The 70,947-nt window shown below is 44.4% G+C and overlaps 4 protein-coding genes and 1 pseudogene across 8 annotated transcripts; 2 read left to right on the forward strand and 3 right to left on the reverse strand.

Annotated features, from left to right (window-relative positions):
• Positions 1 to 2,070: 2,070 nt before the first annotated feature.
• LOC133926267 (mediator of RNA polymerase II transcription subunit 13) lies at positions 2,071 to 19,691 on the reverse strand. 2 transcript variants are annotated; one of them, XM_062372109.1, is made up of 23 exons: positions 19,417 to 19,691; positions 18,900 to 19,011; positions 18,091 to 18,164; positions 17,738 to 17,877; positions 17,544 to 17,630; positions 17,368 to 17,455; positions 17,190 to 17,273; positions 16,621 to 16,698; positions 16,445 to 16,524; positions 15,686 to 15,764; positions 15,075 to 15,383; positions 14,920 to 15,006; positions 13,778 to 14,012; positions 12,515 to 12,721; positions 10,490 to 11,800; positions 10,137 to 10,389; positions 9,943 to 10,027; positions 9,764 to 9,851; positions 9,236 to 9,314; positions 6,113 to 6,408; positions 3,855 to 4,905; positions 3,395 to 3,772; positions 2,071 to 3,013 (listed from the first exon to the last, which is right to left on the reverse strand). In XM_062372109.1, exons 2-23 carry the CDS (start codon positions 18,921 to 18,923, stop codon positions 2,376 to 2,378), a joined length of 5,751 nt encoding a protein of 1,916 aa, XP_062228093.1. In that variant the 5' UTR covers positions 18,924 to 19,011; positions 19,417 to 19,691; the 3' UTR covers positions 2,071 to 2,375. The 2 variants fall into 2 exon arrangements, with proteins under 2 accessions (XP_062228093.1, XP_062228094.1); XM_062372110.1 differs by having other exon boundaries at positions 19,396 to 19,691.
• A 17,948-nt stretch (positions 19,692 to 37,639) lies between these two features.
• LOC133926269 (protein IQ-DOMAIN 9-like) lies at positions 37,640 to 46,161 on the forward strand. Of its 4 annotated transcripts, none has more exons than XM_062372112.1 (6): positions 37,640 to 37,868; positions 38,485 to 38,610; positions 44,599 to 44,739; positions 44,846 to 45,073; positions 45,210 to 45,323; positions 45,551 to 46,161. In XM_062372112.1, exons 2-6 carry the CDS (start codon positions 38,536 to 38,538, stop codon positions 45,953 to 45,955), a joined length of 963 nt encoding a protein of 320 aa, XP_062228096.1. In that variant the 5' UTR covers positions 37,640 to 37,868; positions 38,485 to 38,535; the 3' UTR covers positions 45,956 to 46,161. The 4 variants fall into 4 exon arrangements, with proteins under 4 accessions (XP_062228096.1, XP_062228098.1, XP_062228097.1 ...); XM_062372114.1 differs by having other exon boundaries at positions 38,489 to 38,610; XM_062372113.1 differs by lacking the exon at positions 37,640 to 37,868 and adding an exon at positions 37,875 to 38,034.
• Positions 46,162 to 46,300: 139 nt separating this feature from the next.
• Positions 46,301 to 48,071, reverse strand: LOC133926268 (3'-N-debenzoyl-2'-deoxytaxol N-benzoyltransferase). The gene is made up of 2 exons (XM_062372111.1): positions 47,062 to 48,071; positions 46,301 to 46,966 (listed from the first exon to the last, which is right to left on the reverse strand). The coding sequence occupies exons 1-2, from the start codon at positions 47,886 to 47,888 to the stop codon at positions 46,414 to 46,416; spliced, it is 1,380 nt and encodes a 459-aa protein (XP_062228095.1). The 5' UTR covers positions 47,889 to 48,071; the 3' UTR covers positions 46,301 to 46,413.
• An 852-nt stretch (positions 48,072 to 48,923) lies between these two features.
• On the forward strand, positions 48,924 to 54,741 carry LOC133927516 (protein SEEDLING PLASTID DEVELOPMENT 1-like; annotated as a pseudogene).
• Positions 54,742 to 66,555: 11,814 nt separating this feature from the next.
• On the reverse strand, positions 66,556 to 67,867 carry LOC133927855 (GDSL esterase/lipase At5g45920-like). Its single transcript, XM_062374243.1, has 4 exons — positions 67,498 to 67,867; positions 67,331 to 67,398; positions 67,032 to 67,196; positions 66,556 to 66,906 (listed from the first exon to the last, which is right to left on the reverse strand). Exons 1-4 carry the CDS (start codon positions 67,810 to 67,812, stop codon positions 66,735 to 66,737), a joined length of 720 nt encoding a protein of 239 aa, XP_062230227.1. The 5' UTR covers positions 67,813 to 67,867; the 3' UTR covers positions 66,556 to 66,734.
• Between the last annotated feature and the right edge of the window lie 3,080 nt (positions 67,868 to 70,947).

The raw sequence follows: 70,947 nt of genomic DNA on the forward strand, positions 1-70,947 counted from the left end.
GCGGGTGCCGTGCCATCAACAAAGACTACGAGAACAAGTAATTTATGCCACCACAAACCTACACAAACTATAAACATGGCGCCACAAGCCTCAACCCATTTCAGGTCATATATTACAAACCACATCAAAGCTTCAAAAAGAGCTTAAGAACCATCGGTTCTAGGGTTAATAGTTCTATCTATTAGGATTCATATTTAAATAATAATAGGATTAAATCCTAAGCAGGAATAATTATATGTATAAGTGGTTGTATTACTTGGTCTAACCGTGTGACTGTCCTACTTGAGTTTAGGCATCTAATCTGATTAGATATGTGGTAAGACTACCACATGCATCCAAGTGGGTGTTTGTGCTTAGTACTACATATACTTAAAGAGAAGATCTAGCAGAAGCAGCTAACACAGGGAGGCAAAGAGAAAAACAACCATTGCTTCTTCATGATCTTCTTTTTATTTCTTATTGTCGAAACAAACACAATCAATTAGTTCCCAGACTCTTATAGTGGAACAGTGGGGAATGCATATTGGTGTGTGGAACGAGGAAACGGTTGGTGAGTTGGTTAAGTAGCGATGTACTGTAATAGCAGTAGCACAAAACTAGTAAAGTAATATAGTGTGTTGGATCTTAGATAAACTTTGAAGTTTTATTTTTTTAAGAGTTTGTTTCTTTTTGCCTTTTTTATGCATCACTTTTGAGCATATGCACTAAAATTTACTTAGAAAAAGGCATTATTATAATAATAATAATAATCGGTTTGTAAGATTTATTCAAAGAAGAGATGAGCCTAATCAGAATTTGCCACACCATTTTTTGTAGTGCGTTTGTAAGATACGTATACCATTTCCCATTGGTCTAAGATAAATCTCTAGCTTCGGTGGCTTTGTTTATTAGACACATCTAAAAACTACACGTACATGCTTTAGGTTTATAGTGTGCACATCTATTTTTTATAAAAAAGTGTCCGAATATGAGTACTTTATTTTATTTTAAAACTTTTTTACCTCTAGACTTACAATACTTATTTATGATCCACTTTAAATGCAGTTATATAAGTAACTTTGTAAAGAACTAAAAACAAATCAATTTAAAAAACAGGTTAATGCAATTCAGATCAGGTGTTCAACAAATTTTGTGAATAAATTAGAACCATTCAAAGGCAATATCAGATCTAGCTATTGTATATTTTAAATAAAAATTAAAAATAATTTGTGAATAATTTTGCAATCAAGGAAATTTTAGAAAAGTAAATTGGTTCAAACTTGCAAGTAATTTTATATATTTTTAGGAGAAAAATAAGTGTGTATGCTATAAAATTAAAGTATGCACGTACAATTTTTAGATTTTAGAGTAAATTTTAAAAACCTATAACTATTTTGACATATATTGTAAAAAATTACAACTTCTGATACTAATTTCAAAAACTATAACTATTTTGACACATGTTGTAAAAACTATAGCTTTCTCGTGTTGACCCACATGTAATCCTCTTTCTTGTATTGGTCCACATGTAATACTCTGACAATAGTTGGAACTAGGGTTACATGCTATATAAGATGACATGATCACAATAAGAAAGTTGTAATTTTTTAACATATATTAAAATAGTTATAAATTTTCAAAATAAGCATAATAAATTATAGTTTTTTATCACATATGTCAAAATAATCGTTGAAATTTACTCTAGATTTTACCATTGCCATTAGGGTCACTGAATACCACCCAGCGCAATCAAGTTTTCACTTAACCCCACTCTAGCTGCACCGGACGGGAGGCCCAAAACGACACGTCGACGTGCATGCGTGGCTAGAGCTCCTCCATGAGTAAGAGTAACCATTTTCCCATTTTTCCACAGTCAATTTAAGGGTTTTCCCCTGGAAATTAAACAAGTAAAAACTGACCGCGCTTTACGCTAACCCGGCTTGCAAAATACCCATCCCAGCGTGTGCCCACTCCCATGGGACTAATTGCCACCCCTAAATTGAAAGAATGCAAACAAGCCTGCAAAAAGTTTTCGCACAGTTTCTAACATGCAAACAGCATTTCTGAAAAAGCAACAGAGACCCATCGACATGAGGTGAAGGTTCCAAAACAAATAGCTCAACCCACCAATGACACAAGCTATAAAATTAAAAAATATGTTACTACAATATTACGATTAATCAAGGGAGAGGTAACGGCGTATTGATGCGCACTTAATTACATCCTCAACCCAACAAATTAGAGTTTTCACTCACTATCAAGGCAAAATCGGGCTAGAGAGCTCGTTAATGTGACCTCACCCACCTACTTACCTAGATAGGTACACAAACTGAATTTTGAGCACCATATAGCCCTGATTTTCCTGTGTAAGAACTACATGTCAATCAGCTGGCCCTCTAAGCCACATCTCCCTTCTCTGCTGGTTGAGAGAGATGTCGATCAGCATAGTGGAGGAGCCGCCTCAACCTCAAGACCATATCACAGTGGAAGGGCAGGGCAGTGCGTCTTTCCATGTAGACCGGGCTTACTGTCATCCACGAAAGGGAGTGAAGCTCAGCGGCCACAACTTCCAACACATTATGCATCTCCATCTCGTAGTCTCGAGTCGCTGTTTCCTGAGTGAAGTTCCTTGCCTGCTTGCTCGTGTTACTGCCGCCAGCCCCTCGGCTCATATTTTCTTGAACAGTGGCAATGCTGCCTCCATAGTGATCAATGATGCTAACGGAGAGGACGGATGGCCTGTCCTCTTTGGTGATTTGTGCAGAGTCCCTTCTTACAGGTGGGACAGCTTTGGAGACAACATAGCCCATTGCCAAGGGAATAGCAGTCCCTTTGCTGTGCAATAGATGGGCAAGGGGTGGAGATTCTGATGTAAGGCATGTTGGGAGCTGTAATGTCGCAGGAGAAAGGTATCTCATACTTGGTGAAGGAACTAGAAGATATGAGTTTGATGCTGGCATTGACCCAATGGACTTCACAGGAGTGAACCCTTCCAAGTAACTTGAAGGGCCACTGCTACCTTGATTCCCTTCACCTGTAAAAGAGGCCACAATTTGTCAAGCGTAAATAAATGTGATTCTGTCTTTTACTATTGATTTCCTTACAAACAAGACATCCTTTTTTTAAGGTATACAAACAGAGATTTATTTGCACGTTTGAACAGCAACCCAAAAATCAAAGCAATAAGCATATGCCACTTGTTGTATGTTAAAATGATTTCATGCAATACATTGTTGTAGGTTAAAATGACTTCATGCAAATAATCATATGTCGTGTTCATGTATAATAAGGTCATGAAGTAATTACTCAGTGTTAGAAGAAAAATGCTTCATTGAATAAATATCCACATTAAATGGGCACAAACTGATTTCTGAAAGATATCTAGTAAATTATATATTATACAGGAAATACTTACCAGAAGTAGATCTGGTCAACAGATCAGCCTGGCATGTAAGATTCAATGAATGATCTTGGGAAACTGCAACCAAACTGATGCTGCGAACCAAGTGCAATGAACCCCTTGAACTGTCCATTCCAGTTTGTTCCACTAAGATCTGCTTTTTGTTGCCTGACTGCCCAAGTGCACCTTTCATGAAGCTAGATTTTGAATGAGGGCTATACAATGGGCTTGGCGAGGAAGGCATGTTTCTATCTTGAATTAAGGTCATATCTTGCTGCTGGTGTGTTGGCCCATTAGAATTAGATGGAATACCCTCAGGTATAGACCGGCGTAACTGCAAAGGCCACTTCTTGACTTCATTACCACCAAAAGAGTATATAGCCTTTTGCCATTCTGCATACAAAAATATATAAGATAATCACATTATAGTCTAAAAACGAAAGGAAATTGAGTTCATGATAAAAACAATCGGTACCTTGGATTTCAAGTTCAAGGAAACCTCCAGTACGGGTTATGATTACATCTCTTGGTTTCATATTGCTCGCCTCAGGTGAAGACGACATTATTTGACAGCCCTGCTGCAGAATTTGGATGAAAAGGCTTTGAAGAACTTTGGTGTCTTGCCGGCTACTAATACCACCAAAAGGAAATATTAAGCTATCCAATAACTCTCCTCTAGAATCTGTCCAGATGCATACTAACCATCGCCAGTCCTCAGTCCAACCATAACAGCAATGAAGACTTGCTGCATTGTCACTATCAGATCCTTCGAGTAGAGGGTTCACTCCACTATCAGAGCCGCCTCCTGAAATTGAGCTATAAACCACGCTGCCACTTGCATCCGCTCCGGATTTTGAGGATTCCATTAAAGCATTATGATCAACAGACCCAGGCTCCGCTAGTATGAAAAGTGGCTCAAAAGCATACTTCCTATCATCTTGAGCACATAAATCAGGGATCTTACTTGGGTCCAGCAATCCTCCAGCACGAGCAGGTTGCCATGAGTTATCCCATGTTACCGACCTCATGGATGCATCAAAATCTGTTTCTCTTGAAAGAGCTGGTCCAGACATCCGAGGAACTAAGCATTCTTTCCAAAGGGTAGGACCAGTAGATGTAACATGCATCATTGTGGACTGAGATCTGCCCATATAAGTAGGTGACTGAAACATGTCACTTGTGGAAATGGTCCGTGGGATTCGTCGAGCCTTGTTGTACACTGTGAATGCTATGTCCTTCAAAACAGCAAGCTCATTGTTTGGCTTATGGAGCCTCAGCAAAGTTTCGACAGTGACAATCTGCAAGACAAGCTTAGGTATACTGAACCCAGATAGCATTACAACATTTGATGCCGATGCTTCATCTGTAGAAGCACTGCAGTTTAGGGCTTTGGCAACCTGAGAATATAGGAATAATTTCCTTTCCCTCTCTGGGGATAAAATAACATACCCAAGAGCAACAGAACATTCTACCAGTGTCTGTAGGACTGCAGAGGGTTCTGGAAATGGGCAGACTACATAAATTACCTGTATGGATAATGGACTACTGGTGTTAAATAAGTTAAAATAGATTATGATATTGTGACTATGTGCAAGCAACGCCAGATTAAGGCCTTGTTTGGATGGTCTGGGACGGACTGAGATCCCGTTCAACCACGTGGAATTTGAACTAACTTCCACATGGATGGTCTGGGCTCCTGGGTCATCTCGGCCCTTCCAAACAAGGCCTAATTCATCTTTTCTTACTACAGCACTTTACAGGCAAAACATGTTTATATCTAAATAAAGAATTGAATCATTTTCATATCCAAAAAACATAATAATTAGGTTTAAATATAGATGATCTCTTAACATAATATTAGGGAATATGCTGTGGGAGTGTGGGTGCGCTTTGCTACGAATGTTGTAAGTTGAACTAGCCGGAATGGGCACCTCCAACATCTGGTGCCATGGTCGGCAATTAGAAAAGGGTAGTGGGGATAGATGAGACAAACTGAAGGGGCTGGAGAATAGCAGTTGTTAAGGAGTAGGTTGATTTCTTCCTAGCTTGATCTAATCTATAACATAGACAACTCCAATGCAATTTTTTATGAATGACCCCTCCTAGGACTAGAACCTGGACCTTAACATGGAATAAACTTAACTGGTCAACTACCTTTCCTAACTGACTTGGACTTCCTCTCACTAACTATTGCCAAAGAGTCTACAATAGATCTCTCTACAAAATGAGTTTTTTATCTGTATTAAGTGTACCGTAATGATTGGAATTATTAAAAACTAATGCATAATACTTATGGCATCATCCTGTATAAATGTCCTAAGAAGTAATACAGAAGCAACAGGTCTACAAAAGTCACCACTTACAACAAATCATACTGAAACAATATTACTAAAAATTATTATATCTGATTAAAGAAATACCCAAGACTTAAAACAGCCACTTAACTTTTCTTCCTTTTTTGGATAATTCTCTTGCATAACACTAAAAGATTTATTTCGGGGGTTTTGGTGAGATTCTCTCTACTGTTCTCGTCGAAAAAAGGAAAGGAAAAGAGACACTAGAGTTGCCAAAACTTAAACAATTAGGGAGGATATATGGAATAAAAATAAAACACAAACATAAAGCTATGCAGAGCATCAGTACCAAACATCACAAGAGGATAGAGAAGCAGCTATTGTATCGTAAAGTTCTTGAATCAAACCAACGGAAAAGGGACAGAAAAAAAGGCCTTACAGTGCAAGGTCCACTACTGCTCTCTTTCTGATTTGTAGAAATGTTTGGAGAAAGCTTTATATCCTTAACTATCCTTGCCACAGATGTTACAAAGCTTTTCACGCTCCAATTTTTTGAAAGAGCTTGAAGATAGCCACTTATTGAACTGATGGAACTTAAGTGGCTGCTTCCAACCTTGACTTGATCAGGACACTCAACAAGAACAAGTCCTGAAGGCAAATATTTTCCAGGGGATAGTTCCATTTGTCCTCCACTGTTTTGTGGCAAATGAGTTCCCAGTTTGCAAACCTCATAAACTATAAAGACAGATAATTAGTAAAGTACAGTAAATGTTGTAAAAAATGTTAGGAATAGCAACTTATATTCAATAGTAGTCCCTGAGGGCAATATTTTTTTTCTCAGACATGCAGGAGAGCTGCGTATCATTGCATTAAGAAGAAGAAAAAGGTTCGGTTACAACACACACACTCGCAGAATAGTACAAATAGCACCGCAATCTAAATAAAGAACAGCCACATAGGCGAAATTAAGCACTATGTTCGACCCACAACTAGATGCAACAGCCTTTTTGCTCCCGCATTGCACCAAAGTCTAGCTTCTTTGCAGGCCAGCCGCAGAATTTTTTGGATAGTGGGCATCATACCATTGAAAACACAATTGTTGCGGTGTTTCCAAATGAGCCAAGCGCCTAGAATTACCAGCGAATTGAATTCATCCTTCACTTGCTTGGTAAACATATTGCTTGTCCTTACCCACCAATCACTGAATACCAAATCTTCGGGTTGTGGCGTCACATCTGGGATCCCAAACCGCCTAAACAGGAAGAACCAGACATGCCTTGCGAATACACACAAGGTTAGGATGTGTTGGATGGATTCATCCGCTTGATCACAGAGTGGGCATCTCTTAGGATGTGGCAAACCCCTTTGAGCAAGACGATCAGCCATCCAACATCTATTGTGTACTGCCAGCCAAAGGAAAAACTGACAACGTTTCGGAGCCCAGGACTTCCAAATATGTGTCCATGGCTCAAAACGAATGGCGCCGTGGAAGAGGGCTTTATACGCCGACTGAGCTGAATATTGTCCAGACTCCAAAAACTTCCCATCTATGCTCATCCTCGACCTCCGGTTGAAGTACAAACTCAAACACCAAGTCCCATAGGACAAGGTACTTTGAAAGAGTTGTAACAGAGAGAGCACCTTGAATATCTTGGATCCATCTTCTCCCTAGGAGCACTTCTTGAACCGTGCGCTTGTTGGCCAATCGTTTGAGGATGAGAGCATGAAGATGAGGTGCACGCTCAGCAATCGCCTGCCTGTGTAACCACCTATTAGTCTAGAAAAAAGTGCTGCCACCATTGCCCACCATGGTGATTACCGAGACTGAGTGCCTTAACATTAGCATGGACGGGTATGGCAAATGCTGCCCATGGCTTGTCAGTTGTGTTTTTTGTAACCACAACCATCGCATTCTCAATGCCCACCCGAGTGTCGTGAGGTCGTGTATGCCCAATCCCCCGAGTTCTTGCGGCAGGCACATCTTCAGCCAAGCCATGAGACAGTGACCGCCCTTGGCCTTATCACTCCCCCTCCAAAGGAAGGCACGACGAATCTTGTCGATTGCCTTGAGCACCCAGCTCGGCAGGTCCAAAGCAATGGTGTGGTACACTGATATGGATGTCAGGACTACTTGCACCAGGATTAGTCGACCAGCCCGGGTAATTAGCCCAACCTTCCAACCAAGTAGTTGGTCCACAATCTTGTCAATGATTGGTTGTACTTGAGCCTTGGTCAGGTTCTCCCGGATTGATAATGGTAGTCCAAGATATTTGAATGGGAGTTCCTTGATCTCACAAGGAAGGCATTCCTGAATCGAATTGAGTTCATTCTCTCTGCATTGGATTGGTGAGACACTACTTTTTTTAATATTAATTGAGACCAGATGCATCACCGAATAGCTGCAAGATCCCTGGGGGCAATATATAGAGTATAGGATAAGGACTCCAATAATCTATACATAATAGATAACGAGCGGAAAGGATCTGCCCACCGCCTTGCGCGCGAGGCCACACGCAGGGAGGAAGGCGACGGAGCTGCGGCACGTCCCGATGATGCAGACACGTGTGCGCAGCTGGCCCACCGCAGCCACCACCTCTATCCCGTTGGTCAACGTGGTCACGAAGGCCATCGCGGCGGAGGCGGTCGTGTTGCTGGTGGCAAGCGTGCTAGGCTTGCGAAGCAGCATGAAGAGCTTCAAGCTCTGGCTCATCAAGGACGACGGTGGAGGTGGCAGACCACGTGAGGGCGGTAGTCGAACGCCGGTGGGAGAAGAGGCGGATTTGACGAGGGAGAGCCGGAATCGATCGGTATCGAGCCCGCGACGGTGGAGGGAGAAAGCAGTTGACGGGGTGAGCGGGAGGGAAGCCAACGGGGAGAGAGCCAGCGGCGGGTTTTAGATCGAGATGAGTTGTGACGTCCAAAGAAAACCTTAGCTCTAATACCATGTTAGGAATAGCAACTTGTACTCAATAGTAACCCTGAGGGCAATATATAGAGTACATGAGGGAGTACAGGATACGGACTCTAGTAACATATATGTAATGGATACGAACTCTATATTCCTAAAAAAACACTACATCGTAATGAAATAGAATGAAGGTTTGGAGATTATGAGATTGCTAAACTATGAAAATCTGCTGCAGTAGCAAAAAATGTTTATTGCCTACATTCCTTGTGTCATCAAAGAGGAAAGGAATCAGGTCTTCCATCTGATTTTGATCTTAACAAAATAACCTTAGATGCACAGAAAAGGATCCGCTGTAAAGATTGTCCTCTTTGAATTTTAAGTACCAACTAATTCCATGTAAAAAGCATATATACTTTGATATACATTAGTTTTTTTAAAAGGGAAACAGTAGGGGAAGCCCCTACTGTGGTATAATTTTATTATAGATTTGATGTACATTAGTGTTCGGAGTTTTAGATTTAGACAGCATGTATTCTGAAGTGACAACTGTTTAGGATAGACTCAACAGAGGCAGTAGCTTCTGTCAGCAATTACACATTCATGAGCCATAAGAAAAGAAAATCTGAAGCAAGATGAAAAATTGCAGACACTTACTTGTTCCAAGCTGCAGGAAAAAATCAGTGGCTGCTGAAGTAAGCATATCAATATCGGGGCACAGTGCATAGTAAGTAACCTAAAAGAGTGAACAAACGAGAAACTTATGAGTCACCAAATTATTGTGCTTTCATCCAAAGCAACCAAAACAATGGATGAAATATACTAGTCTAGAGTCACTTATACGACTTGGGGGCAATAGCAATATAATGTTGCACTGTTACAAAAACATCTACTAATTCTAGTAAGATACTGCTATTATGGCTGGAAAATGTACTAAAAAATTCAAGTAGTTGGCCCTATTTGGAGAAGCTTCCACTTCTCCAAAATGCAGCTTTTCTGAGAAACAGCTTCTTGCTGACTTTTGATTTCCAGTTGCTTAGTGGCCTCTGCATCAATGAAAAGCATGTCCAAAAGGCACCTGCTTTTGTGTGTGCGTGTTGGTTGGTGAGTGTTCCGTGTGTGTATGTGTTGTGGGGCGGGGGTTACTGTGGATTGTAAGGTGGTACACTGCCAAACTAATCTTACAGGCTTGGGCGAAGCATAAGGTTCAAAAGGAGCCTTCTCCCACGTTTTAAAACAATTCGCCGAGGCCTTTAACCAATCGTCCTGGTATCTGCAGTTTCAGTACTCGTATCAGTAACTCATGAAGACATATATACTTACCTAGGCTAAAAATAATTCATGGAGAAGAAAAGGTATGCTACCCGACAAGCAGAGAAGGTGAAGGGAGGACAGCAATGGTTGGTCTGACACGGTGATATCCCTTTTGATGCTCCATCTCTGAGGTGCCTGCATTGACATTCAATCTCACTGATGTGAATCATTTCTTGCTCCACTTGGCAATACTGTTTTTGCAACAGAATTATCAAGTTCAGCAGACAAGTCAAAGCCGGCATACCTCGGTTGCTACTGCTAGGCTGGGGTGGGCTCATTGAATCTCCACCGATGGATATAGTGCTTAGTGGGTCTCGAATATCACCGGTGGAGTACTGAAAAGAGTATGCATCTCCCATAGCTGCAGACTCAGCTGCATTGCCTCGACCCCTGCACCAATCAATCACTGATAATGGGCCATCCATGTTTGGAAAGGCACTTTTAAGAGCTGCTCTTATATCTGACTGCAATAAGCTAATCATGGATGACTCTGAAACCTGTACCCAAAAGAAGTTGAATGTGAATATTGGAATATGAAGAAATAATGTAATGCACAAGTATCAGTGATAAACTAAGGAAGCGAGTACCAGATTTTACCTCAGCAGAAAGTGGATCAACTAAATCAACACCAGCGCAATCCTTCGAATGGCATGTTCCTAACAGACCACCACAGCCAGCATGAACCATTGAAGGATCACAAGAGAATCCACGTCTCTTCTGCTCATCCAAGGAAAGCCAGAAAAAAGAACCATCCCCGTCATCCATATCAAGTGAAATATCAACAAATGAAGTAGACTGTTGAACTAACAGAGCCATGGCACTGAGAAGATCCACAACAGGTTGTCTTTGTGTAGACAGACTTGGGCTTGCACCGGTAAATGTTTTAGCAGACAAAGGCTCAAGAGGTTTTGCCCCTTTAGGAGCCCCAACTGGCCTCCAAACTCCCACATTTTCCATTAACGATCTATCGTACATTTCATGATCAACATCACTAGATAACCTAACTGGCATAATTTCTTTCTTTCTTATGTCATACTTGGGGGTGAGATCTGACTTGTTGCTGATCTCTGTCTGCATAAAACTGGACAAGGCACTTTTGAGTTCAGCGGATGCTTTGCTTCTCAAAGACAATAGTGTATGCCTTATTCTGCACATGGCGGCCTGGAACGTGATGCATTCAATTTCAGTTGCAAGAGCAGTCTTCATAGATAGCAGAAAATACCCAGCATTAAACATGTTGTCACTCTTCTTTTGTGAAACCAGAGAAGAACTAAATGAAGTCACACCAGAGATAGGTGGTGATGTTTCTGCCTTACATGACTGTGCATCGGCACTATTTAAGGTCTTGTCACTCTCTTTCTTCCCACCTTGGACAAGTGTGTATAAGTTTGACGAACCAACATCATGCGAAAGGTTACCAGAAGTTAGTTTAACAGGCTTCTCAGGCTTGTCTCCTGCAGACTCAATTTGAGAACTTTGTGTAACATCATACGAATAAACTCTTGAGCTAAAACTAGAACTCCCTGGTTTCTTTGATACGGGCAAGTAAGGATTTGTAAACAATGATGTTGCCGCCTCACCAACAGGAATTTTAACAGCAGCATATTCTGGTGCAAATGTGAGCATTGCTTCAGCTTTGGTAAGATAATCAAATCTACCAGACGATAACACCAAGGATTGAGACCGTGCAGGTGTTGTGATATCTTTCTGAGGTTCCTGAACTTTAGAAACAACATCCTGAGCAGGTGCCATAATTTGGTGGTCAAATGCGTCCAAAGATGTGAAACCAACTGGAGAAAGTCTTTGTTCAGGGATATCCATAGCTGTGGATGGACTTTCTGTGAATGTGACATCTCCACAGTTGGAAACAGGGATTACTAGAGCATGTGATTCGGCAGTACCTGGAGGCTATATGAAATGGAACATTAATAATATGAACTAATTGCCAGGTAAATCAGATAGATGCAATTCTAAACAGCCATAAATGTCGTTTTTATAGGGGTTTGTATTTTCCCATCATCAAAGGTAACAAGTCATCTCTGTAAAATAATCTTGTATGTTATGCTTCAGATTGTTCAGCTCCAACAAGCAGATAATCAATAGTTATTCCATGACTACTAGCCAAAGCAGAAGGCAAACAGGGATGAGATTACATGCCATAAGAATTTCTTTTCACAAGCTTTTGGTAATATCACAATTAACATGTTTCAACTTCAACACATATAAGTTACTAAGTTAGGTCTACAGACAGTCATTGTTTTATAACCTACACACTTAAAAGAGCAGTTGTGAAATCGTTGGTTACAATCTAGACATGGTAGTAACAGTGACTTTTCCCTTAAAAAATATGCAGTATGGCAGCAGCATAAAATGCATTTACAGGAGCTAATACAATATATTTAATCAGCAGATTGTGACTAATGATACATTTATCAGAATAGAATGTACAAAATACAAATATTGGAAAAGTAGCATTAGTTCGTAATATTATCACTAGCCCTTTAAGTTGAGCTCAGCACTGTCACGAAGCTTCTCATACATTACTTAAGTCGCTTAGATATTGTAATTATTGGTCCACTGGTAAATAAATAAATACTACAAAAAAGATTATAGAATGCCTACCTCACCAAAATCTAACTCATCCTCTCGAAAGAAGTCACTGAAATCTCCAAACTCTGAGAGAAGTATATTGATGTCCATCACAACACCCTCTTCATCCCAGCCCCAAGGGCGTCCACCCTGACCATTTGCACCTTGTATATTTTCACAAACTTCTTTGCCGGCATGGGAAGAAACTTCTATCATTTCAGAACGAGACCGCTTGGACACCTGTTTGCACAAATACAAAGTATCATGAATATACTGATGCCATTACATTCATGTACACAGTACCGCAACAATATTATTGTATAATATTGCTTCCAAGATTGGTATTACAAAAAAAACAAATAAACAGTGTCAATAGCACAACATACAGAATGGTTTATTCACCAGAACAGAGCGTGTTCACAGCAGGCTACATTTAGGCAAGAAATATTAGGCATTCCGATAGTTTTAGCATCAACAGAACAAATACATGGGCAGTGTCTCTGTTTTATGTGAACATCGATGCAGATGAATTGGTATTTGCACCCAAATTAAACATAGTTACACGAAACATGGCTATGTAAGAACCAGACCTTGCATAGTTGGTAGTAGGGGTGGGTGTACACCCTCACCACCCATGTTCAAGTCCTCTTCAGCTCAAATTTAGGTGCCTATTTTCTTCGTGATACGAACTCACCAAGTTCCTACTAGGTGGTCTCTTTTTTTCAAAACATTCCTATGTGAGAAGGTACATATATAAGCTTCTGAACTGTGTTCTGTCATGTACTGAATTATCTGCAGCCACTCGATTTATCTATTTCTATCCAGATTTGTGTTTCATTTTTAACTGCCATCAATAGTTCGATCATCTGTTGCTTAAAGCATTATGCATTTTTTTTTAAACAAACTATGAATAAATTAAGCATCGTGCCATATTAAAGATAACTTCAAATGATTTTGCAATGGCATACATAGTTTTTAGAAGATCAAAAGAACGATATAGTTACTCATACTTATCATTTAGTACTTAAAGCATTATGCATTTTCAAGGAAAAAACTGTGGACATGTTAAGTCAGTCTATCCTCTCTATTGCATTTATGCCTCATTGAAGAAGAGTGGAAAAAAATTGCATGTCAATAATGACGTAGCAATCACAAGAAGGATGTAGCTAGGCAATCTCAATACTATAACTTAGTGAGAACAAAGAAGAACAAACACTGGTTTACTAGCGAAATATAGGAAAACGGTCAACTCGATGTGCTAAAATATGTAAGTTAAGAAGGAATTTAAAACAGTACCATCTTGCTACCGGCATTATCATTGTTGGATGGCATATCAGACTGACGGCATGCCATAGAGTCAGCATCAGCTAAAAGATCACCTTCAGCAGCAACTGCACGATCACTTCCATTGGAAGTGCTACTGACACTACTAATACTACTTGCCATGCTGTTGCACTTGTTGTTTTTTTGTCTTCTTAGTCTCAGAAAATTAGAATTCACTCCAAGCCCACGAGAAGATCCGGGGAAAGAGCTGCTAACAGATCACAGCAATTAAAGTGGGAAGAAATCATGGACAAAACAAAGGTATTAAGAAACAAAAGAGAAACATCATACAAAACGGCTTAATCCTATTTCTGGGGTATGATGATTAATGGACACAAACAAATTTACATGATGGTATAGTTACTCATACTTGGTAACTAGTAATAGTGATGTACTTGGTAACTAGTAATAGTAATCCTTGCACAAAGGAATTACTCTAAATACAAGGACAAGTTCAGACCCTGCTTGTGCAAAAGGTAGTGATTCTAAGGTACTCAGAATATTGTGCATCATAGCATATTTTCATCTTAGTATCAAGTTTTCACTAAGTCTAATCTAAATGCTGATGGTTCCAAGCTCTATTGATGGTGAGAACATGGACCAAGATGGTGATTCACAAGGTCATGTTCCAGCTGCCAACTCAACTTATAGGGAAAACACAGAAAAGCATGAGGGCGATTCTAATACTGATTCAGCCCTAGAATCTTTTTAAAGCAGCAGCACAAAACAGAAGACAGTTAGAAAAGGATGGTAAAGAGAGTTAGGCAGTTAGCCAAGGATCATCGGTAGCTTCTCCAAACATATACAACTATCTGACAAAACAGAAGTATTGCACAAGATCAAATGCAAGTGTTTTGATTTAGCTCCTAAAGAAAATCAGTTGTGATTAACGATTTCAAACAGTAGGTTGAGATAAAAATAATCCAGTCAAACACAAAGTAGCTTAAGAGCATTTGAAATGTGCGCAACCAATGATCAGGATAAACCAAGTGCAATCAATTTTCTTTCTAAGCACTTCATTTTCATGGAGCTCCTCAACTTGTAGACAACATGAGTGGAAAAACATGCTGGCATTGATCAAACAATCCAAAACGACAAAATAATTCAAAACTGACCTGTTCTGAAAGTAAGACGATGGAGAAAAATTCCAGAACGGCCATGCCTCCCATGATGAACTTCCCAACCAACCCTGTAACCACATTCTGCAAAGAACGGAATATAAACCATGTCCTCTCCAATTATAGCAAGAATATCAGAGCAAGATCAGTACCTTTTACTAGAGAAGCGAACAAATGCTTGATGGACCATAGGAACCAAAACAGCCTCAGGTGGGTAAACAAATGTCCTTTCAAGAACTGGAAGGCTATCAGATGATTCTAGCTTTCTTTGTCCATCAGCACCCAACTGAGGGTCCTTCACTGAATCCAATTCCTTTTTTATCTGATTATTTTCCGATTCAGAAACTCTGTCAGCTGAAGCAGCTGGAAAGCCAAGAGCAACTTCAACATAGTAACTTTGGCCTCTGAGCTGACATATGGTAGGTTGACTAAAACCTGGTAAATTAGGTGCCGATGATTTGCTGAAATTGTTACAAAAACTTAACATGAGACCACAGGATCAAAGGAACAGCTCTGTGCATAAGAGCATCATTAAAAGAATAATCATAATAGAATACCCTTCATAAGAACATCCACAGAATATTATACAAATGCTCACATGCAGATAAAATTGCAACCAACAATCCAAGAGGTGTAGCAAGAAAGTCACGCATTAGTGGGGGTTCAAAGAATTTTACTTGACAATATTCGGACGTGTACAATGCAGAATGCTCAAAAAGAAATTAGCTTAACATACAAGTCAATTTGACTTCTTTTGAAATACCTCGAGTATACTTGTCTCACAAGATCACTCGGACAACAGCCAACAAGCCTACCCAGCATTCCACTGGGAGCAACAACAACTGCAACATTCAATGTAGCAAGTCATGAAGTAAACACAAAGCATAACATATAGAAACAGAGGAAACAGCTGAGAAAAGTGAAGTTACACTTCAATCAAATCTCTGGTGCAAGATTGAAAAGTCAAACTGCAGAGAATTTAGTAAAAATTATCTTTACTATTGGCTCTTGAGAAGCATTTTATACTCCAATGGCCTACTTCAAGACACAACACTAAATATAATACCACTATAGGGCTGTGCTTCAGCCTATAAATTATATTCATGTTTAGAGAACTACTGATTCTAATAATGCATTCTCTTCAAGTTGAACACTTCAACAGTATGAACATGGAAGGCACATCCTTATACGTTGAGCAATGGGGGAATCAAAACACACTTTTCAGCTGTCAGCTTACCGGTTACCACCTGTCACAGATTTTACTTGTAAAAGAAACAAATTTTACAATGCCGTATTTAAATGAGTCACCCATTCACCATGACACGTTTTTACCAATAGGATTTATTTTCAGATTATTCTCTATTGTAAATGAAATTCACTTTCACTTTCTTTTGCTTGACCTTAAAAAGAAAAATGAACGGAAACAAGCCAAAAAAAAATAAGAGTAGTTTTTTTCAAAGCACTGCAATGATGTCAATAAAGCAATAGATGTAAAAACATAATTAAGGGAATGGAACAGTACCTGGAAGACCTTCACCAACAGAGCAGGGAGAATGCGTGAGAACTTTCTCTATATCATCACTACAAAGGTTCCGCATATACCTTGTAGAATAGATTATTTAAAGTAAGTCCATCGATACATAAAAAACTGAAGAGGACCGGCAATATAATAGGAAGTCATGAGCATTGAGCACTGACCTAGCAGATATTACAACATGCACAAATATTGCTTCCTCGGTGGCAGCAAAGACAAACTCGACTGTAGGCTGTGCTCGCCTAATAATGATAATGAGAATAAAAAAATCAAGAAAAGCCATAGTGTCCTTGAATACTAACAGCTGCACCCATATGCCCTTATACAAGATAAGGTAACCAAACAATCCCTTAAGAGCATCAATACATTCTTGTTAGCATATAAAGGTTAACAAAATGGTGAAATCGTTGCCAAAACCTACAGTGAAGAAGAAACAACTACAAAGTTAATCTGCAACACCTTCTGATGAATCTAATTTGTACTGTTTAAACAAAGTACAATCGGTACATAAGCAGGAGCCTATTTAAACACAGAAACAATGGCAGACTCCATTACGTCTCATATACTACATATTGCAGTGAACAACTTTTGCTGCCATTTGTGACAAAATGAACCAGCATATCTCCCAAATCCCAACAAACCATGCATGAACTTTAAGAGACAGATTACCATCCAGTTATCAGTGAGGAAAAAACTAACAAACAAATAAAGCATAGGAACATTAGTAACGAACTTAAAGCTGTTTTGATTTCTTGCAGGGGGGTTGTATTTTGTAAAAACGTCACCGAATCTCGCATAGGAAAGCCCTTTTAGTGATCTGCACAAAAGAAAAGACCAAACTGGAATATAACTCAACAAAACAGATAACTTGCAATTTCATACTGCAACAATAAAAAAAAATACAAGGATACCTTTCCAAAGAATTTCTTAAGGCCTGAGATAGTGCAGCTGCAATCTCTTCCGAGTTGCCTGGGGCTACCCATAAACCATTTGACACAACTACAGAACAAAATAAGCAACAGAAATAAGCAAATACATAAGCACTGGACTAAGACACTGCAATCAAAGAAGTTCAACCAGAATCAACCTCTTAATTTGTTTACAGCAGGTTGGGCCATTTCAGATACCAATGAATGACGGCCAGGAAGAAACAACCAGAGCTTGACCTTCTCATCTGTAGTATAATAAAATTTTGTGATCTGCATCAACTTAGCCCGAACTTATGGGGACAGAAAAAAAATATATGGATAAAGGTTAACAGGTAGCACATGTAAATATTACCAGGGTTATGCTCTCCTTGAGATGGATCCCATGGACCAACAAAGGAATTCGTCCAAGTACTTAAGAAACCTTCACTCTGTAAGTGAAGATATGCCGACAGCACAATGTTATTGAGAGCATCTCTCTGCTCAGCCTTTGAACTGAAAGGGGAACAGGTAATCCACAAAAAGAGCAAATGCATTAGAACATAGATAACGAGGGCCCAAAGAAAACTAAAATAAATCTCTCTGCTCAGCCTTTGAACTGAAAGGGGAACAGGTGATCCACAAAAAGAGCAAATGCATTAGAACATAGATAACGAGGGCCCAAAGAAAACTAAAATAAAACATAAAAGGCCAGGGGTACATATAAACCTTCTCTCAGAATTTGTACATGAATCTTGTTCGACAGGAAGAAACTGAAACCATGAAACCGTTTGGAGCTCCCCCTGTTAGAGGAAAAAAATAGAAATAAGAATAGAGCAAAAGTATGTCAGTCACGATACAAAAGCAAAGATGGTCAAATTTTCTGTACAAATGATCCAAAGGAAAAACAAATCTATTTGAGCGGCTACTTTTGGGTTAAAATGTAAAATGTGTTGGTCTAAGTTGTAAAATACTCTGGTCACAAATTCATGGCGTTTCTTACTTCTCAAGGTCTCAGGAAGTCAGGATGCATCTTCGCTTATTAGTTTTTGTCATAGCATATTTGTTGAGCTTAAAAAAAAGTATCACATCATGCAAGTACTCCTCCTGGTGAACGTACTCACAAAAAATAAAAAAAACTCGACCGACGTAGGAGGAACTAGGTCGCATTATAAATAAGAAGAAATAGGCACCCAAATTCGCGCAGAAGAGGACTCGAACCTGGGTGGCATAGGCATACATCCACACCTTTGGTGAAGGTACTCACATAATTGTCATACCACGAATCCAGATACAAAAAATGCATTATGTTGCTAAAAAAATGGCTGGCTATAGCAGGCTAGGTGACAAGAATTTGAAACCAGATGAAGCAAATCAGTTTGCAAGAAGTTACAATAACAGAAACACTGGGAAGGGGCATTTGCACAACATAATGAAACAGGACGGAACAAATTACCAAGTTCTGGCATTGCAAAAGGAGGCACAACAGAAATTGAACAAAACAAAAAGGGGAAATATGAGTATAAGATCTGGCTTACTATTTTGAAAATGTTGGTCCACATATTCAGTGTAGAAGACAAGGCTAGAACTTTATGAAATCACTACAGCACCTGTCTGGAAAGTACAAGGTGAAGGCCAAAACATTGCCGCCTGTGATATAGAAAGTTCTGAAGTAAGTGTATCTGCAGAACGAAAAAAGGAACTACATGCAAGAAAGAAGTGTGCAGATAGTGGGAACCTATCACTCTAAATTGTTCACTCAAGATCAAACTAACTGGAACAAGTTTTAGTTAAAAGCATAACATCAGCATAATATGCAACAGAGAGTGCAGATACGAGTTACCCAAAGCAAAATGGTTCCATACATAAATAAAATGCCCAGAACAATCTAAACAAAAAGACGCCTGTTTTGGTTCTCATAAATCAACAGATACTTCCCATCTTTTCAGCAATTGTCCATTTTTTAGCAAATTACAGAAAGCAATTCTTTTCAACAAAGGATGCAACCAACACATGAAGAAAGTCGCTTGATACACGGAACAAGCTATAGATCACCGGGAGCGGATCCACCACTGAGGCGAGGTCGGGCGGCCGCCCGAGGTGCCCCGGCGGCGGAACGAGCAGAGGAACGCGCTGGCGCCTGTCGGAGTTGGAGACGAGGTGAACCGCGACGGAATCGAGCTGGACAAGGAGAAGATTGGAGACGGGGAAGGTGAGGTTGCAGATTGGGTAGAGAGGAGGAGAGTTCCGCTTAGAGGAGCTGCCGGGTCCACCGGCGACCGATTCCGAGTCCGCCGGGCGAATTCTTGGGAACCCTAACGGCAACCGAATGGCCTTAATGGGCTGCTCGGAATTCCTGAGTAGCCCGTTAAACCAACCGCTGCCCTGTTTCCTCTCTCTCTCTCTCTCTTTCCTTTTTTTCCATTAAAATTTCACATTTCAAATTTGGCTACAAACTCAAATTCGAAATTTATAGAAAATCTCCTAAACTTTTCAACAGTTCTTAATAAAATATTAAGGTGCAGCCCATTGCATGTTGTAATCAAAATATTACACTCAAATATTAAATATTCAATTTATTTGTGGAATCATGCTTAAACATTTAATTCAAAAACGCACATTATGCCATATTGTACCTTGTTGGATATATCAAATTTGTTTTTAAGTTTTATGCATACTCTAATTTGTAATATGGTATAACCATTAGCAGCAATATTTACTATACCTTAGTCAAGATTTTTATTGTTTCCCCACTAATTCATCTATATTTACCTTTACTTAATTTATAGGTTTATATTTTCCTGTTGTCTTTTGTTGGATAATTAATATTTTCTCTTCATTATTTAGGTATTCTTCTTTACTTAGACTTCGTGTCTCCGCCTTAACTCAAAACAGTTCCTGGATCTGTCACTAGCTGAGGCAGTAAGTGAGCAAATTAAGGGTAGAAGTGGGGACTGCCCAAACCCTAAATCGAGGTGGAGGTAACCGATGGGAAGTTGCCGAGAGGAAGAAGGGATGACACAGCCACGACCCGTGAGATCGGTGCACATCGGGCGGAGGGCACAGGGGTTCTTGTAGAATTTCTAGACATCATGAGGGTAGGGGTAGGTGATGAAAGGTAAATCCATCTACATCTCTAGTCTTCATCACAGATCTGACGGTTCTCATTGCAGAGATTTGGTTGCTTTCTATTCATTTTCGCTTTTCAGAGTTGCTAGCAGATTTATTTCAGTTCTTTATAAAAAAAAATACAACCAATTTTAGACTATGGGCTACAGTTTTGAACTCAATGTTCTTACTTTGACTAATGGACTAACGTTCGTATCATGGGGGCACACACACTTGAAATGCAAAAGATTCTGTATTCTCATTGCAAAAGTCCAACAAAAAAATTGCATAGTTTCCTCATTGCAAGAAGAGCGATCATATGTTCGTGCAGTTTTTCATTACAACAGTATACTCTGCTCTACATCGTCAGGCTCATTACTTAAACACGCAAGCTGATAGAGGCAATATACAACACGCACTATACCAGCCATATGGCTTCCACAAAACTTTTTCATTATAACTGCAATCTAGTTTATATTCAGCTAAGGATTATTGAATTAGCAATACATACGTGAAATTCTTTAAAATAGTTCGGAGACTACAAAAGACCAGAATTGTCATGCTTCATGGCAAAGTAAAGAGATGTGTAAAATATAGATATTTCTTACCAGAGTTTACATGGTAAGAAATATCTAGATTTTAGATAAAAATAAAAAAAAAGTTTAGATATTTTGTAACAAATGTGTGGAATGTATCACATACCAACATTCCAAATGTCTTGCATTAAAGGACAATATAAATATGGGTGGCCTCCTCCCTCACTAGCACTAAGTAACTAGAAATTAGAATAGGGCTCTAAGTCTATATAGTTTCACCATATATTGCTAAAATGTAACATGTCATAAATATATTGGATACGAAACTTATTTAGGTTATGATCTCATAGGATCATTCCACATTACATAGACAAAAGTATATAATCTCGCATTGTATTCTTCTTTACTTACTCTCCGTGTCTCCGCGCTAACTCAAAATTGTTCATGATCCGTCATTGTAGATCACCAAACTCCCTCATCTCCCTTTGGCATTTCACTCACAATTTTTAAACTCCCCATGACCCACTGCATATAGAAGCTGCTTGAGTTATAAATCGCCCAGCTACATCATTCCAGATGCAATCTGACCAACTGACCCAATTTCTCATTCCCCTGCTCCCAGAATCTACTACAATGCCATGCACAATCTCCTCAAACCCCGCTCCCCAAAATCTGACAAGCCAAATCAGCATTGCTATGCACTCACAAACCCCTACCAACACAACTCCAAAAAATGGAATTTAGGAATCCTTCCAAATCCAACACTCGTCTCCTGGAACAGTCCGTCGAGAGGTGCTGACAGAATTACAGTTCAAATCCCTCCATACGTTGTTGTTGTTGCTGCAAGCACCAGCCGACTGACACTACGCAACTTATGTGACCACCGACCTCCCTCTTTCCCCCTCATTGCACATGTTCACATGAAATTTCGGGAAATAAACTACACTCGCACCTTGTGTGACCTCGCACGCAGAAGTAAAAAACAAATCGGAACAAGGATGGGTTGCATTGGATCAACAGGGTACTACGAAGCAAACGAATCCACGAAGAGAAGATCCCCGCAGTAGAACGAACTCCTAGAACAACGTGCCCAAGCAAGCTAGGGTTTACTCACCAGCAGAAGAAGAGATTGATCCAAGTCCGAATGGATCTCCACCCCCACGCCAGCACAAAACCAGCTGAGGGCGGGGCAAAGGACGACGTCCACGCCTCTCGACGAGAGAAGACTCCGGTGGTAAAGGCCTGGTTCCCGCTACGGCGCTATCGGTGTGAGGTCGCTAACGATGACTAAGGGAGAGACTGAGAGACAACACGAGAGGAAACCCACAGATCCCCTCAATTTTGTAGCTTTTCGGATTTACCCCTAGATGCAGCGTCCATGACCTCAGGTGTAGTTCAGCTTTCTATTGTCCTTAACTGTCCAACTCGTATTTTCTATAAAATCGGCCAACTCAGCGCTTACTGCCCATACAAGACACGTGAATTTCATCGAAGAAGTTCAATTCTCACGCTAGCCAACTACCAGTGAAAAAAAGAATAAATTGGTGATTTTCCACAGAAAAGATTGGCACTTTAATTATGATGTCACTAATATTAATAAAATGTGGGATCATCTGAGTCAATGACTGTAGACTGAAGTGGCGAATAAGCGAAGCCACTTCTTGACGGTGGAAAAAAATCAGTTGGAATCCCTAAAAAGAAGGGGTGAAAACCCCATTAGTTCTTAAAATGGATCCATCAACTTGGAATATATGGTCTATCTTTGAATGAAATGAACTATCAAAGCCAATGGATTCTGGTGTTTCTCAATTCGACCATCACTCCACTTAAACTATTCAAACTATGTTGTAAGGCATTGAGAGGTTAGCAAGAGTCGCATAAGCAAAATTGTAATGGATCACCAACATAATGTAAAGAGTACATGCACATGATTTATATGTTTAGCACTAACTAATAGACTTACAAGTCGACCTCTAACTTAGAAATTATATACCTTGTAAGGACGAAGGTAGTCCATCATCACCTAAGTCGATCTCTAACTTACAAATTATATACATTGCATGGACAAAGGTAGATCATCATCACCTAACTCGTCTACTTTATTTATTGCAAAATGATGTATTACATCATGTGACCCAATTGGCCTAGAAATGAACCATTGCCCAGTTTGAAGTCCAAAATGGCAATTGGAAATGAACATTTCCATGAAAAGCATCAGTTTGTTTTTGGGTTGAAAACATCTGCCCGAGCTCGACTCAATAAGGCCAACCAGATGAATGTCTTAGAGCAAGCCGGATCGTACCATATCGAAGACTTTTAACGTTGTAAAATAACCCTAAGCGGACCCAATCATCTCAGCGCGTGTCTCACAGCTCAATCGGGTTCTAAACAACTACTAGGTCATGGGCAGATTATATTTGTTGTTTCTTATATTTGGAGGGCCATATCAACCCATCCTCAAGTTGTGCATCCCCTCCATCATGGTGTAAGTGAGCATATTCACATCACCTATTTAACACGGATTCTGAGGTTTCAAAACTAAGATACCACATAATCCTAGATTTTTATTTTATTTTAGCCTCTTTTAAACTAATATTTTAAAAACAACATGTGGGAAATTAAATTTCTAGGTATTAGCCCCTTTTGTCACGCCATATACTTTGGCGTGACTCACTAACTTGGTCACGTCAATGCATATGGCATGACCAAGGTGACCACGCTGGCGTCCATCCTGACTCCTTGACACGTGGCGATGACGTGGTAGCGCTGAGTCGCACCAAATAGGTTGGCGTGATAGCCTATCACGCCAACTTTTTTAGCACGACTCAGGGGCATACAGACAGTCATGTTGGCCTTTCTCTCCCGCACTCTTCCTCCAACAGCCAGAGCCCGACCAAAGGCGAGGCGACATAGGCGGTAATGCCCAAGGCCAACTGACACCCCCCCCCCCTCAATAGGCCCTATTCGAAGGGAATTTTGCGTGGACATGTTCTAGGAAGGTAACTCCTCTATTCCCTATAAGTTTTTTTTGTTTTTTTTGGCTTGCATCCCGTTCGCACCGAGATCTGCCATCCACCAACCACGCCCGTCCACCAACAAGCGTCTCGTTCATGCCCAGATCCGTCATCCACCAACCGTGCAACGTCCATCGAGGCATCAACCGCTCTTAGATCCATCGTCCACTGACTGACGCAGCGACGCCACGTCCAACACCATCCGCCCCCGAGTCCCTAACCGTGCCTGTCCGCCCCCTGAGTCCACTGATCGTACGACATCCACCGAGTGCGCCTAGATCCGCCTAACAGACGCGACAACGCCCCATCCACCGCCGTCCGCATCTATGTGAAATTGTGATGGCTGCGGGTATACGGTCTGCGTGTGGGTATGTGATGCCCGCAGGTGGCGGGCATGTGTTTTTTATTTTACCCGTGGTGGGTAACGGGTGCGGGCACGGGTTTAGGAATTAGCTCACGTGTACGGGTTTGTATAGCTTCTACCCGCGAGTATTCTACCTGTTGCCATCCCTACTATGGATGTATAGTTACACATGTGTAACGTATATAATTTGCTGCATGCAATTATTTGAGCGTAGAAAATTGAATCATATATGATTAGGCTTAATGTGTATGAGCAAAGCATGTTCTTCTATATATATGAGTAGTTTTGAATTGTTGTGATGAAATGATAAGGCGTATGGATTGAAATGGATCATGTGTAGGCTTTGCATGTGTTATAGTGATGGATATTTTTTTATGTGAAATGTTTGGATGGTTTGTGTAGATAGATCGGATTGTTCGTGTGTTTTGTGATGGCACAGTTAATACAATGGGGGTGATAAGATGAGGGAGCAAGTGTTGAAATTTGGGAACCCACCTTGCTTCGATAAAATTGTTGCTCGGGTTAGGTCAATTATGAATATTGATGCGAATGCATGTGATGTAACTGTACGTAGAAGGTTTGATGCTGGTCGGGGTGGTAAGGCTCACTATGTTGTCATAGAGTTGGCGTCTGAGAATGATTGAAAGATGTACAAAGATTGTGTGAATGATTCTCAAATTTGTCGCGAGGAGGTTGTAGTTGATGTGGGTATGGGGGGAAGATTGGTGCCATCGGTTCAAGATGTGCTAGGTAGCATTAGTTAAGAAATGGAGCATGTTAAGCATTTGACTCAGAAAATTACTGTCATTGTTCCAGAGGTGGCCGGTGTCTCCGAACTCGCCGATGTTATGGTTCTGAAGGTATCTCGTACCTCTGTTCAGGAGATAGCTACCGGTGATTCCAATAACTTTGATTTGGCTGTGATAAGTAAGGACTTCGAACACGACTATGACCTCTCTAATTGAGTCTATAGTTGGGTTTACCAATTACCAGGTGTTGTATGGCAAGGTATGGAGGGCAAAACAACATGTTATGGTATTACTATGAGGAGATTGGAATGAGGCATACGTGAGGATTCCTAGTATCTTGGATGCAATTCTATATTTCAACCCAGGACTAAGTGGTTTATTTCATTTGGTGACATGATGGGTAGCGATAGTGGTGTCATAAGCCCATCATGCAGCATGTGTTTTAGTGCTTCCCTCAATGCATGGAGGCCTTCAAGCATTGTAAGCCCGTAATTAATGTTGACGCTACTTTCTTGACAGGGAAGTACAAGGGTACATAGGTGATTGTTGTTGGCATTGATGCACAGGATCAGTTGATCCCCTAGCATTTGCGTTGACAGAGGGAGAGAGGAACAATAGTTGGTCATGGTTCTTGTACTTGGTTCGCCTTTACGTAATTGTACCGACACACCAAGTCTATATGATATCGGATCGGCACCAGGGTCTCCTTAATGTAGCTAGAGAATAGATGGAGGGTTACCCTCCTCTTGTGCACCAGTGGTACAAGCGTCATTTTGCTACAAACATTTGGAGATGACAGAAGAGCAAGGAGGTAATTAAGAAACTGAAGATACTTTGCAAAGTTAAAGAGGAGAGAGTTCAAGAAAAGGCTTGAATAATTGGAGAAGGTTTTGAACGAGCTTGCGACAGAGTGGTTGAAGGGTGAAATAGCTAATATGTGCAAATGGGCACTAGTGTAGGATGAGGGTGGTTGTATGTATGGAATATTGACCACAAAAAACTTGGAGGTATTCAACAACGTCTTTAAAGGCATCCGTGCAATGCATGTGTCTGCCATCGTGGAGTACACCTTCCACAAATGCAATTTTATTTTATCGATCGGTGGAAGAAAGCACATGGACTTGTTGCTGGTGAGGTGTGGGGAAAAGCTATCTCTAAGCACCTTACGAAACAGGGGTAAATATTTGTTGTCCAAGAGGCGTAACTCTTTGATCCAAGGACATATGTTTATAACGTTACATCAACATTTCGGACTAGTGTAGGGGGTGAGTGCTCTAGTGGCAGGATGTTTAGAGTCGACTTAACTACAACGGAGTGCACGTGCAGGACCCCTTAATTGCTGCATGCCCCATGCTCTTATGACATCACAGCTTGCCGAATGAGAAGAGTGGACCACACATCACCCGACTACTTGACCCTAGTGTATTATAAGTGAATGGCTCTGAAGACTTGGGAGCTTGTACTTGATCCTTCGCAGTGGCCGGAATACACTGGTGATGAATATATGTCAGATTATGGTCTACTGAAACAAAAACTAGGAAGGAGGAAGAGAAAACAGCTCCAGAACTAGATGGATGATTCCCATAATGGTTATGGTGAATACATGTACGGAGCTAGCGACTTTGATGAGGGGCATATTAAAATACGTTTCTCCATATGCCACAAGTTTGGCCACAGGATGGAATGACACAAGGAGGGGCCACAGAATCAGGTAATTCGTAGGAAAAAGGGGAATTCTAGAAGGGAGGCACTAAACCGCAATTTGGTAGAGGAGAACTATTAAATATTACATTTTGTTTAATGTCCATTATTTAAATATATTATTGCAATTATCTTGTTTTTGTTCATTTTCTAACGACTGTGTGACGTTTCATATTTCAGGGCGATGGCGCACCCCGATTACCCGCTCCTTGATACGTACTATGGCAAGGAGCACCAAGCTCTCCTCATGGTCGACAACAACAAGGTATGACTTGTCTGTAACTGTTATTTATAATTGCTAAGTAGCGTGCATGTGTAAATAACAATTTCAATTTAAATTATTTCCTTTTGATGCTGAAACCTCTTTGGATACGCACTCACAGTCCTTTCAGGTTGGATGAGAGGTACGCCCCCTACATTCGATGCGCATGTGTCGGTGACACAGGAACCAGGGGTTCCCAAGTCCCGAGGTCAGAACAGCAGAGTGCCACGTGACGCCCTCCCGCGGGGGTTATCTCCCCGAGGTGCGAGAAGACCAAGTCCCGAGAGATGGTGCTCGGAGCCACGAACAGTGATCCCCGAGTACCCGAGTTCCCCAATGACCCGAGGAGACCAAGTAACGGGAAGAGAGTGCTCGGGGCTGCGAACAGTGGCCCCCGAGCACCCGAGTCCCCCGAGGACCCAAGGAAAGTCAGTTCCGGAAGAGAGTGCTCGAGACCATGAACAGTGGCCCCGAGCACTCGGTTCCCCGAGGACCAAGAAAGGGTATATCTGGGAGAGAGTGCTCGGGACGACGAATAGTGGCCCCCGAGCACTCGGTTCCCCGAGGGCCTGAGAAGTCCTTCGCCGGTGTCCCCTACAGAGGTCCAGCGGTGAGGTGTCAGTTGGTGAGAGGCCCGATGCTGCATTTAAGAGGATGCATGTCCTGTCACTTCCAATTGCTCCCCCCACGCTTGCTGTCAGTCCCTGCCACGGCCTGGCAGAGAGGCGTGGGGACATTTAATGCACATGTCCTATCGCGCGACATCCGACGCGCATCGGGATAACATCGCGAAGCCCAAGGCACCCCGCCTGCCGCCCTGCTGTGTCAGGCTTGCTCTGACCGGGTGGACACGCCGGCCCGTTCGGTGGCTGCCCGGTGGGCCCTCCTCGCGGCGCCCATTGAAAAATGGTATGATAACGAACAAGACCGAACGGGGCGCGTTTTCAACCCTCCCCGTCACCTCGCGCAGCAGCCTATGATGGTTGCTTTCCATTTATGGCGCATTGGAACTGACGCCATCCTTTCTGGGCACGCTACCGTCCCGGCGGGTATTTAAGCTAGGCGGGCTCCCCGGAGAAAAAAAAGTTGGAGAATTCGAGATTAACTAAGTCAAGTTCAGTACGAGCTAAGGATGAGCACCGAAGAACAAGGAGCACGAGGCTCTAGACTAGACAAATATTCTTGTAACCTAGCAGATACTGAGAGAGACATTCTCAGAGCATTTATAGCATACGCACAAGAGTAGGGTGTTACGCTCAGTGCGGCCCGAACCTGTCTAAAAATCCCCTGAGCATTTACTCCTTTCTGTATCCAATCATTCCATTCCACCTGCATTTCATTACGCCCATTTATTTCACCCGCAAAACGGATTCAGAATCATCCCCCAGCCGAATCTCAAAGTGGGTCCCTCCGGATCCTCGCTTGAGGAGTTCACCCTCCGACAGCATGCTTCTTGCCATCGACCAGGTTGGTCACGGGGGGGGGGGGGGGGGGGCTTGCTGATGTTCAACGGCCCAGCGCTGACGGCACTTGTGGATCGCCTTCGTGCCTTTGTGGAGGTAACAATTCACGTATACATCATCGTTCTATTCTCCCTTTATTTCTATATTCAAACATGCCTTGACGTTTTCACAAACTTCATGGCAAAGGGTTCGTAGCAACTGACGTCGTTTGGCGTACAAGATGAGCTGCATGACAACGTCGGATGTAGCACTAGCACCATGTGCTACTTCTTCCTAGCCATCTGGCTATGCGACAGCTTTGACCCAGCAGACACCGATGCACTATGGTACCAGGGCCCCCAGTCGCAATGCTAGTGTTGCTCGCACAGCGTCGCGCACTAGCTCAAGGACTGTCTCTACCTCCTCAGGAGCGGCTGCACATGGGAACGGTAAGGCCCGACACGAGGAACCCCTCCGACAATGAAGAAAACAACTCGGAGGGTGAGGACCCATCCTGCAGGCCCGATAAGATCAGGATCTCACAGCTCGCATGCGCTCCTCCACCGACACATGCATCATAGAAGCTGCAGCATGCATGTGACAGGACTGACATTGGGAGTGCCAATATCCTTTCTACCAACCCAGGTCGTGATCGGAGAAATAAGAAGCTATACACACCACATGGCTGAGTAGTGAACAATATTATATGTGCGGTGCTTGAACAATTTCATGTGTGGACCATAGATGGCCAAATGGGCCTATTGGGCTAGCCCAGCACGGGCCCGGCTAGGCATGACCTGACAACTATAATGAGCTGAGTCGTGTTGGCCCGCGTGCCGCTCCCTTAGCCCACGGCACGGCCCGTCAGATACCATGTCGTGCCGGGCTGGCCCGGGCACGATTGCGGCACGGCGGGCCATACCGGGCGGTGGGGTCGGGTCGGGGCGGGGGTGGCCAGGCGGCGGCGCAGCCAAGGCAGGGTGGGGGTGGCCAGGCAGCGACAGGGAGGGGGTGGTCGCCGATGCAACGCGGGGGTAGGGCGGCCGGGCAGTCATGCCTGGGCCGTGCCGTGTCGTACACTCGGCCCAAGCACGACCTGTGGCCTCATGCCGTGTTGGCCCAACCCGGCTCGTCTCAGGCCCTGCTGTGCTTGGGTCGTGCCTACAATACCGTGCCTTGGGCTGACCCAGTAGGTTCGGCCCATTTGTACATCTTTAGTGCGGACTATCTTGTGTTGACACTTTAGTTCCATCTTGTTTCGCCGTGTTGCTTGTGATATTGAACAATACCATGTGTGCCATGCTTTTGTGTGGATTATATGTATGCAACATCCTCTCAGTTTCCCTCTTCAGGATCTTGAGTAGATTTGATGATATCTAAGTGGTTTGCATTCTTTATTCTTTGGATTTGAGCTAGCGATGGCCGCTATGCTACTCACATAACCACTTAAATGATCACTTCCTTGTCATATATGTTTTCATCTAGCTCCCACTCAGCTAAAGCACAAGGTTGTGAGAAGAAGCAAGGACACCACCTGCCTGCAAGATGTTGTTTGAAAAAACAAGGATCAGAACAAAAACTTGTACTCTATGTGATCAAACTTGCTATTATATCTGCACATGTATAAAGTTCAGACTTCACATTGTGCTCGTGTTAGTTTGCTCTACTGACAATGTAAACACTTTGACTGAATTGAAAAGCAGAACCTGGAGTCCATGTTGTGCATGGATGGCCATTGGCTAGCTGTTTTTGTCGATATATCGCCAAACAGGAAGACCGAACTAACACGGGTAGGACTGTCATCATGTTTATAGGTTTACTGTAGTGAATCAGCAGCCTACGAGTGGGATTGTCAACAAGATGAGAAACAGCTCAGATTTGTTTGAGTTATACAGGATTGTTACGCCAAAGGAAATGGCGTGACTAGAAGAACAGTCACACCAAGCACCTTGGCGTGACAGGCCTATATAACCTTTGATTTGCGTTATAAAGGTCATGGCCAACCACTTCCCGACCGCCTTGACCGGCTCACCCGATCCTGGCTTACGAACCTCCCTCATGGGTTAGTTCACTCTTGAGAGGATCTGTGCGGCCAATTTTTTTGCCAACTTCATGGGGACCTATGCTTGACTAGGGGTCGAGGACGACCTGTATCAGGTCAGGCAGCGTCAAGGTGAGTCGTTGCGAGACTTTATCAGATGTTTCACCGAACACCGAAACACCATTCCAAGGATCACGGGAGAATCCGTGATCAGAGCATTTAAAAGGGGGGGGGGGGTCAGAGACTAGAAGATGGTCGAAAAGCTGGCCACCAAGGAAATTCGAGGCATTATCGAGCTCTTCAAACTCGTAGACAAGTGTGCGTAGGCCGCCGAGGCCTAAGAGCGTCAAATTGACACAAGGCCATGACCTTCCTCCGACTAGCCCACCTCTTCCAAAGGGGTCGGGCGGAAGGACAAGAAGAACCAGCGCAAAGCCGGACCTCCCGAGGTCATGGTAGTCGAGCAAACTGGCCAACCACACCGGTATTTCAAGAAGAAAGAAGGAAAGGAGGGCCGGGACTGCTGCCTGATCCACGACACAGATGCCCACGATCTGATCGACTGCAAGGTTGTGCGGGGCATCAGCTCAGTAAGAGGTTTACTGATTGCATCGTACCTTTTTTAGAAACATTCTATAGTAACCATATGCGCAAAAGAATTGAGATCTTCAACGAAAGCCCCCCAATTTCATGACAAGGAGCTGGGGGAGTGTAAACTCAGGCACGACGATAAGGGTGAGGAAGGGGCCGATCTCGACCAGTCGGCGTTGGGGTACCAGCAGGCCGATCACATGATCCACCACATCTTCAGGGGCGCCATGACATATTCCTTAAACAGGGAATACAAGTCGGTGGTCTGAGAGGTTTGGACGACCACGTTGGGTTCGAGCCCGCATTTAAAGTGGTCAAAGGTACATCTCACATTCAGCCAATCCATCAACCCCACGTGTGTCAGACGCCCTGGTCGCTACCCTATCGTGCTGTATCTGTGAGCCAGATTGAGTGCATGCAATAGCAATTTGTTTGGTTGGCTGCATGTACTCAGTCTGGTTGAGAAAAGATTGTATTTGATTGCCCGCATATATATATTGAATGAGATTGAAATAAAAAAGTAAGTATTAATATGATGTTTATTTTATATAAATGCACTCTATAGTATTTAATTTAACATATTAAGTCTCAATCTAATTTAAAATATACTCATATGAGTTAATACTCATTAATTATATGATAATATCATCATTAACTGAGCCAGGTCTGCATCCTGCGAGCCTAGGGATGGAGAAACGTAATTAAAATCTGTTTCCCAAAAGTCAGACTCGCACAATAATTTTGCTTCTCATAAGCCAAGCTCTCAAGGTGGTACAAACAACAAAACACCTGTGATACACATAACCAAACACCTGTGGTACAGGCAACCAAACACCTGTGTAGCCAAAGTCTGGATAACGTAGGTTTATGTTTACGATTCAGAGCATCTTCTGTGTTTCAGATTTGATGCACATAGTGGTTGAACAGGCTGTGTGGTAAGGCAATTAACTAGGAAACAGAATACATACAACTCATAGCTACGCTAGATTTTGCCAGCATTTTAGTTCGAATTTATCTGAGCCAGATTACGGGATCTATATATGTAATAGAAAAAAAAACTGAATATATGCTTGTTATATGTTCAAGAGAAAAAAAAGAGAGAATATTACATGTCAAGGAAAAACTCAAAAGGGTACGACATGAGAGGGCAGTGCTCCCATTCAGGCCCATCGACTAGCAGGGACAGGGTGAACACTCGCACAGAGCCCCCAAGTAATTGGGGCCTCCAAATTCTAGTTAACTTGCTTAAGTATATACTTAATCAGAGATAAAAATAAAAGCCTAGCAGGCCAGCAACCAATACGTCAACAACCGATCGTGTTCTGCCTGTTCATCTCCCAGATCGCGCAATGCCCTGCCGCCGCACCTGTCAAGTGCCGACACACCCTGTGTCCCTGCCGGCTGCCGCTGGCGTCACGCAAGAGCAACAACACGGCGCGAAGAAACCCACTGCGCTGTGGAGTCCGGCCGATCCCGTCGGATCGAAGGCTCGAAGCAGGCCATTCACGACTTCATGTTAGATCGGGGACCTTTGGAAGCAATAGCCATGCAAGCCACTCTAATCAGTTTGTTTCGTTGCTTTCCATTGCCTATACACAGAGTCTGAATTAACTATGGTTTGGTTCATGAATTTCTAATACTACTGGTTACTGCTATTCTTTCTTGTATTTATGTATTTGAATGTCATTTTTATTTTCTTCAATCATTCCATATCTTATGGAAGTAGGGATATAAAATTTGAATCTAAAGACTAAATTAAGGATCTGATTCAAAAGTTTGGCACAGGGCCTCTAATTTCTGTGGGACGGTCCTGCTCCCATTTGCATGGAAGAATGACATATACTATGACGGTTTCATTTTCCTTAATTTCATCTGAAAACCGTCCCATCATATATATTGCACGGTCTTATCCAAAGCCGTTTATGACAAAATTAGAAACCATTAAATTGGAAGAGAAACTGAAAAAAATGGCAGAGAAAGCCACATGAAGGAGCAAAAGCTTATTATTATTATTTTTCTCATATTAATTTCCAGAACAAAAACGCATCCTCAAGCTAGAAACTGAATTTGTTTTACATGCATGCATGGATTCAAATGAATTTATCCAGCATACTGAGCTGTTCCTATACTGTAGAAAATGAATTTTCCCAGACGTAAGGTATGCAGGTAATTAATATGCACCGGCGCATGCAAGTGCTGCTAATTTATTCTCTCGCATGCAACCGGTCCTTGGATTTGTAGAGTTCGTAGCATGACTGCATGCATGAATATTTTTTTTCAGATGTTGCTAAAAGGCATGCAACCGGGGCTGCTATTTTTTTCAGATTTTAAATCTGCTCGAGTGTGTCACGCTCACGAACGTATAAAAAAGAATTCTCTTCCCGAAAAAAAAAAGTCTCTTCGATGCACTTCAAATGATCGAGTGCAGTCATAATTTCTTTTATCGGCCCAGCCAGTAATTCTGGATGCCAGATCGGACCAGGACGAACGGAGAAATGGCAAAAAAGACGGCCTCGCTCGATAGCCTTATCATATATATCATATATGGGCCGGGCCGATGCCTGGGCCTAATACCATTTTCACGCAATTTTTTATTTTTATATTTTCTAATATTAATATTTAAATAAATAGATTCTTGATAGAAAAATTACAAAACTAGACGCCTACCGCACTCTGATTGGGTTCATATATAATGCGAGCGTAGCAGCACATGAATCAAATCGATGAATTTTAAAACGAGATTCGTGCAGTTCATGATTGCCTGTCACTTTGCATCGATCGTTTCCCATGATTGTTGTCGTGCAAGTGCCTTCGATGTTCATTTTCTTATATAATTGTCTGACTTGTTTCTTTCAGAGCGGTTATGTTGTCGCCATGATTGGAGGCATGCAACAGCTACCGCCTAATTTCCAAATTGATCTATTGCGCACCATTATCCTATGTAACTATAAAACGAAATCGGTTATACCAATCCAATTATTCTCAATCAATTCGAGGGGTTATTGTTTATGTCTAGTAATGCGTAGCTGCTAATTGCCGTATTTGGATACTGAAGCATGTGCTCAAGCCAGGGAAAATTTTTTGGCTGAAAACTGGTGATAGACCTACTGGTTTACCGGGTAGAAAAAATTTATCATATTTATTAATATTTTATTTAAATTTATTTAAATTTTATCTAGTATATCTAATAAATTATGTTTACCTGTAAAAAAACTCCCTGATCAAGTATCTCCGCTTACATCTGATTTTGGCCTCTGCACCTCACCATACATGTAACCTAGATGACTATAGCGTAATGTGAATAGATGAGAGGATATCAACCTATTAAGTGCACATTCTTACTCATAAGAGCTGAATAGAGGGAAATGAAAGCAAGGTGTAAGAGAGAAGTCACAAAAGTTGATTTCTATATCACCTCTTTTCCATACTCTCAATTTATCTAATAAAACTTATAAAATTCAAATAATTTATCTATTTTTATCATCCACCGTTACGTTATCGATTACGGATATGATGCTCGTTTTACTAATAAAAATAAATAAAAATTATGAGAAAAAATAGCAAATAATCTTATCCTAATTTTTCAGATCTCTTTTAAAATCAAATTACGGCATCGCTCAATGTATTCGTATGCCAATGATTCAATAGTGTATCCACATCTCTATAACTTAGTTTATATTTAATATTTTTATATCTAATATTTATATTTTTATTGTAACGCTAAAGCAGTCAGCTAGTATTTTATAACGGAGGGCCGTCCCTTCGTTAACCAATGCATTTGTATTCTATAAGTACTGTACTTGCCTCTTTTTTTTTCTGCTGATGAGGGGTCATTTTTCTGAAGCGAGCACGGCACATCAAACCAGACAGCTACGTTACCTTGCATTGAACTACACATATATGCATGCATGGCATGTACGTACCCTCACGGCCATCATTTTTTTTTTCTGAGAACTATCTCGTCGCCATCACCACCATAATCGAACAAAGACACGCCGATCTCGACGGCCTGTCTCTCCACAACAGCAAATCAAGCAACCCTAGTAACACTACTACATAATATATCATCAGTGACAGTTCAAAATCATTATTAGTAGTAGGTATTAAATTATTATTGATTACTCGACACTGATAATCAGTAATTATTAGTGCTAGATCTAAAATCGATACTAAAAATAAGCATCAGATCAGTTCGTGACTCTAACCAGCAATAATGCACGTCCATAGTTGCTTCATCCGCACGGGCTTGCCCGTGGCCGCTCGCCCTCATGTCCGCCTTTGCGCTCGCCCGCATGCGCTCATTGATTTAACACAAAATTCATACATTGATTTCAACACAATTACACACTCTTTCTGTGCAGCTCTACTCGTCAACAAGAAAATACACCTTCGAGAAAATTCTCGGAACAAAAATCCTTCACACCGCTTTTGGATTGAGCCGCCCCTGCACGCATGCAGACCAAGAGAAGAGTCAATTGTGAGCAAACCTCCAGGAGCTGAAGCACATTTGCAAATTGCAAGGCCGAGAGGGAGAGAGATAAGAGACTGACAAGGTCACGGAGCGCATCTTGTCGGACGCCTCGGCCGTGGCTACAGTGGCGGCCAGCGCGTCCTTCGTGCGCACACACAGCATCCAATCCGCCTCCAATTCTCAGAACCACCACACCGTCGTCCTATGGCACCGCATTGCAGAGCCATCAAGACAGGAGAGATGAGAGAGAGAGGAGAAATGAGAAGAAGAGAGAGTGAGAGACATCTGGAGGAGATAATTTTGAGCTCTGTTTGGTCTGTTCGAGGAGCCACATGATGATTTAGAATTTTTTTCAGCTCGGTTACGATAACAATAATCAATGGTGATTTGTGACTAAAAACCGGTACTGATACTGACTATTCACGATGATTCGTACTTAGAACCAGTATTGATGTATTAGTACCGGTTTGTAACACGAATCAATACTGATAATCGGTTTTAGTACCGGTTCTTTAATATTTTACTTATTATTTGAGCGCGAGAGATTAAAAACCGGTAGTGATATATTTTTAATGATGATTTTTACACAATCGATACTGATGAGCTGATATTTATAACCGGTTCTATAGTAGTGCGAGTACCTAGATATTCGCTTCACTCATCCCAGCTCTGGATTGTATGGCTTCAGCTTAGCATAACCTAGTATCGTCTGCCGCAAAAATGGCATGGCTTGCTGAAGCAGAGGAGACTGGAAGACTGCAGCATGGCACCGGCAGACATGCGGCCAATCGCCGGCGTACCAGGCTCAGGGAATTAGTCCTGCCTCTGATCATTCACCGATTAGCTCCGCCGTCGCTGTTGGCGTAGGCTGTGAGGCCGGAGAAGGGAACAACACCAGCGCACCAACCGTTGGAAACTAGCCAGCCCAACCCCAACGTGCTCGTCTTCTTCTTCCGGGCTCGGGTTAACAACACGGTTTTGGCCAGGTCAGTGCAGACATCAATGGTCTTCGGGGAGAAGAGCAGCTTTGTTTTTGGTCTTGTTGCGTAGACCACCGCAGATTCAGAACAGGAAAAACCCTCCATCCCTAGTTCTCTGCTCCAGAAGACCAAAAAAACATTTGTGTTCTAGCTCATTATTGTTACCTCTGAAGGATGGTCCAACACAGTTTTGACTGGACCAGAATGACCATCTAAAAATCTTGGACGACCTGACCTTCAAGATTGCTCACTGGTCACTAGTCACTACTGCATTAGGGCCTAAAAAGCTATTTTTTTCTGATTTTTGAATTCTAGCGGTTGGCCTTATGCTATTGTCTTTTATAATAATTTTTTTATCTTCTCAGCATATAAAAAATAGAAAAACTCTTCTAAATCAGCTTCTCAACTTTTATTTTATTTCCTTAAAAATGAACTTGTTAGCTTTTCAAAAACTAGACAACTGTAAATTTTGGTTCAGCCTTAGTGTTGCTGTTCACCGGGCAGAACAAGTGCTGGCTGGACAATCTGCCAATTAGCTCTGTTATTACTAATGTTTTTTTTCCAATTCGACAGTTTCTGAGGTTTCTGAGGTTACTTTTAGTTAAATAATTGCAATCTGCAAAGTGCCGACGCTCTGCCCAAGTGGATCGCCATTAAGGAGAAGTCAAGGTGTGCTCCCTGTCCCCAATTTTTTTGGTTAAAAAGTCCCACTAATACTACCAATAGGAACGTTTTCAATTTTTTGTTCATTGAAAAAATTGAAATTCGTGAAATTTTACCAAAATTTAATTCATTCTTTGTTCTATATTATATGAGTTTTACATATCTGTGAAAGATAATTCTAAAATTAGATATTTTATTCTTTTTAAAAATTTCTAAATTCATAAAAATTTAGCAAAATTTTAACCCCTTACTACCACCACCACACGTCAGTAAGTCAGCAGTCAGCAGTCAGCAGTCAGTGGCCGAGGCGAGGATTAAAGAAAACAACGGGGGAGCAAATAGACAAGGGACTTGATCTGGACTTGTATCTAACTCCAATCCTGCACCTTCCCACCTTCCGTCCCACCTCCCTCTCCTCTCTCCGTCCTCCGTCCTCTTCCTCTCTGGAGAGGAAGGAGATCCATTGACCATTGCTTCCAATGGATGTCTAGCTCTTCTGACCGCTCCTCTGCCACTGCCATCTCCCACCTCCTGAAAGCAACTCCTGATCAGATTCAGACCATCGCCTACTCTGAAGAAACCCAGGTACTTAGTTTCTGCCCTCTGTTCCTGAGCATTTGCCCTTGTTGGTTTGGTTCTGCTCCGGCTCTGGGTTCAGGAGGAGTGCCTGCTTCCTCTATCCTCCGACGGATGAGCAGATGAAGGGATGATGCATGAGTTTGTTTCCTGGGGGGTTTGTCTTCTTGGTCAGGTTAGAAGGAGAAAGTCCCAGTCTTTCTTGCGGGAACCTTGCCAGTTCTGAAAGATTTCACTGGATTCTTGGCTTCTGTTTCCTTACTCGTCTTGTTCGATTTAAGTTGAGTTACATTATTATTCAATTTGAGAAACTTTCTGAAGACAGTTTCTAGAGATTTTGTCAACGAAAGAGAGTTCATTTCTAATGCTCATGGGTGCAATTTTCCTGTAGCAATTCAGAAATACTTTAACTGCATATTTACTGCGAAAATAGAAATTCTTTACACAAGAGATAATATCAGAGAGATTCAGAATGAGGCTCTAAAGCTTGGTTCATCTGTTTTAATATTTTCCGTTCTGCGATCAACGCATGTTGCACTATCACGTGGAGTGATTATTCTTTTGCAGTTTTTTAAACAACAAATCCCAGTTAATTTATTCCCCTTCATTTCCCTTGTGATCCAAGCAAGCGGGCCTGAACACAAATTGATCTCTGAGGTGCACCCCGATTCAAGCCATGGGGTCCGGGGACTGGTTCATGACGATCATCAGCAAGAAGAAATCGAAACGGGGCAAGTCAAAGCACACAAAGGTACTCCTACTCCATCCTCCTCCTTTCTTTCCCAGCCACGAGGAAATGAAAAAAAAAAAACTTCCCTTCCGAACCTCCAAGTTCCAAGTCCCTCTTGAATGTCCTGCACACCAGCTTACCTTGCATGTCTTCCAAGCAACCTGAAAAGCGATGCCATTCATTCCATTCCATCAGTAAAGAGTGACCAGGACAAGTGGACATCCTATCATCTGAGCAACTGTTGCTGTGCTAATCATAATTAGAAAGTTGGCTGCAGGGAAATCTTGGTTTGTTGGTGGCAATAATGGGAGGTTACTGATGCCGACTTGTAGAACAGTGTGGGTTAGAGTTAGGTGCTGCTACCTTCAGGTTCAGGATAGGAACCTTCTGCACATCTGGACTATCCATGCCTACTGCTAACTGGGCCCGTCAGCTGACAGCAGGAGATCTGTAATTATCCACTGGGACAATGACTAATTGAATGCGCTAAATATCAAAATATTTTGTTTTTCCTTGAGTAGTTGAGTTGTTCACTAGGCATGTCACGGTTGCTTAATTTCTTCTGTGTTGCTTTAGGATGTGATGTGCATGGAGCCCTCCAAGAACCTACATTTATCATTGAGTAGGCATTTCTCAACAGTTTTTGTTTGATCCAGTTACCAAAATTTACTGTACTGTGTTATGTTCCAACTCTCACTTTTGGATTTGGACTGGCTAGTCAAAGTAATTTTATTATTGAATTGATCCTTCACGATTTTTTTCTTCTCATACATCAATATTCAGAGATTAGATGGCCTAATAAAACTTTGCTTTACTAGTGTAGCCTAACAATTTTTTTTTCTCGAACGCACAGGAGAGTTATGTGTCATTATATTAAGAGAAGAAATGTTTGAAATTACAAAACTGTGCCAACGGCCGGTTAGTTTTTGAACTACTTCGCACCACAAACAGCAATGAACGACCCTATCTGACAAACTCACTCTAACAGATGACACAATTCCCTAGTTCCCCCATACACCACAACCAAGCCTCATCGAAGATCACCCTCAGCAGGTTCGTCACGTTTGGCCGATCGCCCTCAAAGACACATCGATTGCGATGCTTCCAGATGGACCACACCATAAGGATAACCAAATAGTTTAGGCCCTTGCAAACCTCCTTGGGCACTCTATGCTGTGATCGGCTCCACCAAGTTTGGAACTCGCTATCCATGCCACCCAATGCCAGATCCTGGAGGCCAACCCGTTGAAATACTCTGAACCAAATCTCCTTAGCAAAGACGAATTCCCCCAGAAGATGCTGGACATTTTCGCTTGCTTGGTCACATAGGGGGCAGCTCTGCGGATGTTGGAGTCCCCAGCGCGCGAGATGGTCTGCCGTCCAACACCTATTCAACGACGCCAACCAAATGAAGTATTTAGCGCGTAAGGGTGCCCACGACATCAAAGTCCGCTTGAATGGTCCAAATCCGACTGCACCTATGAAGTACCTTCGGTACGCAGAGCGGGTGGAGAACTCGCCAGAGGCCGTCGGCGTCCACAAGTGCTGGTCAGGGCGATCAGTAGACAGCTCCACGGCATCCAGCGCGTCCCATAGTTGGAGGTATTCCACCATCGCAGGGACAAACAAACCTCTGCTAATGTCCCAGCCCAAGCACGTACATGTAAGGCCTCAAAGACGGAACGTCCAATGAATGCTTTCTTACAAACAAACAGAAGCAAAGCTGGTGCAAGATCCCTCATGAAGCGACCCAACAGCCATCAGTCGGACCAGTACAAAGTCATTTTGCCATCCCCAACCACCGAAACCATGGACATCATGTAGAGCGCACGCACATTGGCATGGACAACGATGCCAAGTGTTGTCCATGGACGCTTCGGCTGCGTCTTCTGTTGAGGACCTCCAGATTGTGTAAGCCGAGGCCTCCCAATTCTAGCGGTCAGCACACGCGCGCCTAGGCCACCGCACAATGTCCGCCATTGACCTACTGTCTTCCCTTCCAAAGGAAGACCCTCCATCGCTTGTCAATAGTCTTGATCACCCATTTCGGAACCTCCAGAGCCATTAGCGTGTAGATAGGAATGGTCGTGAGAACCGCACGCACCAAAACGGATCTCCCTGCAATATTCAACATCGCTGCCTTCCAGCCCGGAAGATGATCATCAAGTTTATCAATGAGTGGTTGTAGGTCCTCCTTCCTCAGCTTACTGAATGTCAGCGGCAAGCTAAGGTATTTGCATGGAAAGGTCGAGATGGAGCATAACATCTCAGAACGAACCATGTCTAGGCCGCTATCCTGGCACTTGATAGGAAGGATGGAGTTTTTGTGCATGTTGGTGATCAAGCCCGACACCATGCCGAAGCAGTGGAGAATGGCCTTAGTTGTCGATAGGTCTCCTGCTGATGGGTGGATGAACAACACAACATCGTCCGCATACATGGAGAGGCGGTGTCCAATGACCTTGTTAGCCAAAGGTTGCAGCAATTTTTCCTGGTCCGCCTTGACAAATAGCATGTTCAAAACGTCCATTATGAGGATAAAGAGTATCGGTGATAGTGGGTCACCTTGACGAAGACCACAGTGATGCTCAATCACCTCTCCCGGGTAGCCATTGAGAAGAACTCGTGTGGACGAAGGTGCCAACAACAGGCACAACATATTTCTCCAACGAGGATCAAACCCTAGATGTACAAGAACCTCGAGAAGAAAAGGCCAAGAAACCAAATCAAATGCCTTTGTAATGTCAAGTTTGAGTAGAACCTAGGGCTTCTTTTGCTTGTGAAGGAACTTCGTCATTTGTTGGACAAGGAGGAAGTTATCATGGATGCAACGACCTTTCATGAACGTACTTTGACTCACAAAAATCATCGAAGGCAACCTAGGCGCCAACTGGTTAGCCAACAACTTGCCGGAACACGCCAACCGTCTGCTACGCCGACAAGGGGTCGTCGGGGCCACCGAAACCCAAAGCCCGTGCCTAGCCCTAGGCGGCGCCACGAGCATGGAGGATGTGGGCTTAGTCATTCGAGCAATGAAGTCAGCTTCAGCATTCCATGAGAGTGACGATGACGGCAAAGTCGCGAGCGACCTCGTTGACGGCGCAGGTGCAAGCGGCGATAGCGAAGGTATTGGAGGAACTCGCGGACAATGCCTATGGTAAACAATGACACATGACTTGGGGAGGTATACACGTATAGGGTGGGTGGAAGACAAGTCCGTGTTGTGCCCCTGGACATTAGCATATGTGACATCCAAGTGACTGCTCCCTCGGACACCGTATGGATCGGCATAGGTGAGACCGAGCAAGATTCGACCACACTCAGCTGGGCTGGCCCGGCCCGACCCTCACAAGAATGAGTAGAGGGGTTGGATCCAGCAGGTCTAGCAACCTCATCCGCAACTTGCGATGCCGAGTCCGTCACCAAGGCACACGGGGACATCGCTGGCAACATCGAAGGGACGCGCGCGACCTCCGAAAGGGTTGAAACAAAGCCGAGAGAGCCGCGCCCGTGAACAACTTTTCAGAGGTGGCAGAGTAGGGCTTAGCCAGGGCTGGCTCAGGCACATAGGGTCGTGACCTTCTATGACAAGGCATGGTCGTTTGGATCGCCAAGGAGCACTCCAGCAGCATGGGATCCCAAGCTAGCGTCGTAGGGAGAACAGGGCGCCCCAACGTGGGCAGAAGAGCCGACCAAACCTTGCGACCCAAGTAGGTAAGACTAGAGGCGCATTCAACGACCATGGGGTCAAAAAATTCCAGGGGCAGCGACCGATGCATAGGTTGGTCAAAGCAATCTTGAGTTGGAATTCGCACAGAGGTAGCTCACGACCGGACAAAAGAGCCATCCTTTTTTGCTTTTCCAGCCTAGAGGGGACCCATGAACTATAGCAGGCAACGCAACGGCCAGACACCTGAACCGTAATGGGCCCAGCACAGACCAGGCACATACTGGCGTACGACCAGGTTGACTCAACGCTGACGATGGCATGGAAGCATCCCGTCGAGCGCCGATGAAGGAAGATACCGAGCCACTGAGACTGACTCCGCCCGCAACGTCAGCCTTGCTGTTGTCTCCATCGCCCGACGGGTCCTAGAACCTGGTACACTTTGGCTAGGGCCTGGATCGGCATGGCTGGTTGAACCCGAGGTAGTGATATCCGTCGCTATCCCAAGTATCAGGCGGAGTACTGCCGTCGGAAGAATTCGAAGGAGAGCGCCAATCCTGGACTTCACGGAGATGAATGGCGACCTTGTAGCTAAGGAACGGCTGCTTAGAATGTATAATTTCTTCTAGGCGCAGGAAGAGCCCGCATTCCGTGTACACCTCCTTTGGCTCAGGCACGACTAGGGTCACCTCCGCCGGGATAAGATCCGGGTGAATGCACCAAGCAACCACGCAATAACGTCCCAAGTCCTCCATAGCGACGGTGGTTGGCGTCGACTGCAGGACAGAACAGGATGATCCCAGGATGTGTCCATCGTGGAGAGATGCCAGGCATGTGTCGGGATTCCCCTCAGCTCAAGGACACAATAGAGCATCGACCCTGCGCACGCTGAGGACTGCCGCAGCCACGGCTAGAAACTCAGCTGGAAAGGTGACCCAGCCGGCATAGCAAAGTGGAGGATGCGATCACAGGCCACCGGAACACGGAAGGTAATCAAGAAATCTTGCATGTAGCTCGCCGGACCGAGAACTCGTCGGCCTCAATGCCAAAGGAAGCGAGGAGCAACGACCGCACTTGTTCAGTGTTCACCGGAGGTCTGGTGCCAACAACCAGCACGTGTGAGAGGTCTACCTCCCCCTAAGACAAGCTCGGCGACCTAGGGATGAGGCAGAGCTGGTGCCGCGGACGACGCCCATGGACTCCAAGAACAGAGCTGAAAGGAGAAGAGGTAGGTCCGAAAAGTGATGGTAGAGAGGGTGGGGACATGGCTCACAGGTAGATGGGGGCGAGAGAGAGGGTGTGGATTATGAAGTGGTGGAGGGCGTGAGAGAATGTGTTAATGACAGACCCAACAAGAGGGGAAGAGGCAACCCAGATGTGGACGGGAGCGTGGGTGAAGGCGGATGAGTGTGGCGATGCGGTCGACCGGATGGCGCCGAGACAAGTTGTGGTGGGTGGCGGGCGACCTTGACATAGGGCTAGGCGAGGTACGAGGCCGCCTACAGTGTCGGGTAGGGTGACCCTCCTGTCGGCACCTCAGGCATCGCGATGAGTTCTTGTATGCTATGGACACGTGGTCCGTGGCGAGACAGTTGAAGTACTTTCCAACGAGATCGGTCGGCATTAACCTCGAAGGTGGAGGGGGGCGTAGACGCGGGTTTCAACTCCAGTGCCTCTTCTTATTAACGACCTGTTGCCACCCATCATCAACAAGAGCCAAGCGCTGCGATGCCAGGCCGGGCGCCGAAGCGGGCAAAGCAGCGGAAGACGATGGTTGGGACCGTGGCGGGGGAGGCACAGGGGTCGAGAGGCGCAGCAGCTCTGCACGACAGGCGGCCTCGGGCATCCCAACCGAAGGGGAGGGCTCGCCTAGCTGGACTGTCGTAGAGGAGTTCCTCGACGCTGCTACCAAGAAGGAAGGTGGCGTCGATGGCGTCGGTCCGCCAGAGGTGGCAGTTGGGGCGGAGGAGGGGCTGAAAATCATCCACTCCAGTAGCTCTGCCCCAAAGGGCGAGCGGCCGGCGATCGGACTGAACAGGGTGGCGAGTGGGTTGAGGGTGAGGGGCGTGGCTGGAGTGGCCGACGCCGGAGAGGTGGGAACGAGGTCGCTAGCTCGTCAGGGGTGCTGGAGCGGCGGGGGTGGGCTGGAGTTCGGCTGGTGGGGCGGCTGTATGGAACGGGAGCTCTCTCTCATCACTTGGCCACTCTTTGGTCCTAACAAATTTTGTTGCTGGGTTTTAAAGTACCCCAGAATTCTATGAATCCATAGAGGAATTGATTCACCAATCTTGTAAAAATGATTAATTTCCAGTCGTTCTCACATATTTTGTTTGCCAATGAAGCTCGCTGGTCCAGTACCAAATGCAGGAAACCAGACAAATCAGAAGTCCAATGGACCTTCTTCCAGTAGTGACCCTGAAGACAATGCAGCACTCGAGGAATGGGCTGCCACTCGGATTCAGAATGCATTTCGGAGATACAAGGTAACACGAACCTTGGATCGCACTACCTTCATTTTGACTACTGAACTGAGTCATTTTGCAAAGAAAGTGGTACTATTTTTTTACATTGCTCATCACTTAAATGCAGGCAAGAAAAACCCTCCGCTGTCTCAGGGGAGTCAAAAGATTGCATATTATCGGTCAGGCCAATCCAGTTAAGAAGCAGACTGCTGCCACACTGAGCTACATACAGTCTTGGAACAAGTTGCAATCGGAGATAAGAAACCGGCGTGCTTTCATGGTCACCGAAGGGCGCGATAGGAAGAAGAAGCAGGAGAATCAAATGAAACTTGAAGCAAAACTCCATAATCTGCAGGTGAGTTTCAACCCCAAGAGCCATGTTACTAGTAAATTCTTTTTACTCATCCACTCATCAACAAACTATATTAGAGAAGGAAATAGAATTTTCATCGGCAAGTCATTTTATTTTGTTTGTTGCCATCTTTTACCAGGTTGAATGGAATGGAGGCTCGGATACTATGGATGAGATACTTGCTAGGATACAGCAGAGGGAAGAAGCAGCAGTAAAGCGTGAGCGAGCCATGGCCTATGCGTTCAACCATCAGGTTTGTACTAGTCGACTTATAATACCGATGTTACGACTCTTTCATATTTCAGCAATCCACATTAAAAATCGGATCAAATTTATGATTGACTCAAACTTCATTCTGAAATCTATACATATGCCTTAACTCTGAACCATGCCAGTCAGAATTTGTTCAGAATAGAATTTGTAAGTGTACCTTAACAGTGTCAAGACTCAAGACATTCTACGTTCTATACCCTTTTGCAGTGGAGGGCAAGGCCTGGCGCAGGTCTAGGAAACTTCAGCTACGAAGTCGGGAAGGGTGGCTGGGGCTGGAGCTGGATGGACCGCTGGATCGCCGCACGGCCATGGGAGCCCCGAGGCCTGGTCCACCCCGAGAACCCGAAGAAAGTGCAGGCAAATAAGGAGAACAGCAGCACAAACCAATCTGCTCTGAAGCTGCAAGGCTCCATCAGCCTAAGCAACAACATCAGTGACCGCAAAGTCGTTAAGAAGAAGCCATCACCATCACCCTCTCCTACTGATCAGAAGAAACCAGTAGCGAAGGAGCAGAGAGCAAAGGCAGCCGGCACTCCTCCGAAAGCGAAGGCCAAGGAAATGAGGGGGAGCCAAGAGAAAAAGCAGCAGCAGCAAGTGGTTCTTAGCGCATGAAGCGTGCCATCGTCGCGGAAATGGTTACTGCTCATTGTATGATACATCTTGTGAAGTTCTCCATTGTATTCTTTTCACGCTTTGTTGTTATTTTTTTTCCTTTTTGTTTTACGCTGATATGGAACAAGGAGTGGCCAATTTAGAATGTGCTTTGGTTTGAGCGATTGCACACATATGACATAATCTGATGAGAGTGGTTTTGGTTAGGACTAGGATCTCTGCTATTCATTGTTGTGCTGTTGTAACAACACTTGTCTGGCTATCTGTTTGAATGGAATATCTTCTTGTAACAAAATTGCAAGTTACTTCTTCTGTTCATAACTTTAGGATCAAATGGTAAACCAGTCATTTATATTTGGGAACTATCTATCTTCCTCTCAAAGGAATTGTTTGATCCAAATCTTAGGATTCAATTCAAATTTGATGCAGATAATTCAGCTTGCTTTATCTGTAACAATTCACAGTTTTCCCACTGAACTCTGCTGCTGTTGCAACAGCAGCTCTTCCATCTCATCTCTGAAGCCCGGCAGCGCCTTGCGCTGCACCGCGACGAACACTTTGAACCCTTGCCGCCGCCTCTCGTCGGCGGCGCCGTAGGGCAGCAGGAAGCACGGCTCCGTGCTCCCGAGGATCCTCCACGAGAGCGGCAGCACGGCGTCGGGGCCGCCCCACCCGAAGTCCACCTCTCCGTGGCCGAGCCGCCGCCAGTCCGTGAACGCGCTCACAGCGCCGCGCGGGCCCGCCGTGACCCCCTCGCCGCGGTGCAGCTCCTGGAAGTCGATGTAGGACCGCACGTACTCGTCGCCCACCTCCTGCTTGCTCTTCTTGATCATCGCGGCAGTCGCCGCCAATGGCCGGGAGACGAGGTCGCCGGCGGTCAGGGCAACGTACACCGGGACGCACACGTTGCCCCAGTACCCGTCAGGGAGCGGCAGGTCGACGAGCTTGTTGATGTTCATGGAGTACACCATCTTCACCACCTCGCCGGAGCTGGTCCCGTTGGCCTTGACCCTGTTCAACAATTCACCAAGACGGTGCGCAAACATTAACAAAAGCGGTCATCTTGTTGTGAATCTCGGTTCTTGCACAGGTGGGGGAGTGCCTACCTGGCGCGCCAGATGAACGCGGCGATGACCTCGAAGGTTGTGAGCTTGAGGCCGGCCTCGTCGGCGAGCCGCGCTCTGAGCGCCTCCACCCGCGCGTCGCTCACGTGGAAGCACTCCCTCGTAAGCTGCTGCCGCCGTTCGTGCCCATCCCACGCCGCGCCGTAAGGCCCGCACCGCGCGACGTGGTCGTCGAGCGCGAGGACGCGGTCGAACAACGGCGTCACCACCCGCGGCGGCCGCCTCGGCCCCAGTCGGTCCCGCCGCTCCCACACCGGCGCCACCGCCGCCGGCCCCTGCCCCCGCGCGAACCGCGCCGCGGAGGCGAGGAACTTGGTGCCGCCCGCGCCGTCGCATAGCGCGTGCGCCACCCGCATCCCCAGCGCGACGCCGCCGCACGCGAACCGCGTGGCCTGGAGCGCGAGCGCCGGGCCCGCGCCGTCACCGTCTTTCGGCGCGAGGCTGTCGAGCAGCGCCGATCCCGGGGCGTCGGTGTCGACATCGGCCACCGACAGCTCGGACGCCACGAGCAAGACGAGGGGCACGGTGTCGGCGTCGGAGACGACGACGTGGCCGTCGCGGATGCGGCCCGCGAGCGCGGGGAAGAGGCCGAGCGCGGCCTCGAACGCGCGCGGGAGGACGGCGAAGGGGTCGAGCGACGACGACGGGTCCGGAGGAGGGAAGAAGCGGAGCGTGCGGAAGGCGACGTCGAGCACGTTGCGGTCAGCATCGAGGCCGGAGAGCGGGAGGGGCGCTATGGCGTGCTGCGCTGGGACGGGTGGCGACAGGAGCACGGTGTCCAGGACTCGCAGCAGCTGCTGCTGCTCCATGCGAGCTGCTGCGTCAGTGTAGCTACAGTGCCGTGTGGTTCGGCCGCGCGCGAGCTGGGTCGTGCGATCGCGGGAGTGGGGACGACGACAAGCTGTCCGGGTTTAAAGCCCGCCATCAAAAAATGGAGGGAGTATGTGGGTGGCGAGGGGTTGGTGGAAGAAACGTTTGCGGTTTCAGGGGAGGGACGACGTGGGTGCACCGGCGCCAACAGCGTTCGTCCATGTCCTCGTCGTAGCTTAACGTCCAGAGCTCCGGAGGCGGAGGTACCTGGGCAGGATGAAAGTTTTTTTTTTAGTATTGGATCATCCAAAACTGATAAAATAAACTAAAATTTACTCCCACCTATCTAAGTTTAGAAAAAATAAACTACATAATGATTCAAATTTACTAATTGGGTACCCATTCACATCTCTACTGTCTAGATCAGACGCAACTTGTAGCTGCACGAGATAAATTATGTGTTTCGAACATACTCACACTCTTACTTATTTTTTAAGCAAACATGCTCTTGACAAATTCTTTTTTTAACTAGCTCTTGACAAATTCTAGTAGGTCAAAAACCCGCTGAAAATTGTGTTTACAAGCTTTGCACTTTGCTAGTGAGTCAGGCATGGGGGAAATTGTGATGGAAATAGATGCAATCAACCTCAAGAAAGCTTTGTTAACCTGCGATTATCGCAACTACTGCAACGGGGTGTTGTTTAGGGAGGTTAAGTTCTTGCTTTTAACAATTTTATTGAATTTCAAGTTATGTGCTGTTCCGGACATGTAAAAGAGTGGTTCATAAACTTGTTTCACATAGAGCAACTCTGATTCCAAGAGGTTCTATGTTATAGCCGGGAACAGCATCTCTCTATATCGAAACTTTGTTGGCAAGTGATTTGGCTATAGCCACTGTGTAATAAAATTATCAATTCCTAAAAAACCCGTTTTTTCCCGAGATTCTCAAAAGATAGATAAGAGAAATTATATGATTCTTACATGATTATATGCGGCTCTCGTGTTTGAACGGTGCCTTTTTCGTACTCTGTCACATGAAACGGACGTCGAAATCCAGAAAAAAATGCCTCTCAATCATTAAAAAAGGGGGAAAAATTACCTGTCATGTGGTGATCTCAACCGTCGAGCCACCTAATCCGCTCGCCCGCTTCCCCTCCGACGACTTCCTCCTCTCCCACCGCCCCATCTCCTTCGACGATCTCCGCCGCGCCACCTCCCATGTCGAGCTCAAACCACTGCACTTTTTATTGAATACGCTAATTTAGCTTATTTGCTTAGAGTAATTCCTTCTGCTAGGTTGGGGACTTTGGAGCGGATAATCGTGCTGGAATTAGCCGGACGCTGCATCGGATCAGTGCGATTAGGATCCGGAAGGGCGTCATCACGGGCCTCACTTGCCGTGTAGAGCGGGCAGTGCCCGGCAGCGCTAATTTACTTCAGGATTTGGTTAAGGATGGTGGGTCATTTCTGCTCATCGGTCCACCGGGGGTTGGGGAGACTACAATCATAAGGTAGGATTGGACCAATGGACTTTATTCAGACGTAGATTGAGTAGTTGTGTGATTGAGAAATATATGTAGCATCTAGAATCACAAATGTTTACTGCGAGAGCGTGCTAGTATGCGCCAGTTTTAGCATCATGCTGTTGTTACCTTTTCTTGCAGAGAAATCGCCTATTTACCAGCTGATGACTATAAGAAGCAGGTGATGATTATTGACGCATCAAATGAGATAGGTGGGGATGGTGATATTCCTTACCCAGGAATAGGCAATGCCCTTAGATTGCAAGTGCCTGATCAAGACATGCAACATAAGGTCCGTTATCTTAAATAGGCCCTTGCATTCTGAAGTATCTTAGATAGGGATATTTTTTAGGGGGGGGGGGGGGGGGCACAGATTTCTTATATTTTAATATATTAACAGCAGGATCCTTTCCTACTGTATTCACTAGAAAACAACTATGAATAGAATTGTAGGGCTATTTGCCCCTCACACGTAGAGAATTATAATTTAGTATTATTGTTCGCTGTGAATTGGGTCTCACTACTGTGCATCCAATCAGCCATTCGTAGTTGTATATGTTACAGTGTAATGCACAAGTCTGTTACCCTTCATGCATATGGGAGTATGTACTATGTGGTGGTTGGTTATAGTTGAGCTTATCCAAATTCCTATATGGATTACTGATTACTGTTAGCTTTTTTAGTTTGGGAGGATTGTCAGACATTTCCCCTTTGCATTTATATTGAAGACTCGTTTATGTTTTAAGAAGTTTATCAGACCAATTTATACACATATTAAATACTAATGTGCTTTTTTACACCACTCACTATGTATGCTAATTCGGTTTATTTATAACAATCAGGTATTGATTGAAGCTGTGGAAAATCATATGTCTCGAGTGATTGTTATTGATGAAATTGGAACTAAGCTAGAGGCTATGGCTGCCAGCACCATTGCGCAGAGGGGGATACAGCTTGTTGCAACTGCCCATGGTGTAACAATAGAGAACCTGATCATGAATCCATCACTAGAGATGCTTGTAGGACGAATACAGGTGAGGAAATCGTGCACTTCGTTCAATTTCCTGTTGCCACCCAAAATATTATCTTTGCGTACTGCAGCAAGAATTAACAGTGCTATGTACGTTGAAATGGCGAACATTGACATAGTCTATCTCCATAACTTCGCTATTCATAACACTATTATTTGTCTTGAGAATCTTTCCAAAACTGAATCGACTAAGAGATAAGAGTGTTATGCTGTCCATGTCTGCTTGCTTGTTCCGTTTTCGGTTCTTGTCACTAGAAATGCAACACATTAAACAACATACTCAAACTCAGCTTTGTAACCATTTCCTGTTCCAATATAACAGATGAACACATAGCAGATTGTCATTGATCAGTACATCACTGCTTGCTTGTTGACAAGGTGGTTATCGAAAACAGTTATCAACTTCCAGAATATGGAATAGGTAAACAAAATCTAAGAGAAAATTGACTATGTTCATAAATCAAGTTGCAAGCCTGGTGCATTCATTATTGATCAGTAACTTAAAATGTATTATGAGGACAATTACTGATTTCTCCACACTGCGTGTGAGTATACACATGAGTTTTCAGTTCTTACCATTTGCTTGCTCAACGGTGCTTCTATGCTTCCCAAAGGAAGACTTCACAGATTTACAAATTGTCAATGTTATTAATGGTTAAGTGCAATCCAGTAACTAATTATTTCAGCAGATGCCCAGCTTTCTTTTGGGTAGGCATAAGAGTACTTTATGTTCCGTTGTTGTGTCCTTTGTGTCCTATGGTTACTATTTTTTGTCAAAATTTCTCTCACAATTTGCTCCATTGATTGTCTTAAACAGTGTCACACTTGGTGATGAAGAAGCTAACCGGAGAGGGGTTCAGAAAACTGTCCTAGAGCGGAAGGGGCCATCAACATTCACATGTGCTGCAGAGATCGTCTCTAAAACTGAATTACGCGTCCATCGCAGTTTGGAAGCCACAGTAGATGCTCTACTTGCAGGTTCTCACAGTCACAGATATTCAGTACATATCATGTTAACTTTGATGCTATGATTTCTGATATTAAACATACCAATATGATGTCTTTCACTTCTGTTGGTACAGGCAAGCTGCCTATTGTCGAAATTCGTAAGTTGGGTTCGAAGGGGTTGGTGCAGGAAGTTTCTGTGCAAAACGAACAGTTGCATCTTGGTCGTTATGAAGATGCCACTCAATTTGATGGTGATTCTCTAAGGAAGGCCAGAAAAAACTTGGACTCTGCATTCGATCTTGATTCTGCCGAAGGACATATAGAGAGGCCAGATGAAGATGAGTCAAGCTTGAATCTATACGCTTATGGGGTATGAATTTCTTCAATAGTTCATTTCTTTTAATGCTATAATTTTATGAGCAGTGCACCTCTTTACATCTGTAGATAGTTACTCTGCTTAAGATTTTTTCTTACAGGAAGTGCTGGCGTGCTCCTTTTTGCATAGTTGCATTATTTGGGTATCAATATTCATTATTGATTGATGTTGGCTACATATAATCGAACTATCAGGGTACTGTAGATATGTGTCAAGTATTCTGACCTTGTCAACTGTTCCCGAGCCCACGTGATATTAATCATCCTAATAGTCCTTGTTTGAAAAGTGTGTCTGTAGACTGCTATTTTGGGAGGAGTTTTTTTTTGGGGGGGGGGGGGGGGGTAAGTTGTTTTCTGACTTATTCTAAGCAACACGCCCAACACGGGGCATGTTTGGTTGTCCAGCAAAAGCTCGCCTCGCTCAAGTTGTCTTCTTTTCCTGTTTGGCGCAAACTATTGTGAAATACTAATTCTGTAACTTACCCCGTCTTCTTTGGGGCAATTAACTATTTACCATCGTTACTAATGGTATGTTCTCAAATACCATCTTACCGAAAAACCTCAACAAATTACCATTGGGGCCCACTGGATCATAGATATTTTGCCACTTTAAATGACGTGGCAGCATCTTAGAGGAATATTCCTCTGGACACGAGGGTGAATTGACTGAAATGCCCTTCTTCTTCTCCCTTCCCTTCTTCGTCCACTGCGCTAGCTCACTGGCTCCCCTTCTCCATCGGCCGCCGGCAACCATGATGACGCCCCCGACGGCGGCGAGGATTCCTCCCTCTTTCACCACCGTGCCTCCTCCTCCTCCTCCTTCATCGCCGAGGTCCCAGTCGTGCAGTCGCTCATCAAGGCGGCCAGCAACGTCTGCTTCTCCCTCTTCGTCCTCGTTGTCACCGTCATCGCCGTCACCTGCCAGCTGCCCGACCCATGGCTCCAGTCCTCTGCTGCTATCACCACCTCGCTCTCGCAGGTCCTCCCTAACTCCACCTTCCTCGTCCTCGACGACTCGCTCCTCCCCACCAGCGAGGAGTTCAACTCCTCCTTCGTCCCCGCCCCGGCGCAGGCCGACACCTACCAGACTGATGCTGATGTGGCCGCAGTCAATGCCACAGCGGCTGCGGGGACCTACGATCCGGATGCGTCGCTTGGCCTGCTCGACCAGTTGCGTGCGGATGCGCGACATTGGGGCACCGGTGCTAGCATCTGGAGCATGGCATTGCGCTAGCACTGGTGCTAGCGGCTTGGTCGAGACGGCGCGGCGCGGCGCGACGGTGGCGCCTCGGCTTGAGGCCGGGCAGCGGGAAGACAGAGGCGCAGCGCGGGAGAAGGCCGGAGAGAGAGGGGATGGGCGCTGGAGAGAACGTCCAGCACAGCAACGTGGCATGAAGGCACGGTGGCGCGGTGTGACGTCCTTGCGCAGACCGGGGCCATGGCGCAACGGTGCAGGCTAGCTACGCTCGAGGCGGCCACGATGTGGACGAGCAGAGAGGCGATGGGCAAAATGGTCATTTCGCAGCTCTTGCCACGTCGACTGTGGGACCCATGAGACACGTGTCCACTCCTAGTTGAGTGAGTGGCAAATTATGAAATGTACAGTGAACCCTAGTGGTAATTTGTCGAAGTTTTTCGATAGAATGGTATTTGAGAATACCTCACTAGTAACGATGGCAAATAGTTAATTGCCCCGCCTTCTTTCCTTGGAAACCTCCTGTCACTGCAACAGTAATTGCTATAACTGATAGTCACTGAGTTTTGCTAGCTGTCAATTCCTTGTTTACAACATTTTTTGGTTGAATTTTCAGTACTTAGTTTGTAATTTATTGGATTGGCTGTTCTAGATCTGCGAGTCGACTGCCTTGCAAGCCATTAAACAACTGGAGTTGGAGGACATTGTTACTTTAACTTATAATATCAGTGAAGCTGACGCAAGCACACAACTGGAGTTGGAGGACATTGTTACTTTAACTTATAATATCAGTGAAGCTGACGCAGTGCTTGCGTTACAATCGAAGCTCAAGAAGAATTCTCAGATTCAGGCTGTGGTGAAATCCCAAGACATAACAGTTTTCTTCGTGAAGGTTTGTCTGTGCACTTTTCATTTTAAGGGACTTTTTATCTGTGAACTGTGAAGTGCCAGAATTTTTTTTAAAAATGCTTGCTCGCTATTCTTCACAGACAAACTCCCTGGTGCAAATCAGTAGGGCACTTTGTGCCCTTGTTGATGATCACATGGATGAGTTGATAGATTCTGAAGATAACGAAGAAGTAAGATCATCAGAGGAAACTGATGCTCTGGAGGTCTCATTATCATTCCTGCACATTTACCCCCTTCCTTTGGATTCATCTGCCTTCACTGTAACATTGTAACTTTTCCTGAATAAATTCTTCAACAATTTGTTCCGTAGTGCCAGGAAGCAAGAGTGGCAATTGAACAAGCAGTGATCCCAAAAGGGCAGTGTGCAGCTACTTCCCAGACGATCAAGTATCATTTCTTCCCAAGTGGATCTCATCGAAAGTTTCAGTCTCAAGTGCGAAGTTATAGGCCAGGAGCCTAACGCATACGTGAGGATCCTTCCACACTTCACGGCGGAGAAAGTTACGGCCGTCGAATCAGAAACCCCAACCGGGCTCAAAGATTCAGACACATCTGATGACATGGATTATACCGAGAATGGCATCACCAGGCTACCTTTCTTCCCCGAGTAGCATTCTTTTAGTTCTTGAGAAGCGTCGTTGTACACTTGTACCTAGCTGTATATTCCTTTTTGCAGTACATCGCTCTTATGCATAACCGGTTAACTTTCGTCAGAAAGCACCTGTACTTACGAAAGTAGATAGTGCTGTTCTACGCATACAGAATTAACCTGTTCCAACTCAGAACCTGAAAACGCTCAGACCATTTTACATCTTTCTGAGTTGGTGGTACAGTCATCGGCATCCCTTTCGGTTTCACCTGTTTTACTTTTACATGCCCTGCAAAAGTACCCACTGTAATTTACTGAAACAAGCTAGACCAGCTAACCTGGTCACTGCATTTCTGCCATCAGTGGTCCAAGCTCCATTTCTACAAGCCCATTTTCTCCTTCCATAATTCATAATACAGCATCTTGTGGACCCTGCAATCTTGCTTAGAACCTAAACAAGATTGCACCTGACTCCTGGCTATATCCAGACATCGTCAGTGTCCGGTGCCCTCCAAGAGTCGTCCACGTACTTACAAACACGGTGTGCTGTGCCCATCGCATCACCAGATCAACGCCGGTGCACCTCAACGCCTCCCTAGCCGCCGCGTTCGGCTGCTCGCCGCCCTCGGGAGCCGAAGCCCGTACGATACGGCAAAAGCTGCCAATGGCCGGCAACGTTGGTGCATTTGGGGTGGCCCGTGGCCGCCATTGGAGTGGAGGGATCAGCTGGTAGTTGAGTAAAGAGAGAGATGGAGGCCCAGATCCGGCCATGGCCGCGGACGAAGAGGCCTCTCAGCCTCACCGCCATTGGTCTGTCCCTCTCAGCCTCACCGCCATTGGTCTGTCCGACCTATAGAATGTACCAGTGGAAACTGACACGGATCGCGCCCTAAACGAGCCATCGTGCATGCATGAACGAATGAGGCAAGAAAAGCTCGAAAGGCAGAGGAGGCCAACCGTATGTCTACTACTACTATTGTACTCACCTAGCTACAAGTGTAGGTGACTAGGTTGGTTAGCATACGTAGAAAGTATACTTCTTTTCGAAAGGGATCAAGTTCTAAAAAAAATCAATACTTGGCGAATGGAAATTGTTCACAGTGTACTTGTACGTGGAGAACTCTTGTATTATCCGTTGACAAATGAATGTCGAGCAGGACAATTAAAGTTCACGCATGCATGCGTGCGGCAACACGAAGGCAAGATTCGGCTCCAGATTACTTGTTTGGATACTCCTAACCCCGCCGCATCCTGGTCCGTTCCCTGCAGCAGATGCGGCTCTCGTCCTCCCCTGCCAAATCCCGTGGCCATTTGGATAGCTCACGGGCTGAAAATTTCCTACCCATTCCACCACTATCTCCGTCAATCCACTGGGAGAAGGAAAAAACTCCTCCGCACTTGTGAATTTCTTTCCCCGTCTCTCTCGCTCCATCTCACGAGTTGTGACCTATCCCCTTTGTCAACCGCCTCGCTGCCTCCGCCTTAGCCGTCACCTCATCTGCACCTACACACAGATCCCCTCCGGCAACCTTACTGCTGCTCATATCACACCTTTCTCACATGCCGCTCGTTATGCACGCGGTTCGCGGAGCTCAAGGCCCTTCCAACAGATCTCGCCGACTCTTAATGCCCGTGGTTCGTGGAGCTCGAGGCCCTCATGGCAGACACACGCACTCCTCCAAGGCAACCCGTCCGTAATCGTTTTGTACCTCATCCTCTCCTTTTGGTAAATCTTGCTTGTCATTCTATATTGCATCTTGTCTCTCAACTTTCCATTTCCTTTGGGCGTTCCTCTGACCTAGCCACGACCTCCGTGCCGACGAAGGTATGACCAACTTGGACATCGAGTGAGGCAGCCTGCCTTCTTCCTCCACGAGTTCCCCTTCCACCAAGCACATTGAGTGAGGCAGCACAATTCGTTATGGAGAATCAATTCAATTTTTTATTTTGATTCTATCTTGGGATGTTAATGGACATGATTAGTGCTACATATTAATTGGATTGAATGCATGCACGGATTTGATGAATGTTTGTGCAGAGTTTAGCAATTTTCCGAATTTCCTCCATCATTTCTAAATTATTTCATTTTTGTCGGTTTTGTTTGGATTGCTTTTGTCTGGACGGAATTTTTCATCTTCTATCTCCCAAACGTCAAGAGGGTATGTCCATGGGTTTGACAGGGATGTCATTTGCACGCTAAATTTTCCCATCACGATTTAGCTCCACATGGTTATTCCTCCCTTGCATCCAAACAAACCCTAATGCATCGCTAGTGTGATGTGATGAACGATGGTCTAATGGGATCTCGTCAGAGCTAATGGTTTTCCACACCAAGAGAATGGCTGATGACTTACACCATGGACGCTAGTCTGGTCCCCACGGAAACCAGTCATCGTCCACTTACATGCGCAACATGCATGCAACATTTCCCATGAATGAGAAATCGGATCGAGGGAATGTCGCAATGTAGTGCGCACACACGGTCTATCATGACTGTTCATTTGCGTTGAGATTCGTGTTGGAGGGCTAGTTGAAAAAAATCATAGGGTATGTGAGAAAATCAATAGATAGATGAGTATCACATTAAAGGAATGGACAATCAAGATAGATCATGCATGTGCACCATATTGCGGAGTTGTATTTCCCGAGGGCCATGTCTCGTGTATAAAAACAACCAATGTGCAACTTGCTGGCTCAAAACTACAGAAATGTTCATTAGTGTCGGCTCAAAAACGCTATCAGTGGTGATTTTTGAACCGGCACTGATTACTCAGCACTGATAGTCATGGACTGTCAGTGTCGGTTTTTGAACCGGTACTGATAATCAGTATTAGTGCCAGCTCTTTGTTGTAAACCGGTACTAATAATCAGTATCAATGTCAGTTCTTTGTTATATAACCAACACTGATAATCATTATTAGTGCTGGTTTTAGTTCCTATTCATCCAGAAAACACCATAGATAACAAGCACATATACAGATATTTCACTCATAGACAGATATTTCAGTCACGATAAACACTAATACATTAGTTCAAATTACAAGCATTTCTAAAATCACATCAAAGATTATTACATGCATAGTTCATATCTAAAATTTCAACTCCAAATATATATCAAAATGGTTCAGTGCATAAATGAGCGCACTAGTCGTTGCTCCAAACGGAAGTTACATTGGACTTCCGTAGATAACAAAATCGTTACTATCACACTGAAGCTCAAGGTGTGACTAGTACTTTCCTTCATGAACCTTCCTGCAATGCGGGCCAAGCATTGTGTACCCCCACCGTTGGGTAAGAAGACGTAATATTGAAGTTAAGCTACGATCCATCTGCATCTGGGTATTCCAGTAAAAATTCTATAGGCAAAGAGCAGCAACATATAGGAAAATTATAATATTGTTGAAATAATCCTAGCTACAAGCTACAGGTTTATGTCATCAACCGTTTCAACCACATGTAACTGCAAGAGCGTAGGAGTCATTGCAAACACATCCTCATTCTATTTAAGCGCTTTCAATTTGAAATAGCTATAATCCGGAAACATGTATCCAAGTTAAAGGCCAACAGATTGTAGAAGCGCATGGATAATAGATCTTTCAGTCATAAGCCTTTGGTCTGTTTCGGAGCTAGATGCTGTTAAAGTGATATGTCCTTCTTTAGGTACTGCAACCTCAAAAAAGATAGTGATCTTCATTTTATTATTATCAGTTAATGTGGTCATCACCATAGGTGGTGTGCCACCGATATCCTTAATAATGTCATGTATCAATTGTATTTGAGGAAGCATCTACATCAATCGACGTACCAATTTCTGAATTTAATCGTGTCAAAATTTGTTAACTGCAAAATAAAATATTAACTGACATTTTTATAATTTCTAGCAAAGAGATTTTCATCATTGAGCATGCAGATGTACCGAGGACAAGTCACATGCACATCTACATGCCCAGAAAAAAAAATGCCAATGCCAAATCAATCGGCTCATTTGAAGCTTAAGTCAAAATTAGCCTCAGATAATGACTACCATAGAGGTTTCGGGTTTAGTAACTCAAATTTGATAAAAATAGTGCAACAATATGTGGATAATGGCTACCATTATCCACATGTTGTTGCACCATCTTTAAGAACCCAAAATCCTAGGAAACATCTCACAAATTATCATCATTGGCCTAAGAACAAGGCATCACAACTTTGAATTATCATTAGCCACATATTGTTGCACCATCATTAAGAACTCAAAACCCTAGAAACACATATGTAAGAATAAGGCAGCATAACTAAATTGCTAATACAAATTTTAGGACCTAAATTAGCTAACTAAAATTGCTAACTAAAATTAATAGGAGAACTACAATTTAAGAACTAACCCAGGTGTTTCGTGGCCCTTCCAGGTAGGGCGTGAACACACCATCGAGGATCTAGAGGCCGGGAGTGCGAGGGAGGTCACCCAGGCCCAGATGGCTGGATAGGATGCAGCAATCACCTCCACACTGCTTGGATCTACACCCTCCACCTCCACTATCACTGCTGCTTGCCATGGGGACGTTGATGAGGCGATGAAGATGAGGAGGCAGTGGTCCTGCATGCGATGAATAGGCGACGAGCCAGGGCGTGATGAGAAGGAGGTGGCGGCAGGCCAGCGTGCGACGAGGAGGAGGCATCGGGCAGGGGCGTGATGGGGAGAGAAAGAGAGTAGAGGCGTGGAGACCACTAAGGGGTAGTGATATGTATGAAGTAATATTAGTACCGACTGATACCAACAACTGTCACTGATAAAAATATCAGTGCCGGTTCATGATTACCAACTGGCACTAAAGTATCAGTGCTAATTTTTTTCTAAAAATCGACACTGATACTCAATGTCGATTTGACCCTGGCTCAATCATTGAATTAGCGCGAGAAGTTACTAAGCGACACTGATACTTCATTAGTGTCGGTTTTGATCTACACGACACTAATGACCTGGCTTGGATGACCAGTTCTGTTGTAGTGCCTCATCCTCTCCTTTTGGTAAATCCTGATCGGCATTACATATTGCATCTTGTCTCTCAACTTCCCATTTATCTTGGGTGTTCCTCCAACCTAGCCACTGGCCTCCAAGCCAGTGAAGGTGTGACTAACTTGGATTGCAGTTTCAGGGCCGGTGGCAGCCTGGCGTCTTCTTCCACGAGTTCCACTTCCACCACCAAGAACATCGAGTGAGGTAGCACAATTCGTTATGGAGAAACAATTCAATTTTTTATTTTGAGTCTATCTTGGGATGTTAATGGATATGATTAGTGCTACGTATTAACTGGATTGAATGCATGCATGGATTTGATGAATGTTTGTGCATAGTTTAGCAGTTTTCTGAATTTCCTCCATCATTTCTAAATTATTTCATTTTTGTCAATTTTGTTTGGATTTCTTTTGTCTGGACGGAATTTTTCATTCTCTATCTCCTAAACGTCAAGAGGGAATGTCTATGGGTTTGATGGGGATGTCATTTGCACGCTAAATTTTCACGTCATGATTTAGCTCCATGTGGTTATTCCTCCCTTACACCCAAACAAACCTAAAACATCACTGGTGTGATGCGACGAAGATAGTCTAATGGGATCTCGTCAGAGCTAACGGTTTTCCACACCAAGAGAATGGCTGACGAGCTACACCTGGATGCTAGTCTGGTCCCCATGGAAACCAGTCATCGTCCACTTATATGTGCAACATGCATGCAAAATTTCCCATAAAAAAAATTCAGATTGAGGAAATTCGGTAATACGGTGTGCACGCATGGTCTATTATGATCATTTATTTGTATTGAGATTCATATTAAAAAGTTAGTTGAAAAAATTATAAGATATATGAGAGAATCAATAGATAAGTATGAGGTGAAAGGAATGGACAGTGCTGATATAGACACTATATTGCCGAGTTGTATTTGCCGAGGGCCATGTCTCGTGTATAAAAACAACTAGTGTGCAACTTGCCTTAAACTAGATCAGCGTTGCACTGGCCTCGAGCGTAAAAGCGGTGCCATTTTTCGTGTGAGATGCCATCGATCATCGCAGTGCGGCACAGAGGGACCTCCACCGTTGCGTGCAGCAACCACCAGCGGCTCTCGTGGTAACGACAAACTGCTCGATCGATCGCTCAGCTCGCGCGCGCGCCTATAAAACCCGGCCGGTATCGTGTAACTGCCAGGCTGCGCCACCATATATAGAAAAGCGATCTATCTAGGCAGATCCTAGGATTCCACGACGACGAGAAGCAGCTAGCTAGAGCCGAACTGCACGAAGGCTAGCTACAAACGACTCATGGCGTCCAGCTCGAATGCACTGAGGGTGCTGGTGTGCGCCGTGCTCCTCCTCTCCACCATCCCGCGCAGCCACTGCGAGACTGGTCGCCGGGCGGTGGCGATCACTACCGGCCGGAGAATGCTGGTCGCCGGGAGCAGCGCGGCGAGCTCGCGGGCAGCGGTGAGAACTGCCGTGAGCGTGCCGTGGCCCGGTCGCTCGGCGGCGAAGGCGGCGGCGTACTCCGAGTCGAAGAGGTCGAGCCCCGGCGGACCGGACCCTCAGCATCATTAAAACCTCGCTCTCCCGCCCTTGTTGCCGTGACCGTGAGTTTTTGTAGGTCATCATGAATTGCTAATGGAAATATAAATAAATCGCACCTTTTGCCATAGATACAAGTCTCCAGTAGCACAATTTGCTGCGTGAGCGTATCAGCCTAACTTTTCTTTTTATTAATATAATAGATAGTCCTCCTGCCGATTCAGTTAAAAAAAAAAAGTTAACTCACGGAACGGATGGATGGTAACGGAATGAAATGAAACTAGCATATATACGGTCTCGTACGTGCGTTTTCTTTTTCCTTTTTTTCCGACGAGCGGTCAAGGTGAAGCACGCGCGTGCGTACTTAGGTCCGGTGGTGGTCTGAACAACTGAACCGGAGCCGCCGGAGAACGAGAGATTTGGAATTATGCCATGGCCAACATGTGGCTTCGTCGCAATGCTATCGCCAACTCTGTGCATGATAGAATGTCATTATTAATATAGCTTCATGCTATTTTGCCATTATGTGCTGTTTTAGCTTATTTCTTTTTTTTTTCTCTCTCTTTTGCCATGTGACTGGACCAAAATATGCCGGTCGGATTGAATTGTAGGGATGGAGGCTGACTCGATCCCATCTCTCTCGTCTCTAGTTTCTCATCTCTCTCTTAACTCCGACGACTCGAGCGCCTCCAAACCCGCGAGATCCGGACTCTCAGTGGGGGTGACCTCCACCCCCTCCCCCTAATCGTGAGCTCTGAGGTCGGCGTGCGGATGGGGTAGAAGTCGGGCCTGACCTGTTTCCATTTGGAGCCGAGCTCAGGGAGCTGCTGGCTTGCTTGACCTCCATGGGACACTTGATGCTCGATGATGGCCTGCCCTGATGGCAAAAGTGAGAAGCTAGGCTCGGGAGCGCGTGAGTGTACACCATAGTGTAGTGTTGGAGGTCACTCAATGCCAGCGTGTGCACGACATGCGTGGTGAGCGCGCGCAACCGGGTGGTCCGCCAGTGCCTGCGGTGCGTGGTCGAGGGGTGCGGCTGAACGTGAGTGCGTCGTCAGGTACTCGACACAACCGTTCTACTTGTTGTGCCTGAATTTTACTTATAGCAACCGAGCAAATGTGGTATGGAGATGAATTTGACATTTTTTGCTGAATTTTTAATGGCAGCACTGCACAAAATTTTCTATTTTCGATTTGTAGATTTCATTTTGTTGGGTAGGTTTATCAAATTCCTCATTTTGTTCAAACCCTAGGTGACAGAGGAGGCATGGATTGTGAGGAGGTTGGCGGCATGGAATTGAACTATACTGATGGGGTTGCAGGGTACGTATATTCCAAATCATTTTGATTCCGCACTCGATCTAACTAGAACCGAACGGTAGATGAGCACCCTAACTCAGTTTTTCGTTCTAACACTCGATTAGGCTTGATCTGGAGCATGAGCTTAATTTAGCAGTGATAGAACTTGCGGTGGTTGTTAGAGATGCACAACTACTAGTTCAATTGGTTGATTGGTATACACTATAAATCCAGGAAACATTGAATGAGGAAGGAAGAGATAGAAGTTGCTATCGATGGACAACTGTATGTGCTTTTGGGCTTGAGCGATGAGGATGAGAAGGCAGAAAAGCAGCTAGAGAGGCTATTGCTGAGACAAGGACTGGTAGAACAAGTGCTACTAGAGTCCCAATTGTGAATGTTATTGAGGGTGCAGCTATTCTCGTGGATGATCCTATACCAGAGGAGAGGGTGATTGTGTACAACAGGGATAACCCATGCATGGATTTTGGCATCAAATGCCCTTGCATGAAGGTGTTCAGATTGACCATGAGGCAATTTGCTATAAATAAGAAATTTGAATTGGGCATTGAGAAAACTGACCCGATTAGATATAGAGGGTATTGCAAGGGTGGTGACTTCCCTTTGAGCATTGTTGGGCATAGGTAGTCTGACTTGAAGACTATTATGGTACTGACTTGCAATCTAACTTTCACATAAGTTTGCATTATGTTGCAGTGTGCTATTGAATATTTGTCTTACACATTTTTTCCATTATTTTTGTAGGACACAGTGTTGAATGACCATCACACCTATACATCTAGTAGCATATATAAGAAAAACCACTACACCTACTAGTGCTTGGGTTGCATCAAGGTTGTTCCTATCCTTAGGAAGACTCTCCATATGGGTGCTAAAGAGCTGCAGACTAAGTTGTAGGATGATCATAAATGCACTATTTCCTATGGCACAGTCTGGAAGGGAAAAGAAAAGGTTGTGCAAGAGCTGTATAGCAGCTAGAAAGAGAGTTTTCAACAACTATATAATTGGAAGGCAGAGGTCTTGAATGGGTCACCAAGTAGTGTTATTGCGATTGACACTATGGTGGTTGATGCCAAGGTTTATTTTCACAGTTTTTTTGCACTTAGTCCTTGCATTGAGGGTTCTCTATCAGGATATAGGCCATATCTTAGTATAGACTCCACTGCACTAAATGGTGGATGGAATGGTCATTTAGCTTCAATTGCTATTATAGATGGTCACAATTGGATGTATCTAGTTGTATTTGGATTTATAGACTCTGAAACAGAAGATAACTAGACTTGGCTTGAGTAAACTACATAAAGCTATAGGAGATCTTCCTCGACTTGCTACTTTTACAGATGCTTGCAAAGGGTTAGAAAAATCAGTGAAGCATGTTTTCCCATATGCTTAACAAAGGGAGTGCTTTATGCATCTTATGCAGAACTTTATCAAACACTTCAGTGGTGATTCATTTTCACATATGTTTCCTACAACAAGGGCATACACACAAGAAGTGTTTGAGCAGCATATGAGCATAGTTTTGTCAAGTTCTCTTGAGGTGATCGAATGGCTAACCAAGTGGCATTCACTAAAGTGGATGAGGTGTGCCTTCAACAGAAACATCAAGTGTGATTATGTCACAAACAATGTACTTGAGAGTTTCAACAATTGGATTAGTGGCATAAAGGACCTGCCTGTTGTTGAGCTTGTTGACAAGCTAAGGGAGATGGTTATGGTTCTATTCCACAAGAGGAGAATGATAGAAGAATGGCTCTATGGGAGGATACTACCACCAGTTCTACAAGTCTTGAAGGCAAGGATGAGAGGGCCAGGACACTTGTCGGTTGTCAAAGGTGACAGCTATGCTGCAGAGGTGTGGGGCAATAGCAATAAGTCATGTTAGGCATGTTGTAAAGGCATATTTGCATGAGTGCAGATATCTTGAGTGGTAGCATATTGGTAAGCCTTGTCAGCATGCTTTGGCCTGGATAATAGCACAACGAATTAGAGATGTGAAGATGGAGGACTATGTTCATGACTACTACTCTGTGGAGAAGTTTCAGAATGCATATAGGAGATTGGTAGAGCCACTTGCTGACAAGTCACTATGGACAAATGTGGAAATGCCATTTCAGGTTGGTGCACCACTTGCTAAAAAAGGAATGTTGGAAGGCAAAGGAAAAAGAGGATCAAAACTTGCTTTGAACGTGGTAGTGGTAAATCTAGTGGAAAAGCTAGTGGAAATGAGAATGAGAAAGTTTAGCAAATGATTAGAGGCCCTGTCAAGTGTCCCAACTGTCGAGTGTTGGGATATATGAAAGGGAGCTCCAAATGTGCACTGAATGGAACAAAGAAAAGGCAAGTGTTGTTCATTTTTTCCTTCTCATGCTTGTTTCATCACTTCATGACTTCAAGTATTTGTTTCCACCTTGTATGAAGAGGAAGTCAAAGAAAAATACCATCAAAGGCTACGCTCCTAAAGTTTCAACACCAAATAGTCCAATCAACACTAGGAAAACAATATTGCAGGAGAGTCCTAGCATGGTGACCACAAGATAAGAAATACTTGTGCTCAACATGTATACCTTGTTGTGGCCCAAACAACTTGAAATAACATGACACATATGTATGGCTGCCTAGCTATGTTGATGGGACCAGGAATATCCTCTCAGGAGGGCTCTTCTTCTCAGCCCTCAGTGACCACTTCGAATGCACACAACAAGGCAGTTCCAAAGAAGATGACTCCTAAGAAGCTCAATAGGAACTGAGTTGTCTGATTGTCCAGTGACGTGAACTCATTTTGTGTAACTGAGATACACACTTATTTTGTGTAACTGAGATGTGAACTCAGTGTATGTAACTGAGATGTGAACCTAATGTCTCAAATCAATTCGATATGTCTGTTAACTAGGTTGTGAACTGAATCGGTGTTATGTTTCAATGGACAAGATATGAACTCATTTGTTCTAAAATTTGTGTGCTAATTTTGCTTGGATGAGATATGCATTGTTAGAAAATTAGCATGATTTTTTTTGTTATTGATACTTTTGTTGGATGAGATATAACTGTTCAATTTGATGAGCATAGGGGGAATGAATTTGCCCTCTCAGTGCAGCTATTTGGTTGCCCAGGTAGTTCAATTTGACCAAAGGTATTTTAGTCCAGTCACATAGTAAAAGAGAAAAAAAGAAAGAAAAGTAAGCTAAAACAGCACATAATGACAAAATAGCATGACTACCATATTAATAATGGCATTCTAACATATACAGCATTGACAGTGGCAATGGTAGAAGTCCAAATCTCTTCCGGAGAACGCCCACGGTGTAGCTAGAAACGGCGGCAGCACAGGTAGGCCGGGATTCCCCTCGGAACAAGGAGCACGCCACAGCCGGGCCCGGACTCGAGTGATGTCTCGCGAACTCGCGTTCGGAGCGAGTGAGCCGAGAGCTCACGTCGGCCGACTGAGCGAGGGTCTCAGATCGGTCATCCCATAAAACCTGACCGGTGCGGTTCAAGTTTAGGCCGTTTGAGAGCCATGTTTGGAGGTGGGTAGAATGGGCTTACTGGACCAGAGGCACAAGAAGCAAGCCCATCAACTTTATTTTCCGTGCCCACTTCCCACCAAAAAAAAAATTGTATATTTTCCCTGGCCAGGGGACAGAGAGGCAAAATATTTCTTGCTATTTCTCTTGCGCGTGTATATATTTTTTCACGCTGCTAAATCTCAAGTGCCTCAAATCGAGATCGACGTCTCAGACGATGGGTGTGAATGCCCATTTTCTTTGCCAGCTGGTTTTCTCCGACATGATTCTCCATCTCTAGGTTTAGAGGGAGGTTGACTGGCCTGGCGGAGGAGGCGGGCATTGGGATAGGGCGTTGAGGCAATGAGGACATCGCCAACCGCAGGCCCGGTGACGGATAGGCGGTGGGCAGATGCCGAGGCAGAGGAGGTCAAAAACGGAATGATTAGCGAGGGTGGGGTGGTAGAGGCGGATCAGCGATGAAGACACTTCTGGAGACAGGGGATGCAGGTAGAGTGAGAGTCACTACTGAGACAAAAGCCATCGGGACCAAGCGTTGTGCTTTGAAACGATTCGAGGAGGAAGATGATATGCAATCCGTTGCATCTTCATCGTGCGGTTCATATTGATGGACTAAAAGATTGTTAATTTCAGACACCTAAAATTTAGCAACACCCATATTTTTTTTCCGTTTGACATATTTTTTGGGGCTTTGTTCTTCTTGGTTTTGAACCAAGATGCAGAAGAAAATCTGATGCATTACAAAGTTCACTCCAAATTATGGCGCACACAAAACAGTTAAACACAATCTGGTATATTGATAGAACATAAAACTTGGGTATTTATTGGACATTTCGAAAAAACTGAACCTGAATTAATTTTGCAACTAATAACACTGTATGACGACGGTCTTCTTATCAGGAGGCTTCACCCTCTTCGAAGGACTTGCCGGGGTTGTCGGGGTCGATGTCGCCGAAGAGCGGCAGGTCGGCGGGCAGAGCCTCGAGGCTGAGGTCGGCGTCCTTGAGCGCGAACACCACCTCCTCGAACAGCACCCTGTTCCCGCGCGGCGTCAGGTGCAGCCCGTCCCTACGCGCACGCGCACGCGCACGCGCACGCACGGCAAAAATCGCAAGCGTTTTGAGTTCTCCGCAAGGCAATCGCGCAGTAGCGGAGTGAAGAACAGAGTGTCACGCGAGCGTGGATGCACGTACCTCAAGAAGGTCTTCTCCCACTCGGGGAACTTCTGCATCCTGGACCAGATGTCGATGGCCCTGAGCCCGGACTGCTTCGCGACGTCGACGCATGCCCGAGCGTACGCGCCCGCCGCCGCGTTGGTCCGTTCCGGGAGGCCGGAGCTGTCGTGCGCGTACGGGTACCTGCATTGGTTCGATTTCGTTCGTGCCGCGGCGTGCAGAGCGTCAGAGTCTGTGTCTCGTCGCTCGTCAGTCAGAAACTTTCGATGACCAGTGCTGATCGGTGCCGTGCGTGCAGCGTTCGAGAGAAAACTCACCGGAGGCGCCCGTCCTCGTCGACCGGCGGCGGCGTGATGAGGATGACGGCCACCGACGGCCACCGCTTCTGAAACAGAGCATGGTCGAATTGCCGCATTACGTGCGTGAGGAAATGACCTCTTCTGAAACAAGTGCTTTTGCACGGGCGCGGACTCGGATGACGGACCTTGAGGAGCGCGCAGATGGCGCGGAGGTTGTCCTTGTACTCGGCGACTGGCACGTGCTGGAGCGCGCTGCCGCGGTCGGGCAGCGCGGCGTCGTTGGCGCCGAAGAAGACGGTGACCGCGGAGACCGCGCCGGCTATGCTGGCCACGGCGCGGTGGGCGACCCTGGCCGCCCAGCGCGTGTTGTATCCGCTGTACCCGCGCAGCAGGACGTCGGCGGAGCGGGAGTAGTGGTTGGCGAGGTACGCGCCCCAGCCGCCCTCCCCAAACGCCTCCTCCGTGATGGAGTCGCCGAACAGCACGATCGATGGCCTCATCGCGCGTCCTGTAGTGCTCCCGTGGTCGATCGATTGAGCGACCAGATCACTTGCCGCCTCGAGCACAGAAGCGATGATCTGACTCGTCGCCGTGTCGCCCGTGGGCTTTATATAACGACGAAAGCAGCTGCGGCTGCACGCACCCGGGCGACGTAGCACCAATCGTTCCAGGGTGAGATAGGTTCGGTTCTGGGCGTGCTCGCTCGGCGGCTCCCGTAACGTCATCCGGTGCGACACGAAAAAAATTCTATGCAGTACCACGTCTCCTCTAGCACCGTTTGGATATTCACCATCCGTCCCGAACATAGATTTTAAAATAGTAGATTTCATACAGATAGAAAATTATCCTCACTCAACACTTGACATATGATTAACGTTGAATGAATTATTATAACTTAAACATGCATCATCATCACAAGATCGATAGCCTTAAATACTGAATTATTAGATAGAATTGAACAAGAACCTAAGATTGCCGTAGAAGCCATTGGGCTTATTGTGAGGACCCGTGCCTGCTCGATACAGGCGCTGATGTTGTGATCTGTGTGCGACGACCTCCACCTGCTTGTTGCAGCCATGATGGAGGAGCATCGGTGCAGAAGAAGGTTGGCGGCGTCGGGGTGACGTTGGCACTAGCGATGGCTAGCGGTCGGCGTTGGCCTTCAACCTACTGCAATGCTTCCTTGATCGGTAGGTTAGTGGGGTAGTCTTCCGAGAGGATTCCCTCACTTTTGTGAGAAACCTGGCCCCTCCTTATACCGCATGTGGGTTGGGACTAAGCCTCGGTCAGTGTTGATCGGCGCCTTCCAATTATGGTACATGCGTTAATGGGTAGTTAGCCCTCATGAAGATTTGGTCATTTTGATCGGCCGAGATCACCGAACCAACATTCTCTCACTTGTTCGAATTGTTGAAATCATAAGTTTCACACTCAATAGAACAACACGCCAAAATACAATGTTGCACCAGTTAATAGGACACTATTGAAATATCAACATCTATAATATTTTATTCTGTCTCGATAGGATAGTCACTTATACTCAATTAGAAGATGGTTTATACATTTATGGTCTTTTGTGCAGTTTGTTTTCATTTGTCATCATGTGCACATTAAAAAAATGAAAACAAGTTTTGCAGTTTCCAGAATTGAAGTTTGAGATCTCATTTTGTCCTAGAAGTATAGACTGTCAATAAGTCTTATAACGACACTAATTTTGAGATAAGCCTTTAATATAAAATCATTAAGATAAACATGATGCATAACACGTATATGCTGGACATAATACTTAACTGTTATATGTTGAATATCAATAATTTAATTCTGGGTCCATCTTTCACAATATCATATGTTTGGTAGCATTACTTAACAAGTTGTTACTTGAAATAAAATTGCACTCTAACATAATAAGTTCCAGGATAGAATCTTAATACAAAAGAAAATTTTCTTATTCTTAAATCACAACAAATTAATATAGATTTCTTATTATCCAATAGCTTTATAACACGCCGCAAGTCAGCTTGCATCATTAATGATGCCTTAAGAGATTAGTTAGAACCAATCCACAATATGATTCCTCCTGCAAGGGTGAAGATTTGACTTAATGTGGATTTCTTAATATCAATACGCCTTGCAAAATTGGCATCTAATTAACATACAACTTTATAGTTATAAGACTTCTCATATGTCAGCATGTAATCATTATCACATTGAGTACAACACAAAGTTGTCTTTAGTAGTTTTCCAATGGTCCAACCCTAGATCATCATCTGCCAAGTATCCTGGTTACAAACGCTAAATAGGGGTGCATACAAACTTAAGTATACATAATGTTCATAACAACAATAGCGTAGGAAAAACTTTTATCGCCCTCAATATTCGAAGTAAATGAAAGTGCATCTAGCCCTTATATGTGGTTTTGATAATTAATGATAATATATATAGACTAACAATATTGTTGAAGAAGTGTTAGTAGGTTGTTCCATAGATGATGCATGGATGAGAGATATGCATCAAGATGAATGAGCTTTAGGTGATGCTCGAAAGGAGAATCTCAAAGAAGATTGACAATAAATATTAAGTCTAAGTCACTTGTGGAGACTAAGTGACTAAAGGTATAAAGTTATCAATTGAGTTTTAATGAACTAACCCATATGCTTTATGCTTGAGAGTGAGTTGGGGTTAGGTTTCTTAAGAAGGCATGAGTTAAATTAAGATATTCTATATGCCAAGAGTGATGAACAAGATTGGACTCCATATATGATAAAGTGAATTTATTTAAGATGTCAGATACAAAATAGTTTTCTATAGAAAGACGGTGAAGGGAAAACAAGACTCGGCTGTGATGGACCATCCGATGGTGAAGGGCAAGCAAATAGCTTGGCGTCGAAGGACCAAAGCGCCGGTGAAGAGTGAGTGAAGGGTTTGCGCTAATATCATGCGAGGCCATGGGAAGCTATTGGTAATTCGCATCAATCACATGAAGAATCAAAAAGAGATGGAGTGAATACGATATAGAAATTGAAAACCCTCAAGGTTTGAAAGAAAGAAGACGTAGTTGAAGGTATTCAAAGGCTCAAATTGATTGAAATAAGTTTTACTTTTGAATTTGAGTATATGTATGCCGCATTATTAAGAGGGATGCAACATTAGATAATTGTTGTATCTCAGTGCTCAAGAGTTTCTAATCAACCCAAAGTGAGAGTTCGCTTTAGGATTTCAGTGCGGAAAGTGTGGAAGTATCCGAATTGGGTTTTGAAGTGTTCCTAGTTTTATCAAATGTGTTTGGGATCATGAATTCAGTTGAGATGTGTAGCTCTCTGAATCAGCTTTCCGTCGAGTCTAAAATCGTTGATATCGGACTTCGGGGTCAAAAGTTATCGTCGTTTTCAGAGGGTCAGCTGTGCTGAACACGGACACTTCGGGCTGACCCGGATACTCTGGGTTGGCCGGAGTCTCTGGGTTTAGCTCCGAGCCGGGTGGTCTGTTTGAGCCTAAGTGTTTTATCTGGATATTCTGGGTTGACCCAGATACTCCGGGTGGCCGGAGTCTTCGGATTTTGCTCCAAGTAGGGATGCTCGGTTAAGATCTAAATGTTTTACCCAGAGTATCTGGGTTATGCCAGAAAAGCCTGTAAC

Source organism: Phragmites australis, chromosome 8 (genome assembly GCF_958298935.1).
Source record: "Phragmites australis chromosome 8, lpPhrAust1.1, whole genome shotgun sequence".
In the NCBI taxonomy this organism is placed as follows: Eukaryota; Viridiplantae; Streptophyta; class Magnoliopsida; order Poales; family Poaceae; genus Phragmites; species Phragmites australis.

What these genes read in the sequence shown, in the direction of transcription:
- LOC133926268 (XM_062372111.1), bottom strand. Translation starts at nt 47,888, where the DNA reads ATGGAGCAGCAGCAGCTGCTGCGAGTCCTGGACACCGTGCTCCTGTCG. An exon ending in GCGTTCATCTGGCGCGCCAG is followed by an intron (nt 46,967 to 47,061) that starts GTAGGCACTCCC and finishes ATTGTTGAACAG; the next exon opens with GGTCAAGGCCAACGGGACCA.
- LOC133926267 (XM_062372109.1), bottom strand. Translation starts at nt 18,923, where the DNA reads ATGTGGACCAACATTTTCAAAATA. An exon ending in GGACCAACATTTTCAAAATA is followed by an intron (nt 18,165 to 18,899) that starts GTAAGCCAGATC and finishes TTCCTCTAACAG; the next exon opens with GGGGAGCTCCAAACGGTTTC. An exon ending in GCAGTAGTGGACCTTGCACT is followed by an intron (nt 4,906 to 6,112) that starts GTAAGGCCTTTT and finishes TTATCCATACAG; the next exon opens with GTAATTTATGTAGTCTGCCC.
- LOC133927855 (XM_062374243.1), bottom strand. Translation starts at nt 67,812, where the DNA reads ATGAGGCCATCGATCGTGCTGTTCGGCGACTCCATCACGGAGGAGGCG. An exon ending in CCATCTGCGCGCTCCTCAAG is followed by an intron (nt 67,399 to 67,497) that starts GTCCGTCATCCG and finishes GCTCTGTTTCAG; the next exon opens with AAGCGGTGGCCGTCGGTGGC. An exon ending in TGGGAGAAGACCTTCTTGAG is followed by an intron (nt 66,907 to 67,031) that starts GTACGTGCATCC and finishes GCGTGCGCGTAG; the next exon opens with GGACGGGCTGCACCTGACGC.
- LOC133926269 (XM_062372112.1), top strand. Translation starts at nt 38,536, where the DNA reads ATGGGGTCCGGGGACTGGTTCATGACGATCATCAGCAAGAAGAAATCG. An exon ending in GCAAGTCAAAGCACACAAAG is followed by an intron (nt 38,611 to 44,598) that starts GTACTCCTACTC and finishes TTGCCAATGAAG; the next exon opens with CTCGCTGGTCCAGTACCAAA. An exon ending in CCTATGCGTTCAACCATCAG is followed by an intron (nt 45,324 to 45,550) that starts GTTTGTACTAGT and finishes ACCCTTTTGCAG; the next exon opens with TGGAGGGCAAGGCCTGGCGC.